This window comes from Silene latifolia, chromosome Y (genome assembly GCF_048544455.1).
Source record: "Silene latifolia isolate original U9 population chromosome Y, ASM4854445v1, whole genome shotgun sequence".
In the NCBI taxonomy this organism is placed as follows: Eukaryota; Viridiplantae; Streptophyta; class Magnoliopsida; order Caryophyllales; family Caryophyllaceae; genus Silene; species Silene latifolia.
The window spans coordinates 197,878,317-197,950,405 of NC_133538.1; the positions used below are offsets into that span (position 1 = coordinate 197,878,317).

General features: G+C 38.8%; 4 protein-coding genes across 5 annotated transcripts in view; 2 read left to right on the plus strand and 2 right to left on the minus strand.

The window, feature by feature from the left end:
* The first annotated feature begins 23,563 nt into the window (after positions 1-23,563).
* On the plus strand, positions 23,564-25,280 carry LOC141629780 (uncharacterized). The gene is made up of 3 exons (XM_074442728.1): positions 23,564-23,834; positions 24,010-24,068; positions 24,210-25,280. The coding sequence occupies exons 1-3, from the start codon at positions 23,564-23,566 to the stop codon at positions 25,278-25,280; spliced, it is 1,401 nt and encodes a 466-aa protein (XP_074298829.1).
* Positions 25,281-34,077: 8,797 nt separating this feature from the next.
* Positions 34,078-35,835, minus strand: LOC141629781 (uncharacterized). Its single transcript, XM_074442729.1, has 3 exons — positions 35,717-35,835; positions 35,083-35,521; positions 34,078-34,974 (listed from the first exon to the last, which is right to left on the minus strand). Exons 1-3 carry the CDS (start codon positions 35,833-35,835, stop codon positions 34,078-34,080), a joined length of 1,455 nt encoding a protein of 484 aa, XP_074298830.1.
* A 1,327-nt stretch (positions 35,836-37,162) lies between these two features.
* LOC141629782 (uncharacterized) lies at positions 37,163-38,140 on the minus strand. Its single transcript, XM_074442730.1, has one exon. The coding sequence runs from the start codon at positions 38,138-38,140 to the stop codon at positions 37,163-37,165; it is 978 nt and encodes a 325-aa protein (XP_074298831.1).
* A 30,917-nt stretch (positions 38,141-69,057) lies between these two features.
* The window catches only part of LOC141633642 (photosynthetic NDH subunit of lumenal location 5, chloroplastic-like), an 8,493-nt gene continuing 5,461 nt past the window's right edge, over positions 69,058-72,089 (plus strand). For both annotated transcript variants that reach the window (XM_074446071.1, XM_074446072.1), the window contains exons 1-6: positions 69,058-69,213; positions 69,292-69,489; positions 70,034-70,193; positions 70,286-70,374; positions 70,966-71,020; positions 71,127-71,212. In XM_074446071.1, coding sequence (XP_074302172.1) covers positions 69,190-69,213; positions 69,292-69,489; positions 70,034-70,193; positions 70,286-70,374; positions 70,966-71,020; positions 71,127-71,212 — 612 coding nt within the window. In that variant the 5' untranslated portion in view covers positions 69,058-69,189. The remainder of the gene's footprint in view (positions 69,214-69,291; positions 69,490-70,033; positions 70,194-70,285; positions 70,375-70,965; positions 71,021-71,126; positions 71,213-72,089) is intronic.

Below are 72,089 nucleotides of genomic sequence, written 5' to 3' on the forward strand. Positions count from 1 at the left end.
ATGTGAATATGAAGATGTAACTTTTGAGGAAGGGGAGTGCTTGATTGATTATGGACCAAGAATGGATGATGAATTGAAGCATGATGAAGTTGGAGAGGAGAGCAATGGTGAATATAAATTGGAGGCCAATTATGAGACAAGCACTTTGTCTAAATTGTCTCATGTATCTAGCTCCCACACTAGCCTTGCTTCTCCAATTTGGGACACCTATGATGATGATGAGGAAGACCTCCCACCACAATTTCCTTCTATGACCCATGTAAAGAAAGTGTGTTGCCTTGACACTTATGGGAGTGGAGGTAAAACTTGGAAAGAAGAGGTTGATGAATTTGAACTTGCAATCTTTGGGGAATTGAGAGGCCAAGAGGAAAACTATGATGTTGGCATCTTTGATCATAGTTTGGAAGAAATTGAAGCTCTCTTCTTTGGAAATGGTTCAAGTTCTAAGGAGGGTCAAGAAGAAAGTGAAGATAATGAAAGCATGAATGACCTCAATGGTGAGAAGTTGACTCCTCCACATCTTATCCTTCAACTATCCCCTCATCAAAGAAATAAGAACTCTCCTTCTACGATTGAAGGATTGATGAATCAATTCTCTATCATCATAGAATTTGAAAGAGATGGTAAAGAGTGGAAGCCTCCGGATGAATATGGGCAATACTTCATACATTGTATTTACAAGAATCATGTGCTTGTTATTTTGAAACATTGTAAGAAGCCAAGTGCCAAGGGCAAAACAAATGGGAGAGTGTTTGGCAAGTTCTATTCCAAGCAAAGATGGGTAAACTACGTTTTGACATCACCAATCTCCTATTTATGCTTACATGAAGCCCATTCAAAAGCCTTTGACCGGTTGTTGAGAGCATTAAGCAACATGGACAACATCAATAATCATGGGAACAAGGAATGAGTTTGGTGGAGTCCTCCCTCAAACCACCATTTGTAAGATATCCTTTCCTTTCACTTTGCATTACATTTCCACTTGCATTTAGTTATTTACATATACATTAAGCTTGCATTTGTATTATATTTCATATTGCATTTGCATTAGTTAGTTCATATATATAGTTTGCATTGTATTATATCTCACATGATTCATATAGATAGTCGCATATAGATTAGAATTCATGCATAGTCACTAATGGCCAAACCTATTCATTTCTACACTAGAAATAGTGTTTAAATTGGTTTGGGGAGGTTTGATCATAAGTGACCATAGTTTAAAACATGCATCATATAATATAGTTTAGATTGCATTCATTTGTTATATATATCATATAGAATTGCATTTAGTTAGAGCATTTGTACTTTATTTCAAAAAAATCAAAAAAATTCAAAAACATGTTTTTCCTTTTTCATTCCTACTCTTATATGTACATTGAAGACAATGTCCAAAATAAAGTGGGGGATGGGAATTTATATTCCAAAAATGCATAAAAATTGAAAAATTTCGAAAAATCACAAAAATATGTCTTTTAATTTCATAAAAACAAAATCCATAAAAATTTGAAAATTTCAAAAACCAAAAACATGTTCTTTAAATTAGTAGTGTAGAATTGTATATACTTGTGTTTTTGTTCTCTTCTCACATAGATACAACACTACATTTGAGGCATTAGAAAGGGAAAATGAAGACCGCTTGGTATGATCGTTCTAATCTCTATTTCCCTTCCATTTTTTTTTGTTCATATGAGGAGGATGGGCTTACATGTCAAGGAGGATGTGGTGTATTTTGTTGTTGCGGTTTGTGTATCTATGTGTTGTTAGGAGTTGCATTTAGTTTATATGACATACTAGTTGGTAGAAGCATATGCATTAGGATGTATAAATGTTAGTTGCATCATGGCATATAGTTTGCATGTTAGAAAAATTTTGTGAAACCGTCTACTTGGGAAGCTTGACAAGTGTATATAGGCCCTAGTAGATGCTTTTTCTTCTTAAAACTTTGCTTGTTAGAATACTTGTAAAACACCCTAGGATGTGTCATGCTAGTATCCTTTGACCCATGGATTAAGGCCTAGTAAAGAGTACCTTGTGGTGTGATAACTCCTTGGTTACCGTTTATTCCAAGGTGACCCTTGAAACCATGCAACCATCATTCATCCATGTTCTACCATATTTTGTCATCAAAGGGAATGGGCACAAAAAGAAATTGTTCAAATTTGAGTTCAAGAAATGAAATGAAAAGTGAAAGAAAGTTTGCAAAATGCATCAAAAGAAAAGAGGAGCAAAAATAGAACTCCTATGCTTCAAATATAAGGCACCCTCACTACATATGGGGTGACTTTGAAAATGTTCAAAAAGAAATGTAAAAAGTTGTCAAGTGTTGAAATGCCAAAAATCAAAAGAAATGGCAAAACAAAGTGTTCTCGAAGGTCAAATGCCATAAGAAATTGGGGGGAAAAACAAAAACAAAAGCAAACTCCCAAAGTGAAACTCAAATATCTATTGATCCCTTTATCCATCGTATCCATTTTTGTGCATGGTAGAGAGGGGACGACCCTTCTTCTTGTCTAGGCAAGAGGGGGAATTCCGCGATCCTCCAGTGTTTCTAACACCATAGGGAGTCTATTCTTGACAAAAGCATTTAACGATTGAGGACAAAGGTACCCTAGCTTGACACAACTTGGTGGTGATTTATTGGTATCCTTCTAGGCTTAGTAGTTTGAAGAAATTGCATCTATGAAGGAGTGTGTACCCTTGAATTGTTTCCCTTGTAGATAATTTCCGCCACTTAGATGAGGAAAGTGGCTATTCTTTTGTAGATGCATCCATTACTTGATTTTGTGTGCTTAATGCTTGGATGTATTGCCATTTTGGCAAGACCCACCTTGCCTTGCAAGATGGCATCCTACCTCATGGTTGTCTTGTTGTGAGTTGAAGGGGCGGAGTGAGACCCGCTAATTGTCTCACATCGTCTATATTAGTATGTTAGTTTAAATAAATGTCTCACTTTTGTCACCTCTTTACTCGGGATGAGTAAAGGTTCGGTTTGGGGATATTTGATGTGAACATTATTTTCACACATTTAGTCCCCTAATTGAGCCTATTTTGCATACTATTATAACATTTTATGGCCATTTTATCCGTCAAAACCTTCCTATTTGCTTTTCTAGCGCATTTCATATGTTTTGTAGAAAAGGAGATAAATGAGGCGGAAATTCCCGTCTCTCGTGCTTATTTGGAAGATTATTGATGATATTGGATGGACTAGTATGAAGAGGAGGCAAGAACGAGAGCCAATAACACAAGAATAAGGGGTATGCAAGAGGAGGAAAAGCAAGGAAGCCATTCATGAAGAAATTGCTCGGAACCCAAACCAAGAGTTGCTCCTTTGGCTCTGAAAGTATACTAGATGGAACGACGTCGAAAAAACAAGTGATCTAGGCTTTTGAATAACTCCAATAGGAGTCCGGATGAGAAAATGACGTCCGTTTTACAATCCGAGCTCAAACAAAGAAGTCGTTTCGTCAATCCGCGTCCGAGATCAAGACGCTCGTCCCCTGAAGGAATCCGCTCGTCCACCCCTTAAATCTGCTCGTCTTCCCCTATTTTTACCCGAGCGTCTTGCTCCAAATCCGCTCGTCTTCCCCTACTACAATCCGAGCGTCCCGAGACCAATCCGCTCGGATTCCCCTGCTAAAATCCGCCCATCCCGTGCTAAAGACGCCCGGATTCCCAGACAGTACTTTCGTCTTCTACAACTTGAAGGAAGGATGCACATCTTTTTCTAGAGACCGGAGTCTCCCTAGAGACCGGAGTCTGCCTAAAGAGACCGGCGATTCCTCAACAAGGGACTTAATCGTCATTTAAGCCCTTAGTAAACCCTAATTTGTGCACCTAATCCCCATTATAAATACCCCATTTGTAATAATCAAACCATGAAGTTTTCATTAGATTAGAATCAAGTTTCCTTAGATTAAATCAAGCTTTCTTAGATTAGATTAGGAGTAGATTAGAATAGATTAATCTCAATCTTTCCACAAATCTCACATTAATCTCTCCTTAATTATTGTTCAAGTTTATTATTCAAGATCATCACTTTTGGGTAATTGAAGATTATTGGGTTATTATTGGAGGATTGACAACCCTTCATCAATCAATCAAGTTTCTTCTATTATCCTTTGCTTTATTATTTGGATCATCTCAAGTTTGGTATAATTCCTTTACTCTTTAATATTTATTGTTCATTTCTTCATTCTATTATCATGTTTATACTTGTTGTGATGATTGACACCATTAATGACATGTTTTCCATGATAATGAGTGAGTAGTCTCTTAGCTAGGATTAGTGGGTCATTAGGGGAAACCAACATGGGATTGATTAATGCTTAATCTAATACGTTTTCATAATCAAATTGCTTGCTTGTTGTGATGTCAACTTTATGCACATGTTATGTTTGATGAAATGCTAAGCCTATGAATACTTGCATTTACAACGATCTTTTATCTACTCAACTTCACTTGTAAGATATAAACCAACTCGAGTCTTGTTAGACCATGCATAGAAGTTGAATAGGAGGAAAGTAAGTCGACTTGTAGGTGTTGTACAATCTAATCGATTCGGCTCCGGGACCCAACTCTTCCTATGAACCGTAAGACATAAACCAACTCGGTTCCTTCATAACATTAATTGCTTGAAACTTTGTAAACATGTTTGTATGATCAACACCATGAATCCCCTATGACCCCATGATATCCTAGCACTTTTAATCATTTTTTTCCATCTTTCCTTTTATTGCTTGTTTTACTTTATTACTTGTATTAGCCTAGGACACAACTACAAACCCAAACAAATTGTGACACTAGCATAAATTGAGATAGATAGACTTAGAACCCAAAGCACACCGTCCCATGGATCTGTTGGAATATGTGTCCTCCGACAATAATGCGATCACAACTGTCGATCATGATGATCATATGTTTAAGTCTCATTTTAAAGAATACATTTGGGAAGTAATATTTTACTGTCAACTGGTCCACACATATCGGTAATGATTGACTGACTAGAGTTTGACATTACTGTCGTGCGACGGTGGTGATCAGTTGATCCCCTTAGGTCATACCTTAAGGGTAACACTCTTAATTGAATATTTAATTGATCGTATGACGATACGGGTTAATTAAATTACTTAAAATTGACGGACAATTTTGGAAGTAATATTTAAGTGTCTCATTGTAATTTGATTAAATAAGATACGGTCTAAGTAATCGAATTGTTTTATTACTTAGATGAAATTATTGTTTATGGAAACAATTAAAACGGAATAAATAATTTATTATAAATACAAGATGTTGTGATTTATAAATTGGTAAACCATTTTTTGGTACAAGTAATTGTGAATTACTATGTTAATTTTATAAATGACATATTTTATTAATATGTTGATTTTTAATGGTTAAAAATACATTTTATAAATAAGATGTCATGAAATGTGTCACATGTGACATATTGACAAAATCACAAATAAAATGGACTCATCCATTTTATGTATATGTACCGAAATGGAGGGAGTATTTAGGATAAAATTGTGTTGATTATGTTAAGTGGAAAACATGATGATTACCTAATAGACTAGCTTTGCATGCCTAATTGCTTTTGTGAAGAGCATCTTGGCCATGCATTGGGTCCTTTCTTCCCCCCACTCAGTTTCCACCTAGAAAAGAAGAGTGTTTCTTCTTTAATCATTCCTCTTTTTACACTACATATTTTTCTAGTGTAATTTTATTCTACTCTCTAATATTATTACAAGAACTTAGAGAGATAGAAAATACTCCATAATTTTTCCCTCTCTTGGCCAAAATACTAGAGAGCAAAACAATATTTTGGGTCAATTTTTGGTACGATTAATATTGTTCTAGATCAAGTAATATTAATCTATTAAGGGGTTATCTTGGGTATATGCTTTTGGGAGAGGTTCTAATTTGAACCTTGTTCATCCAATATTTGGAAGCTCAAGAACAAGTGAGTAGGAGAACTCACTTGTGCCCTTTCAATCCGAAAATCTTATGGTGAGAAAACGATTTCTTCACTTATCTATTTTTAGTTTGCATGCATAAGATTTGTATTTAATTTTATGACTAAATTAAATTATAACATATATGAATATGTAAAGTAATGAGATATAGATTTCCAACAAGCGGTATCATGAGCACAAGGTTGTTTGCATGCAAATCGGTTATAGTTTTTCCGAGTCATACGATTAACATATAAAACTTATAAATTTGTGTTTATTATGATATATCACGAAATTTATTATGCATGTTAAAGTTTCTGGTCCTAAAATATATTTAGGATTTTTTTATTAATTTATGGATTTTTATTGTTCATTTTATATAATAATGGCATTAAAAATGTGATTTTATGATAAAAATGTCATTTTTGGACTAAAATTAGCTAAACTTCGAATTTTCCAGTGATTTTATTTAAATGATCTGGAAATATGGAAATATGGATTATTTTTAGATGATCTGGAAATTTTCAGAATTTTTGGAGTTTTTATGCTCGAAATATGGATTTTTCATGATAAAAATCGAATTTAAATGAAAAATGGGTTAATATGAGATAAATTTCGAATCTGGTCATAGAAATTTAGTATGTTGTTACATGAAATTTTACAAGATGTGTGTAAAATAATAGGCAGTAATGAAGTCTTCATGCATGATTTATGAATTTTTAATGAAAAATAGCATAAATAGTGACTTTAATTAGTATAAATTGCTAAAACATACTTCATGACTAAGAAAAAACGTCACATGTTGAATTTTATCATATATTTCAGATCTAAAATTGAAAAGTTGATAAATATAATTTTTCTCATGTTTTTATGATTATAATTGATAAATCCGATAAACCGCAACATTGTTTTTCCCGTTAAATTTCAAAAAATTTAACCTAAGTTTTTTAACATTATGAGTGTCATGGTATTTTTCCAGAATGTTCATGAGTTTAAATTTCAAATTTTGAATTTATTTGAAATTTTTATGATTTATTTGAAGTTTATGGCTTTTAATGTAATTTTAAGTCCTTTCAATGAACAATTTTAAGAAATATAAGTTAATTATAGTCAAATGGTTAGTGGAGACTAATTTTGAGTCCTAAGTTGGTTAGGGTAATTAACTTGTGCATAAATATGAATTTATGTAATGATTGTGATTTTAAAAGGTTGAATCACGCAAATCCGTAAAAACCGTTTAATATACGATATTGGCTCCTTAAAGGCGATTTAGCATAAAATTGGGCATGTTCATACATATTATAATGCTGCATTTTATTTATGATTGTCATAATTTTATTTTATGTAATTTTTGAATTATGTAATTTTTACTTAGTATGGCCTTAGTTTTTAATTGGTATTACCCGAAATGTATGGGAATATCGATTCAGTTGTAATTTATTGTGATCTCGTATCACCGTTTTGTAATTTAATAGATTTATTTTATTTTAATTACAAATGTATAATAGGAAATTATGTAATTTGTTATGTAATTTAATTATTTCGGAGTTCCTTGAAGACAGTGTCACTCAAGAAGGCGATACATAAAGACGGTGTTACCTCGAGATGCGTGCCAAAAAATGAAGTTCAAAGGACCAATGAAGTTGATTTCCGAATATATAATAGTTAATTAGATTTTCTATTTTTAGGAAGGCCATACTAGGATTTAATTTATGCTTTGCATTTTATTTATGTGTTGCATGCATCGCTAAATCGCCATAACTAAAACATGCATTGTCTTATTAATCGAGTTTATCGACCGTGTCAATTACAATTATCGTAGTTCACCGCTTTAGTTCACTTAAAACGTGATAGATAATAAATTGACATGACCTCTCGCTAAAATAAACAATTGAGACTTAGCCTTACCAAAAAGTAGAAACCATGAAAACCTATTTCGCGAGGGAGTGCACTCGGCCACCCCGGGGTACAAACCTTGTTACGTAGGGGAAGTGGGTGATAAATGTCTAATCCACCGAATTCATGTTGATGAGGGTTTCATCGGCTACCCCGTGCCCAAGTTAATGTGAATTTGGATCATGGACACATTTATTCGAAATTTGGGTTGAACTCAACAAAAGTAATTGATAAGGGTTTCATCGGCTACCCCGTGCCCTTGTCAGATGTGTTTTGGGCTAAAGATAAATGTAATTTTATCGACCGAGAGTTCTAAAAGTAGGATCGATTAAAGAGTTAATCCACCGAGTTATATTGATAAGGGTTTCATCGGCTACCCCGTGCCCAAGTTAATATGAATTTGGATCTCGGAATCATTTATCATAGTTGGGTAGAGGTCACTATGTAAATGCTTTACTTGTTATTTACAAGTATTAATAAAACGATAAATGTTAAGTTTTCACTATTCCGTTATCATATTGTTCTATTTCTTTACCATTCATATACGATATCATTTCGATTTTTGATTCAAATCTCCATTAAAACATCGTAACTAAAGACAAATATGAATTTGCTTCTAAAACCTCAAATGAAACATTGCTAAGGATCTCTTGTAAAGAGTATAGATTAAAGTTACTTATTATCAAACAGGTTTTTGATTATTGACTAACACATCTACTTACAATGGATTGTTTTTCATATACTTAATTAAATTAAGTACCTTGAAGCGATAAATTGTTTTGGTAATTAAATTTGTCAGAATTCGTAATTAACCAAAATAACGCAACCACTTCAATGAAAGTTTTAAGACTAAAACGATTGAATTAAAGAGTAGTCTTCATAAGATTCAACTTTGCTTCTCTAAGTAAAGATTCTTGAAATGAGTGGGAGCATTCTCTTAAACCGTTAAGAAAAGGACGAGGTTCAATAAGTAAAGATTATAAAGGAATTGATACAAGGTAATGTTAAAAGTAAAGTTATTGAGAATAACGACACTAAACCTATCAATCCCGACCAATAAAGTTTCCATTGTCTTAAATGTTAGACACAAGAAAGGAAACTACCCCAAATTATTGAAGATTATTTGTGGGACATCTAATGGGATTTTCTTCTTTAAATGTTTATTTGATTGACATAAATTTTGCTAGTACTACTTCGTCAATATTAGAAACAGGTGGTGGTTTTCATCATTATGTTTGATACATAAGATGATTAGAATATGACGACTAGCAACTATGATGTTGAGAGATAGAGTCATTGTGTATTCAATCTAGTTTTTGAGTTTAAAGTTGTACTTAATTGTGACTATTAAGTTCATAAACTCTAAATAAGAATATAAACTTGTTAAGATACAAAAAGGGTTTCACTTTTGTGACTCTATACACCATGATTTGATGTATGGCTAGCCCATTATCAAGGTGATTATATTCTAAACCAAACTAGAATGACACATTATGTAGATGATGTAAGACTCAAATTGGTAACCCAAGATTAAACCTTAAATTCTGGAATGATGAATGCAAAGAGTTATCGAGTACTCTTGAAACCATTAGATCTTATGGTATATGCGTATCTTGTATTCAAAGTAAGATGTCTCGTGCCTTTTTGTTGAAAAGGAGATCGAGGTTGTAAATCATTGATCCATAATAGGTTGATCATTTTCTTTTACCAACGATTTAAGTTGATACTAATGTGTTCACTTAATAAGGTAAATAGAGAAATATTTGAAGAAGTTCAAAGAGTTCAAGGAATCACGATTTAGTCGTGATAGGGGTTATCAAAGTGAAGACTTTGATATAAGCCAAATGAAATGTGATATAGTATCACAGGTTAATCTCTCTTAACACGTATTATGGGATAATGTGTGGTTGGATAAAGAATTCAAACGCTATTCGATATGGTTTGGACTTCAATCAAGTTACCTTGAGTTACTTGATCCTTTTGGGGAATTTATCATTTTTGTCTGAATTATTTTCCACTAAATCTAAAATGAATCATATGAGATATGAAATGGTAGGGTACCATATTTGTAAGTTTTCAAAAGAAACAAATGTCCATTTTTCCTTATTACAATCACGAGTATACCGGGTTTTGTGGCTCGTGAAGCTGTCTTTTTAAAATACAAGTTTATTTCTAGAAGACAGAGTGGGAGAAATTATTAAAGAGCCACAAAGAATGTTATGTCGCAAGAAACTGGTCTTTCTTGGCTACATGAGACGTTTTGTGAAAGACGTAGAATGTTATGTCGCAAGAAACTGGTCTTTCTTGGCTACATGAGACGTTTTGTGAAAGACGTTGTTTCTTCAAAACCTAGGAGGTTAAAGTCATCACTTGTTGAAGTTGATGAATTCATGTTACTTTTAAGAAAGTAATGAGCTTATAACTTACAAAGAAATTGTTTGATTCAAGTTACTTCTGGAAAGTAATGAATATATGACTTACATGAGAGTGTTTAAGTCACAACTCAATACAAGGCTTAGAGCCATGAAAATCCAAAATAAAAGGCTTGATTAGTTGCAAAGGGTTTTGCACTAATAAAGAGAGAGATTTCAAAACTTGATTGGTTGCAAAGGGTTTTGCACTAGTTGAAATGCTTAAGTCTATTTGGATCTTCTTAGGGATTATATTTCATTATGAGATATATAGAGAGTGAATCTAAAACCCACTTCTTCAATTAGAAGGAATGTATTCAATACATGTCTTGTGTTTTGTAGATTCTTGCAATCCTAAGATAATGTGCAACTTAAGAGATGGTCTTAAGTAAGACATCAATGAGTTAGAATCAATGTTTTGATCATGTTATAAAACTTTTCTCGATAAGACGAGAAGTTGTTTTTATACATGAAGTTTAGTAGGAGTTACGGTAATTTTAATTAGTCTAATATGTGAATAACATATTGATCATTGGGAATGATTTAAAACTTTTGGAGAAATATATAATACATCTTTAATGTCTAGATTTTTGGAGATAAATCCACATGATATTAGCGTCAAATAAGAAGTCTTATGTTGATCAGATTCATGACTAGTTCAATCAAGTTGAATATATTTGATTGATTCCATTTGCTTCCGCTGCCGGATCAATTAAAAAAGTAATGATGTATAACACTTCGTATGCTTTGAGTATGATGAATTGTTTTAAAATCGAATTGAAGTAATAATTACCAAGTAGCCATATTGATTACTCTTAAGTGCTTGCAGAAGCATTAAGGATATAATGCAAAGTGTTTTTGATGCAATTTTGTGTAAGGGTGTTACACAAGTGACAATTGACAATTGAGATTGCGCATGGTTTCCGACAAAACCATAAACAAAACACGTTAGGATGGTTAAGATACTATTGTGGCTATGTTATTTAAGAAATAGATTTTCTAGAATCGTTTTAGGCAATAAAGAACAATGAGAAATATTTACAACGGAAATTGAGTACGCTTGCAATCATGAGATGTGCAAGAAGGATGAGTCCCGCACACTGTGAAAAAAGCGGGAGCTATTCTAAGGCTAGAGGGCCTATGTCTTGATTGGATCTCGACACGTACTCAGAAAGTTTTGTAATGCAAATGTAAACATTACAAAGGAAAACGAGTATGTAGTAAGGTTGAGTAAGGTACAAGAAGTTGATAAAACCTACTAACCAAAGCCTTCTCATAGGCTTAACATGATAAGTCATGTCATATGTCATGGATTGAGATGAACAACTACATATAATATGAAAATGGATTATAAAAATATGAAGTAGTAATCAGGTATTGACTATTTATATGAGATAATCACATTTGTCGTTCGAGTTTTTCAAATCTGAAAACTCCTTTTATACCTTGTTACATCCAAACGGGTTGTAGAGACAATTGAACCCCGTTAAAGTGAACTCGGATTAACATAGTATTCGCCCATAGTCACTTGTATGAGGTGACGTCTCGAAGTGACTAGAGGGTGATGCGATTGATGGCAAGTTCAGTGCCATACAGTCATGTGAGATGACTAGTCGATCACATAGGCAGATTGTTAAAAACACTTTGTCGGGCCTTATGACCTCTTATAGAGTTCTGGCAAATTTATATAGCCTGGTCGTGGCGAGAGCTACTATAGTATTCTAATGAGTCGATTCTTTTGACTAAAGACTGTTCGCCTAAGGTGGCACAGTTTCAGATTAACTTTGATCTGTGTTACTACGACCTTCGTAAATGGGGTCAAATGGGCATATTTTGGGTTATGATGGCTGTGGCTAGTCGAAGGGAATAAGTGCGATAGGAATTGTCCACCCCCTTGTCAGGGTTAAAACAATATCTCAGGGCCACTCGAGGAGTAATGAACTGGAAATGCGTGGCCACGCTCGGAAAATATCTATGGTAGATAAATCCGGTCAATCAGTTATTCTCCATATCGAGGAAACCACTCTCGATATGATCACTTGCAAGTACGACCTGAAAGACACCTTGCATTGAGTGGGAGATAGTAATAGGACAAGAGAATTGGTGACGCACACTTGTCGAGGACAAGTGGGAGATTGTTGGAATATGTGTCCTCCGACAATAATGCGATCACAACTGTCGATCATGATGATCACATGTTTAAGTCTCATTTTAAAGAATACATTTGGGAAGTAATATTTTACTGTCAACTGGTCCACACATATCGGTAATGATTGGCTGACTAGAGTTTGACATTACTATCGTGCGACGGTGGTGATCAGTTGATCCCCTTAGGTCATACCTAAAGGGTAACACTCTTAATTGAATATTTAATTGATCATATGACGATACGGGTTAATTAAATTACTTAAAATTGACGGACAATTTTGGAAGTAATATTTACGTGTCTCATTGTAATTTGACTAAATAAGATACGGTCTAAGTAATCGAATTGTTTTATTACTTAGATGAAATTATTGTTTACGGAAACAATTGAAACGGAATGAATAATTTATTATAAATACAAGATGTTGTGATTTATAAATTGGTAAACCATTTTTTGGTACAAGTAATTGTGAATTACTATGTTAATTTTATAAGTGACATGTTTTATTAATATGTTGATTTTTAATAGTTAAAAATACATTTTATAAATAAGATGTCATGAAATGTGTCACATGTGACATATTGACAAAATCACAAATAAAATGGACTCATCCATTTTATGTATATGTACCGAAATGGAGGGAGTATTTAGGATAAAATTGTGTTGATTATGTTAAGTGGAAAACATGATGATTAACCTAATAGACTAGCTTTGCATGCCTAATTGCTTTTGTGAAGAGCATCTTGGCCATGCATTGGGTCCTTTCTTCCCCCCACTCGGTTTCCACCTAGAAAAGAAGAGTGTTTCTTCTTTAATCATTCCTCTTTTTACACTACATATTTTTCTAGTGTAATTTTATTCTACTCTCTAATATTATTACAAGAACTTAGAGAGATAGAAAATACTCCATAATTTTTCCCTCTCTTGGCCGAAATACTAGAGAGCAAAACAATATTTTGGGTCAATTTTTGGTAAGATTAATATTGTTCTAGATCAAGTAATATTAATCTATTAAGGGGTTATCTTGGGTATATGCTTTTGGGAGAGGTTCTAATTTGAACCTTGTTCATCCAATATTTGGAAGCTCAAGAACAAGTGAGTAGGAGAACTCACTTGTGCCCTTTTAATCCGAAAATCTTATGGTGAGAAAACGATTTCTTCACTTATCTATTTTTAGTTTGCATGCATAAGATTTGTATTTAATTTTATGACTAAATTAAATCATCACATATATGAATATGTAAAGTAATGAGATATAGATTTCCAACAAGATCGACCTCGACTTACCACTAACTAGTTGTTTGTTGAGTATTATAAATGTGTTTGATTGGATGTGACCCGAGGACATCACCCCACATCAGCAAACTTCAAGCTCATTCATCCTTTTCGATTTCAGCCTCCTCTCATGCCTTGTGAACCATATTTTCTTGTGTATTCCACCCCTCATCCCTCCGTGCACGGGTACAAACTCATCAGTGAACAAATAATATAAACTAGAAGATCCTTTCATAATTGCAGCACCCTTTGTCGATTGATCTTGAAACTTAACAGAACTGATTGTGCTCTTGTAGTCCTCAGAAATTAAATCGGACTCATATCCATAATTCGTTGGACAACATGGTTCTTTGACAATTGTAACAACCGCTTCCTCATCTCCATAATCATCAAAGATAGGTGGTAAATCAAGATTTAAAAAAGAATCACCTTCATCTGATGGCTCGATAATATAAGTGAGAATCTCGTCTTCCTCTGGTTCATCATTCGGAATCTGACAGCCTTCGGGACTGTTCGTTTGGACAAGATGAGGCGTTTCTATGATCTGACAGTCGTCTGCACTGTTCTGTGGCGTCTCTCCATGCTTTTCTGCTTTTTCTTTGTGAGCATCATTGTAAGATTCGACCTTTTCTTCTTTTAATTTTTGTGTGCCAATATCCTTTGGTACCATCAGCTTACCTTGAATTCGTAATCGTTCAAAGCATCGATATTGTTCGAAGGATATGTATTCCTCATTAGGGCAAGAAATATATGAATGTCCAAACCCATGACACATAGTACAACGTGCCAAATCTTCTCTTTTAATCCTTAGACACTCAATTTCTCGTGTCCGTCTCAAGCTGAATAAAGTTGCATCGTCGTAGGGTTCTATCTTTTGTCCCATCATAGGATCGTTTGGATTTAAGGAAATCAAGAGCCAAAGCTCTGATACCAATTTGATGTAAAATAACTTGGACGAATTAGGTTGAACAGCTCGACGGTCTGTTCGTATGCAGAATAGGGTAGATTCGTGTAAAACTGACAGTTTGTTTGACTGTTCGTCTAAGTATTTTAGGATAAACACAGCGAAATTTAACTGAAATTGTTGTAAAACGTAAAAAGTAACAAAATTCGTTTATATGAATGGCTCGTAATGCCATTTGGTCTTTGCAACGCTCCTAGTTCATTTATGAGGCTGATGAATGAAGTGTTAAGGCCGCTCCTTAACAAATTTGTGGTAGTCTATCTTGACGACATCCTAATTTATAGCAAAGATGAAGAGTCGCACAAACGACATTTGCGAGCTGTGTTTGAAGTTTTGCGAGATCAGAAGATCTATGGTAAACTAGAAAAGTGTACTTTTATGGTATCAAGTGTTGTTTTACTTGGTTATATTGTGGGTAAAGACGGAGTAAGTATGGACCCATCCAAGGTCGATGTTATTCAAGCCTGGCCAGTTCCGAAATCAACTACAAAACTGCGAAGTTTCATGGTTTAGCATCATTTTATAGACGATTCATCCAGGGTTTTAGCTCGATTATGGCTCCAATTACAGAGCTAACCAAGAAAAGAGAGTACGTGTGAACTAGCAGCGCCCAAAAGGCGTTTGAGGAGGTGAAGCGCAAGCTGTGTTCCGGACCTGTGTTAGCACTACCCGATTTTAATAAATTGTTTGAAGTCGAGTGTGATGCAAGTGGTGTTGGAATTGGTGCCGTGTTAGTACAAGAGAAGAGACCTATTGCATACTTCGGCGAGAAATTAAACGGTGCAAGGCTGAACTATTCAACCTACGACAAGGAGTTTTATGCAATCGTGAGAGCATTGGACCATTGGAGTCATTATCTGCGTCCGAAGCCATTTATTTTACATTCTGATCACGAGGCTCTTAAACACATTCATGGACAGCAAAAGTTAAATCAAAGACATGCTAAATGGGTAGAGTTCTTGCAATCATTCACGTTTTCTTCAAAATACAAGACGGGAACTTCTAACGTTGTGGCTGATGCTTTATCACGAAGACATTCGTTGCTGATTGAGTTGGATGCAAGAATTCTTGGTTTCGAACATATCAAGGAACTGTACAAATCTGATCCAGAATTCTCCAAGGAAATTATTGATTCAACAGGTTTGTATACTGTTCAAGATGGCTATCTTTTCAAAGGTAATCGGCTATGCATTCTAAATGGGTCGATTAGGGAGCTGTTGGTACGTGAAGCTCATGGCGGGGCTATTGCTGGACACTTTGGAGTTAATAGGACGAGTGACATCCTAAGTGAACACTTCTACTGGCCGAGAATGAATAAGGACGTGCAAGAAATCGTGGCGAAGTGCGTGGTATATCGAAAGGCAAAAAGCACGTTCAACAAAGGCTTGTATACACCTCTGCCCGTACCTGTGCAGCCATGGAACGAGGTAAGCATGGATTTTATCCTTGGTTTGCCGAGAACTCAGAGGGGTAAGGACTTAATTATGGTGGTAGTTGATCGATTCTCGAAGATGGCGCATTTTATTTCGTGTCACAAAACTGATGATGCAACTAAAGTGGCTGATTTGTACTACAGAGAGATCGTTCGGTTACATAGAATACCTCTTACTGTTGTTTCAGATCGAGATGTGAAGTTTCTTAGTTACTTCTGGAAAACGTTATGGCGTTTGATGGGAACTAAGCTTCTTTTCAGTACATCACACCATCCACAAACAGATGGTCAGACCGAGGTAACCAACCGTACTCTGGGGAGTCTATTGCGGGGATTGGTTAGTAAAAGCACGAAGGATTGGGATATCAAATTAGCTCATGCTGAATTCGATTATAATCGTACACCATCGATGACTACGGGACGAGCTCCATTCGAGATTGTCTATGGCGTGAATCCATACCTGCCCATCGATTTAGTGCCCATTCCAAAGAAAGATGTGTTGAGTTTTGAAGCTAAAGAGAGGCCAGCGGCATTTCTTCGAGTATGTGAACAAGTTCGAGCTCAAATTAGGAAGGCAAATGCTAAATACAAGGAGAAGGCTAATAAAAATCGTAAGCAGCCTGTTTTCAAAGAAGGCGATCTTGTGTGGTTACATTTAAGGAAGGAACGATTTCCGTCCAAAAGGAAGAACAAGTTGATGCCACGAGCAGATGGTCCATTCAAGATCCTCGAATGTTATGGCTCTAATGCGTACAAGCTGGAATTGCCGAGTGAATATGGTGGGGTGAGCGCAACTTTCAATGTAGGCGACCAGTCACCGTATTTAGAGGACGAGGATTTGAGGGCAAATTCTCAAAAAGAAGGAGAGAATGATGCAGGAGCATACTCGGGACAAGCAAATGAAATCCTTATTAGTCGAAATGTGACTCAACTAGTAAAAGGGTTTGAGCTTGGATCGATAATGTGTTAATGCTGAAATGGGAAGGCGTTGGAGCTGCACATCACGGCTCCTAGGACGGCTAGGATACACGGTTTCCTAAATCATGTAGGAGTAATAAATTAGTTTAATTACTGTTTCCAAATAAAGTTAGGAAAGCTAGATTTTCCTAATCCTAGTTTAATTAGAATACCCTAAAATCTGATTGTATTCTAATTATTAGTATTTTAATAACTTTCCTAGTTAGTTTAGGAAAGGGGAAGATAGCTTGGCTTGCAAGCTGAGGAATTAGGACTCGGGTCGAATTGTGACCTCGATTAGGAGTATAAGTAGGACCGTGTGTAATCAGAAACACACACATTGAATTTTCAGAAATAAGATTGTTTACAATTGTGAGCATTGATCGATTAGGTTTGCGAGCTTAATCTTTAGGTCTTCCTTGCGAGGTTGATTGCGTGAATCTGCGTTTGATACCTTGTGAGGTTAGGACTAGGAATTCACCATACTATCCGGTTACTTTAATATTCACGAGATAAACAGTCCAAACAATTCAATTTCCGCTGCAATTTTACTAATTACATCAACATACACATTCACGGATTTAGCAAACTCAAACGAACAGTTCCACGATCTGTTAAATCTCGTTTTTCCAGATAGTTTTACATCAACTTCATCGTATTATTTTATATTTTGTTTTTCATGTGGATTCTACGACAACATTGAACGCCACAAAGTGAACTGAATTACATTATATTTGTTTTGGTCCGTAATCGCCTACATGAGCTGATAACTCTGGCTGTTATATTGTGAAGTTGATTGATGGTGGGTTCAACGAGCCATAAGTCAAACGGTTGGTTGATCGATCACATATGCGAGTTATGACGATACCTCGTAGGACAATTGTGACAACGTAATGGAGTCTTAAATGTTTAAAAACATTCGGTGCCAGGTCGTGGATTGGACGTCCATTGTGTTCCTAGAGTCGATTCTTTTGACTATCGACTGTCTCTTGAGATTAAGGCAGTTTTTGGGTGACTTTGGTTTCTTTCTCACGGTCTGCCGTAACAGGAGGCTAAGCGATTTTTTGGGTCATTTCATTGTGCTTATATCGCAAGATTCGAGTTGAAGAAAATATCCAACCTTTATCAGGTTTAGTTATTTCTCAGGGCCACTCGAGGAGTTGTAACTAAAATGCATGGCCATGCTCGAATGATGATTCGTTTATTAGTTAAGTTACTCTTTAGTTGGGAAAACCACTCTTGATATTGATCACTTGTAAAATACGACCTTTGTGAATACGGATTTTGCAAATTGTTTTACATTGAGTGGGAGAAATTTTAGGATATGAGAATCGATTATCGCACATACACTTGTGAGGACAAGTGGGAGTTTGTTGGAGCTTGTGTCCTCCACGGTTAGTGTGATAATGTATATAAATCTCTTATAGGTTCACAGGGTATACTTAGTATTTTATCAGTTGATTAACGTTTATTAATAACGGTTGGCTTGCTAGAAGTTTGACGTTATTATCATACTGATGGCGGTGATCAACTGGTCCCTAAAAGTCACACCTATAGGATGTGTTTGAGAGATGTGATTATATGAAAATATAATCACATTGATGCCTTATATGACTAAAAGGTTAGTTCATGTAATTGACTAAAAAGTTAGTCAATGTGATGATGAGACGAGACGAATTAATTATTAATTCGTATTATTAATTGAATATAAACTGTTATATTTAATCAATGTATATAATGTTAGCTTAAACGAATTTAGATGTTAATTCGTAATTAAACGTAAACGGTTATATTTAATTAGCAAATTATAAATATGCGATATTTATATTTAATGTATATATTATACGTAATTGTCATAATAAATGTTGACAGACCGGTATTAATAAATCGACTACAAACTGTTGTGTGTGGACTTATTAAATACGTGTTGACATAATTGACAATTGATAAATATACACATTTTATACATTTTAATAACTACCTAAAATAAGAAGATATTCTCTCCTTATTTTTGGTATTCTCGGTTTGGAATAAAAAAAGAGAAGAAAAAATCTTCCTCTCTTTTCTCCTCTTGTTGGACGGTTATAAGCAGAGAGAGGGAGATTATTTTTCTTACTTGATTTTTTTCCACAAAAACCTCTCATCAAAACCCTAAATATAATTAGTGAAATTAGGGTTCTTTTCTAGCAAAAGAAGGGCATTTCTCAAAGCATTTTGAGTGCAACGATTAGGAGAATATCGATCTCGATATTTGTTCTTAGGCCAAATTGCTAGGACCAAAGGTTGATTCTAATCTCTACTCTTTTTGTTTATGCAATTTCGTTTATGACTAGCAATTTCATAATTATAATTTTGTTATAATCCGAATTTCTTGATGAAGTATACCGATATTTCCCACACGTATAGAACCGCTTACAAGACTCCAATAGGCATGTCACCGTATAGGTTGGTGTTTGGTAAGTCGTGTCATCTCCCCGTTGAGCTAGAACATAAAGCTTATTGCGCGGTGAAAAATTTAAATATGAGGATGGATGAGTCGGGTGAGTTTTGAAACTTCAATTGCAAGAGTTATAGGAGATTCGTCATGAGTCGTATGAAAATGCGGTGATTTTCAAGGAACGAACCAAAGCATGGCTTGATAAGATGATTGCAAGGAAGACTTTTACGGTTGGTCAAAAGGTCTTACTTTATCAATCCCATTTTTGGTTCTTTCCGGGCAAGCTAAGATTCCGATGGGTTGGACCGTTCGTTGTCACTCAAGTTTTTCCACATGGAGCGGTGGAAATCCGTAGTCTCTCTACGAATAAGGTCTTTAAAGTTAATGGGAAACGATTAAAACCGTATTTGGATGGCTTTCAAGTTGAAGTGGTGGAGAGTATCGATCTCTTTGACCCAATTTATGAGTCTTAATCTCATTTTCTCATGTCGTGCCACGACGTAAAATAAGGCGCTTTACGGGAGGCAGCCCAACTTGTTTTTAGTACTTTCAATTTAAACTTTAGTACTTTACTTTGTTTGCATTTTTAATTCCATAGACTAATATTTATTGTTTATTTTGATTCGGTATAAAAAATAAAAAGAAAATAAAAAGAAAAAAAAGGCAGCACAAGAAAAACAGAAAAATAACAAAGACGGAAAATAAGAGCAAGTCGATAAGAAAGGCGTGCGGCCATAGCCGCATAAAACGGCCAAAACAGGCCGAGGAAGAGCCTTCAGGCGGCCTCCGCAGCATCAAGCGGCCTCAGCAGCTTCACGCGGCTCAATTCTACATCAGGTACAACGCTTCTTCTTGTTTCTATTATCCATCTTCGGTCCTTCTCTCTTCTATTATTCAGCTTTTGAAAAAAACGCAGCACCCATTGAATTCTGAATTTGCATAACCAATTTCCAACTTCAATTCAAGTTCAGATTTCACATCCATCATTCACACATTCAAATTACAATCTCGTTTTTCTTCATTCCCATTCGAAATTTTCGAATTGATTATACCCTAGCACTTGGGTTTTCAAATTTTTTTCAAAATTGAGGCATCCAAATTGACGGAAACTGGTTTTAATTGCAATCACAAGGAGTTTACAACACTATTTCTCATTGCTAGAGGCGATTTTGTCATCTTTTGGGTAAAAATCTTTGCTTTGCCTCTTCCCTTTCAATTATATGCTTAAATTTTGGTTTTTGCTTTAATTTAGGGTTCAATTATTTGTTCTTTGAGTTTATTGTGGAACAATTATTCATCTTGTGCTATAAAATTATTGTGTTGTACCATTGTTAAGGGAGAATTGAAGTCCTTTTGAGATTTGTGAGAATTTGAGGTGAATTGTGTGGTGTTGTTGTTACTTGTGACCATGGCTAAAACAAAAGGAACCAAAAGAAAAGCCACTTCCACTTCTACATCCAAAACCCCCGCAAAAACTAGAAAAACCACCAAACCCACAACGAAAAAGGCCACTACAGCTACTAATCGAATTGTCATTTCAAAACCCGCTCATTTAACCGATGCCCAAGGGGTAATATGGGATGATTTGCATGAGAGGTTGATGTTGGAGACTAAGTTTCTTAGTATTCCAACCTTAGAGAAGTTGGGTATGCTTGAAGTGATGAAGGCTTTGTTGAAAAATGTTGGGTTGGAGGGGTTCATGACGAAGGGAGTGCCCACCTATCGTCGATATACTTTGGAGTTCTTGTCTAGTTTAATGGTGGAGCGAGAAGAGAAAGTGGTGTCAAAGATCAAATTTAAGTTGAAGAGGAAAGTGTGCGTAATGACTATGGATGAGTTGAGAGATGCTTTTGGTGTTGAGGAAAATAATGAGGAGATTTATGAGGGTCTTACTACCAACTTTACCGGGCCGAAATGGTGGTTTGAGGTGACCGGGAAATATGCCACTAAAAAACAACGTGATGTGAGCTCTACCATTCCCCACCCATGCCTTCGTGTTGCTCACCGCCTTATTTCTAATTCTTTTCTTTGTCGTGGAGAGGCTACTAAGATGCCTAGGGTTCATTTTGGGTATTTGTGGGCCATGACTCCGAAGGGCAAGGGAGTGCCGGGCTGGGTTGATCTCTTTATGTCGGCTTGTGAGTCACAACAAAAGCTCGGCGGAGGGAAGATAGGCGGTGGGGGAATGGTGACCTTGCTTATGAGATACTTTAAGATTGATGTTACGGCAAATGACCTTCCTTTGGGAGGTCATTATCTTATGGATGTGAATTGTTTGGTGGGCATGGATATGTTGCGACATCGTGAGGCGATTGGTACTTATGATTGGTATTGGGGGAAGGATCATGAGCTTTACTTGTGTTTGCCTCGGCCGAAAGATAAGGCTCTTACCAGTGGTAAGACGGCGGTGGATTACTTTATTCCACCCGATCCCGAGTTTGCTAAAACAGTTGATAAGAGTACTCCACGGTTAAGGTGAGTGACGATAGTGAGACTGATGGTGATGGTAGTGATGCTAATGAGGAAAATGGTAGTGATGCTAATGACGAGAGTGGTAGTAATGATGAGGAGTCAGATGATGTTGTTGAGAAGGAGCGGCCTAGTTCACTCGCTTCTAGGGGGCTCTTGTCTTTTCAAGCCTTGAAAGCTAGTGTGGATACTTTGAAGGAGGAATTTGATTCATGGATAAAGAAAACTGATGATAAGTGATGCAGGAGCACTTGAAGAAAATGAAAATGAAGTCTTAATTAGTCGAAATGTAACTCACATTTCTGAAGGATTCAAAATGGGCTCAAGTATCGTGAATATGATAGCATGGAGAGGTCAAAGTGACGGGTTGGAGTCCGTCTAAGTCAACACGCCAACCAAGGAGGGTCAAGGTCGTGTGCTGATGGAGGTGTTTAAGATTATTAGTTTCCTTATTTTTGCTTTCCTAATTCTAGTCAATAAATTTAAGGTAGTATTGTTATTTCCTTATAGTTTCTTTCCTAATCTTATCAAGATTGTAATAAGGCAATTTGCCATAATATGGGTCGGATTTCCTAATCAGGTTAGGACAAGTTAAGGAAGTTTAGGGAAGGGAGGTCGGTTTCCTTATTGTATAAATAGGGTCTTTTGTATTCAGTTTTATGCATTCAAGTTTAGAGATTAATACAAGTTTTCTTGTTGCTTATTGCTTGCGAGCTTTGAGTGTCTTATTTCTTTCTTGCGAGGGAGAGATTAGAGTGTGGTTGATCCTTGTGAGGTGAGAGTCACAAAACCCAGTCGTGTGTGAGTTCGAGTTCCTTGCGAGGGAGGAGAGTTTATTCACGTCATATCTTTTAAATTTTCGTTCAAATACATATAAAAATCAAATAAACAGTTTAATATTCCGCTGCGTGTTTTTTACAGAAAAATCCGAACAGTCCAACGTACTGTTCAAACCCATAAAATCGACCTGATTTTACATCAATTTGGTTACCAGAGCAAGGTTATTAATTTGTTTCTTAACAAGTTAATCTTGGGAAGTAAGGATGCCGGGAGAGGACGATTCCAGCAAGACAACCGGTGATGGTTCAAGCACACTTCAAGAACAGCTAGATGAGATGAAACAAGCTATGGCCAAGCTAAAGTATATGATGAAGAACCTTCCAATTGGACGAGGTAGAGAACGAAGTCCAAGTCGTAGTAGGTCTCGTGGATCATATTCTGATGATGCGGTTTCCAAGTCCAAAAAGGAGAACAAAAACGATGATGATCGAGGTCTAAAACTTGACATACCTAATTTCAATGGAGATTTGGATCCCGAAAAGTTTTTGGATTGGATTAGGCAAGCTGAACGAGTTTTCGAGTACAAGGAATACGATAAGCATAAACAATTCAAGGTAGCTATTCTAAAACTCACTAAATATGCATCATTGTGGTATGAAAACTTGAAAAAACAGAGGAAGCGAGATAAGAAGAGAAAGATTGATACTTGGGAGAAACTTAAGAAGCACCTTATGAGGAGATTCTTACCAAGAGATTATGAGCAAGAAAATTACCTAAAATTGCAATCTTTATCACAATAAAATCTGTCCGTGGCCGAGTACATTAAAGAATTCGAAAGGATGATGATTGTTTGTGATCTTGAAGAGAAGGAAGAGCTTAGAGTTGCAAGATTCATCAAGGGTCTAATACCGTCACTTGCATCAAAAGTTGAGGTTCATATTTACAATGGGTTTGATGATGTGTGTCGTTTGGCTCTAAAATTCGAAAAGCAAGACAAAACAAAGAAATCATATACCTATTCGAAAGGAGCAAGTTCTGGCTCGAGTTCTTATTCTAAACCAACAACGAGCAAGCAAAAAGAAGTTGTGACAGAAGAAGTAAAGGACAAAGGTAAGGGTGTCGTGGAACCTAAGGGTAGCTCATTAAGGCGCTATTTTAAATGCCAAGGCTATGGTCACATAGCTAACGAATGTCCACAAAAGAGAGCACTTACCGCTCAAGAATTGCGCAACATAGTTCCAAAGATTCGTTCAAACCGATCAACAAGAAGTATGCGATATTGAAGAGGGCGAAGAAGAAGGTGTCGCCTATGATGTTGATCCATTGAGTGAAGAGGAGTGTTTGGTAATTCGTAATCTTCACGTGGAAACAACTCCGGTTGAAGCTTAACAAAGGGAGCAAATATTTCACACTCGTTGCAAGGTACATTCTAAAATTTGCAATCTAATCATTGATAGTGGATCATGTACCAATGTTGTGTCAAAGGAGTTAGTTGATGAGCTGAAATTACAAACCAAGAATCATAATAAGCCATATAAATTACATTGGTTGAATGGGGACAATGGAATACAAGTAAGGAAGCAAGCATTAGTTTCTTTGAGCTTGGGACCTTATAGTGATGATATTTGGTGCGACGTGATTCCTATGAGTGCGTGCCATATTCTATTGAGACGACCATGGCAGTTTGATCGAAAGGTTGAACATGATGGAAGAACTAACATATATAGCGTGACCAAGGGCAAAACAACATTCAATTTGAAGCCTTTATCACCTAATAAAATCAAGGAGCTGAAATCAAAGAAGGGGAGCTTATTTATGGAAGCTCGTGAGGTTGAAGAGGTTCTAGCTCGTGGAGAACAAGCCTATGTTCTTATGGTTCGTGAATTAGAAGCCAATGGTGAAGGAAGCAGCCGTGAAGTTCAAGGACTATTAAAGGAGTTTTGCGATGTATTTCCCGAAGAATTACCGGTTGGATTACCTCCTTTAAGAGGTATTGAACATCTAATTGACTTAATTCCAGGAGCTCAATTACCAAATAAACCAGCCTATCGTTGTAATCCCGAAGAAACAGAAGAATTACAGAGGCAAGTACAAGAATTAATTGATAGGGGTTATGTTCAAGAAAGTTTGAGTCCTTGTGCCGTACCAGCTCTATTGGTTCCAAAGAAAGATGGGACTTGGAGGATGTGTATTGATAGTAGGGTCGTTAACAATATCACAATAAAATATCGATTTCCTATGCCGAGGTTGGATGATATGTTAGACGAGTTGAGTGGATCACGAGTATTTTCAAAGCTTGATTTACGAAGTGGTTATCATCAAATGAGAATTCGTGAAGGTGACGAATGGAAAACAGCGTTCAAGACTAAGCAAGGGTTGTATGAGTGGCTCGTTATGCCATTTGGTCTTTGCAATGCTCCTAGTTCGTTTATGAGATTGATGAACGAAGTGTTGAGGCCGTTCTTAAACAAGTTTGTGGTGGTGTATCTCGATGATATTCTTATTTATAGCAAGAGCAAGGAGGAACATATTGAACATCTCCGTAAAGTGTTTTAAATGCTACGAAAACAGAAACTATATGGCAAAATGGAGAAGTGCACGTTCATGGTGTCATGCGTGGTGTTCCTAGGATATATTGTTGGTGAGAATGGTGTGAGCATGGATCTGTCCAAGGTGGAGGCAATCAAGGCATGGCCGGTTCCTAAATCAACAACTGAGGTTCGTAGTTTCCATGGTTTGGCTTCATTTTATCGAAGGTTTATCCAAATTTCAGTACAATCATGGCGCCTATAACCGAGTTGACGAAGAAGGGTGAATTTGTATGGACTCCTAGTGCAGAGAAGGCATTCGAAGAGGTAAAATCTAAACTAAGCTTCGCACCTGTTTTAACACTTCCTAATTTTGATAAATTATTCGAAGTTGAGTGTGATGCGAGTGGAGTTGGGATTGGGGCTGTTTTGGTGCAAGATAAACGCCAGTAGCTTACTTTAGTGAAAAGTTGGGTGGTGCACGATTGAATTACTCGACTTATGATAAGGAGTTCTATGAAATTGTGAGAGCATTGGATCATTGGGGTCATTATTTGCGACCTAAACCATTTGTGTTACATTCGGATCATGAAGCATTGAAGCATATTCATGGACAACAGAAGTTAAATCAAAGGCATGCCAAGTGGGTTGAGTTTCTACAATCTTTTACTTTCTCATCAAAGTATAAGACGGGAGCTTCTAATGTTGTTGCTGATGCGTTGTCTCGAAGACATACTTTATTGATCGAGTTAGATGCGAGAATGCTTGGGTTTGAACATATCAAAGAACTGTACAAATCTGATCCAGAGTTTGCTAAGGAGATTATTGAGCCAACGGGGTTATATACTATTCAAGACGGTTATCTTTTCAAAGTCAATCGATTATGTATTCCCAACGGATCAATCCGAGAGCTTTTGATTCGTGAAGCTCATGGTGGTGCAATAGCTGGACACTTTGGAGTAAACAAGACTAATGATATTTTGAGTGAGCATTTTTATTGGCCAAAGATGAGCAAAGATGTGCAAGAGATCGTGGCTAAGTGTTTGGTGTGTCAAAAGGCAAAGAGTACGTTCAATAAGGGACTTTATAGGCCCCTGCCCGTACCTACACAACCGTGAAATGAGGTAAGTATGGACTTTATACTTGGTTTACCTAGAACTCAAAGAGGAAAGGATTCAATTATGGTTGTTGTGGATCAATTTTCAAAGATGGCGCATTTCATCCCATGTCATAAAACCGATGACGCTACCAATATTGCTGAACTTTATTACAAAGAGATTGTTCGATTACATGGTATTCCACTTACTATTGTGTCGGATCGAGATGTTAAGTTCTTAAGCTACTTTTGGAAGACATTATGGAGATTGGTTGGAACGAAGTTGTTATTTAGTACTTCTCATCATCCACAAACAGATGGACAAACCGAGGTGACTAATAAAACTTTGGGAAGCTTGTTACGAAGTTTGGTTAGCAAGAGTACGAAAGATTGGGATGTTAAGTTAGCTCATGCTGAGTTTGCATACAACCGAACGCCGTCAATGACTACGGGAAGATCACCGTTCGAGATTGTTTATGGGGTGAATCCGTATCTTCCAATTGATTTGGTTCCTATACCAAAGAAGGATGTGTTGAGTTTCGAAGCAAAGGAAAGACAAGCTGCATTTTTTCGAGTTTGTGAGAAAGTTAAAGCACAAATCGAGAAAGCTAATGCTAGATACAAGGAGAAAGCAAATAAACATCGAAAACAACCTTTTTTTCAAAATTGGAGACTTAGTATGGTTACACTTAAGGAAGGAACGTTTTCCATCCAAGAGGAAGAATAAATTGATGCCAAGAGCCGATGGATCATTCAAGATAATTGAAAGCTATGGGACTAATGCCTACAAGTTAGAATTATCGAGTGAGTATGGAGGTGTAAGTGCGACATTCAATGTTGGAGATTTGTCACCGTACTTAGATGACGAAAATTTGAGGTCAAATTCTCAAAAAGAAGGGGAGAATGATGGAGGAGCACTTGAAGAAAATGAAAATGAAGTCTTAATTAGTCGAAATGTAACTCACATTTCTGAAGGTTTCAAAATGGGCTCAAGTATCGTGAATATGATAGCATTGAGAGGCCAAGGTGACGGGTTGGAGTCCGTCTAAGTCAACACGTCAACCAAGGAGGGTCAAGGTCGTGTGCTGATGGAGGTGTTTAAGATTATTAGTTTCCTTATTTTTGTTTTCCTAATTCTAGTCAATAAATTTAAGGTAGTATTGTTATTTCCTTATAGTTTCTTTCCTAATATTAGCAAGATTGTAATAAGGCAATTTGCCATAATATGGGTCGGATTTCCTAATCAGTTTAGGACAAGTTAAGGAAGTTTAGGGAAGGGAGGTCGATTTCCTTATAGTATAAATAGGGTCTTTTGTATTCAGTTTTATCCATTCAAGTTTAGAGATTAATACAAGTTTTCTTGTTGCTTATTGCTTGCGAGCTTTGAGTGTCTTATTTCTTTCTTGCGAGGGAGAGATTAGAGTGTGGTTGATCCTTGCGAGGTGAGAGTCACAAAACCCAGTCGTGTGTGAGTTCGAGTTCCTTGCGAGGGAGGAGAGTTTATTCACGTCATATCTTTTAAATTTTCGTTCAAATACATATAAAAATCAAATAAACAGTTTAATATTCCGCTGCGTTTTTTTTACAGAAAAGTCCGAACAGTCCAACGTACTGTTCAAACCCATAAAATCGACCTGATTTTACATCAATAAGCTTGAGGCACTTACTGGTATGCTTCTAGAGACACGAGAGCTTATTAGATCTTTGACTCGTGTTGGTACTACTGAGTTGGATGAGGCTACTAGAGAGGAGGTACGTACCTCTACGAGACTTGATCCCGGAGATCCTTCCGGTCCTTGATGTACTTTGGTATGTCGTATTTCCCTTTTCCATGTCTTTCTTTTTGTTGTTCCTCACATTGGGGGCAATGTGAAGATCAAGCGTGGGAGAGGTAATTCCATTTGTATATATATTTTATTTGCATTGATTTAAAAAAAAAGAGGAAAAAAAAGAGAAAAAGAATAAAAAAAGAATAATAACCCGGCTAGGTGAAAACCCGCAAGGGCGGATGCCTAGGCAAGATTGAGTAAATGGCCGAGGACGGAGTGAAAACCCGAAAGGGCGCTCTGTGTAAAATGAACAATTGAGATGCGTGCCATGAGAGTAGTGTAAGGAATACAAGCTAGATTGAAAACCCGCAAGGGCGGGCAATCTAGGCAAAATGAGAGACTAGGAATTAAAAAAAACCAAAAAAATGAGTTACTTGGTTACTTGTTCACTTGTTATACTTTGTTGATGGCGACATCGGGAGGTTTGAAGGGTGGTTCGGGTTAGGATTATTGTTTCTTTGGAGAGATAAGTGTGGTACCGTTGGTGATTGGTAGAGTATTTTGACATGTACTACATTGTGTTTTTCATTTTCATAATTAACATGTAGTTGTTGTTAGGAGTTGGTTGATGGAGTGAGAGTTTGAGTGATGAAAGTTAGAAGTATTCTTAGTGGATGAAGTTGGGTTGGAGTGTTAGTGGTTTTTTGATGTGTTTGGAGTTGGAGCAAGCTAATCAAGCTTCGATATGTAGACCTTAGTTGTGGGCTTTGTTTTGATTCGTTTTCGGGTTTATTCGAGGATGAGTAAAGGTCTAAGCGTGGGGGAGTTTGATTAGACGTATTTAGTTTGGTGTAATACGGTATACTTTGTGTTAATTTGGTTGCTTGGAAGGGGTATTTGAGAGCTTTATTTCATATCTTGCCTTTGACGGTATTTAGCTTGAGTTGTGTGGTATTTTGATACAAATAAGTAACTTGTGTTGGGCTAGTGGAATAAGGATGAGGTTTGGATGTTTGTAATGGGCTAAGGAGTGCATTAGGAGTTATTTATGATGAGGGTCAAAGCCCAAATTTGCAGATCAAGCCATGAAGTCAAGATTGGAGTCAAAGCGCGAGGAAAAGAGTAGCCACACTGTGCGGCTCGATCCGCATCAAGCGGCCAGATCAGTCCACGTATATCAGCTGGCCGCATCACGCGGCTAGGGCCGCACCACGCGGCAGAGCACGAGACTACTCAAATTATAACGCCTCTTTGGATTCCTTCTTTAGTTATTACATTTACTTCATGACATTAATTTAGAATTTTATGGGCTATAATTAGTCATCAGTTTTAGCATTGACGATCATCTTAAACATTAGAAAGAATACATTGCATCTTCATCTTCTTAGTTTTCTTTTCCAATAAAATTATATCTTTAATTATTCATGGAGGGCTAATCTCTCAATTCTTGGAACAAGAGATTGAAACCTTCAAGCTATTTTGATTGTCATACTCTAAATCTTTATTTTGTTATTTGAATATCAAGTATTGTTTTGTTTAATTGTTTTATAGTTAATTTACTTCTAGTTTGATTACCTAGTTGTTTAATTAAGAATCAATTGCTAGTTTGGGTAATCGAATCCGATTGTTCATTTACCTAGATATTTTTGTAGCAACTATATTTTATCAATTTGTATACCGATTCATCGTTGTTTATTTATAGAAAGATAATACTTACATGAATCAAATCGTATCCCTCTTGTGAATGCGTTCATTCATCTTTGTTAATTCTTATTGATTTATTATATGATTAAACTTAGACGATTGGATTAGGTTGTCATTGTTTTGGTAAATTTCTACCAATTTAGGGTTAAAGTGGTCTTAGTGCCTGATCAATATTACGACTCGTTGATGATTGTATTTTGTGTGTTATGATGAATTGAACGTAAACGTAAATAAAGGACACAAGCAATTTTGGTTACGCGGAAAACCCGATATGGGAAACAACCGCGGGGGGAGACGGAATCCCACCAATAATTTCACTATAATTCGGTGGAAAGTAAAACATGAGACAGTATTGCTATATCTCGGAGGCTAGGGTTCTCTTGCGTACTTATTTAGATGATCTTTAGGTCATGTGTTTATGCCCCTTATATAGTTATGCTCTTCCTCCAAGGGTTCTTTGCTTTCTCGCCAAGTATTCCCTCTTTGATACAAGATTGAACTTTCCTTATTTAGAATATGGTAATAGGTAGGATTTCCTTATTTTACCCATGAATATGCGAGTATCCAAGACCGGGTCCATATCTTCCATGTACGTTGCTCTGCCTCTGCCTCCTGGCCTGCTTCCCTGGCTCAGCCCATATCCAGAATTTGGGCCTAACAGTTTGCCCCCAATTTTCCGTGAAAACATCCTCTTGATAGTTGAGCGGGAAATTGCAATGTACCGCTGAGTGACTTCCCGCATACTCTTTTCCAACCCTTTGATTTCCACATTTTAAACCTACCAACCACTTTCCCTATTTAATCTCATCCGTCCCCTCCTCACTCTCTCTCTTTAATCATTTCAACTCCTCAAAACCCTCAAAACCTCGATTCTCCAAAAACGCCTCTCCGTCTTCTCCTCGCCTGCCAACGCCGCCTTCTCTCTTCGTCTCTCAGGTACTTTCACTTCTCTCTTTTCTTCAATTCACTATGGCAAAAACTCGTTTTGCCGCTTCCTCGTCTTCCACCATTGACCTCGTCGAGGACGACGTCTTTCCTTCCCGGGGTATCCTCAAAAAACCGCACTTCTGGGACACCACCCTGACTCAGGGCGACATCCCACGAATCAAAGCTCTCTAAGGTCTGGGCGATGATGTGGAGATTCACATCCCTTGTCTTGGTCAGAAAGCCGACGCCTCCCGTGAGGGGTGGATCTGCTTGTATATGTACCCTTTCACCCTTGGTCTCAAATTTATCTTTCCTTCCTTGATCCAAGAGTTTATTCGTTTGAACTCTCTCCCATGTCTCAAATTGCTCCATACGCATGGAGAATTCTTCTATCCATCGTCGCTCTTAACAACAGCCTAGATGCTGACATCGGGCTATCAAATCTGGCCAATAGATTTGATTGTCGTCACTTGGAAATGGCCAATACACTTTCAGGGCCATGGAGAAGACTGAAAATTTCCTACAGTCCGCGGCCAAAGGCAAAGACGACGGCTGGTATGAGGGCTTCTTCTACATCAAGCTTGACTCTATTCCTCTGCGTGCCAACTACCTCTTTGAGCACTGGATCCTGGCTAGGAGTAAGTATGCTTGCATGTCTTTTTTACCTGATCTCTTCTGCTACTCACCTTTCTTACCTCGTGATTTATTGCAGAACTCAAGAACCCTAAAAAATTTGAAGATGAAGATACCTCTATTGCCAAGCTTTTCTCTATCCCTAAAGAGCAAAGGTAGTTCCATGCGCTACTCTCTGGCCTCGACAATTCTACCGCTGAAGAAACCATGTCTTCTGGTAAACATCCATTTCTAACTTCTTGCTTGTTTCGCAGCTATCTACCCTGAATACTCATATCTGTCCTCTGGCGTCTTTGTAGGAAGCACCCGCCCAACTGCCTCTGAGATCCTGATGCGTCAGGCCAGGAAGAGGATTGCTGAGTCCACCCCCTCACCTACTTCCTCGAAAATGAGGTCTATTGCTAGACCCACTCCTTAGCCTATTGAGGTCAATCCCATATCCCGTGCCCCTGGTTCTCCAACTCGTGCTGATGACCAACTAATCTGTCATCCTATTGGCTTTGGGGATGCAGAGCGTGTCAACTACTGGCCCTCATTGGAGCGGCTCTTGACACCAACCTACACCCAGATGTTTGATGAGACTAATCCCGAGAAGATGACTGACCTGGCTGCTGAACAATGCTTCCTTGTAAGTCTACTTCCTGCTGTTCCTATCTCTTGCTTCTATTATTTCAACTCCTTTTTTGACTGATAGCCTCCTTACGTGCCCCAGGCTCTACAATCGTTCCTCTACCTCCGCAAGATGCTGAAAAGAGCTAAGACTGAATGCCTGGCGTCTGTGGGGAAGAACAAGGAGCTCGCGGCCACCTACGCTAAACTGAGGGAGGAGCTATGTGTAGCCAAGAAGAAGAAGGAGGTAGCCAAGGACCAGCTTGCTAGGACGCATGAGGCTAACTGTGTTTTGACCACTGGGCTGACCAAGGCTGAGGCTCGTGCTGAAGAGATGGTTGAACTGGCCAGGAACGTGGGAGCCTATACCGCATTCGAGAGGAGGATTGACTGCATCCGGGCTTACACTGAGGGGAGGCACACTTCCTGGAACCTGGAGGAGAAGCAGGCGAAATTTGCCCGTGCCTTCCCCAATGGCATGGATTTGAGTGCTTTGTTCTCTGGTGATGCTGAGTTTGCCAATCCTGAGCCTAAATTTCTTGCCATGGATATCTCTGGAACTATCTCTGAGGCAAATGTTGTAGAGGAGATCCTGGCACAGACGGCTGGTAGTGATGCTGCTTTGACTCCTGGAGCTGATCAAGTACCTGCGTTAGAGGAGCAGACAGAGCATGGGGAGCAGGGCAAAGGTTAGGGTGCTGCTGTTTAGAGGATTGACCTCTCTTAAAAAAATTTAATCATATTTTCTGGGGACTTGGCCCTGTGTGGTGCAAGTTTTGTAATTATACTTTTGAACTCTTTTTTTTTTATGTTTGCTTGCGCCTGCTGGTGTGCACGCTTGAAACGATTGTGGCACCTGTTATGGGTAGCAGGTGTCTTTATTTTGAATTGCCTTAGGCCTAGTTCATATGCCCCTTTTGCTATGTCTCATGATGTGCTTTCTGCATTTGGGGCTTAGTTCCCACTTTTGATTGTCCAGGAGGCTGACATGGTTCCAGGTACACAACCTCTGCTCCTGGTGGTAGATGCTTGATAAGATATTTTGCCCATGACGTAAAATATTTTATCAATAGGATAGCTAGTTAAAGCGTACCTCTCATTGTCCTTTTCCGGTTAACAAGGAATGTTGCGTTCCTTGTCGTTCCAGCGCTTATAGTTTCGTGCATGCACCTATGTATATGGCCCCGGGATTTTAGTACCCACATCGTAGCTATGGTTTTGTCTGGGATTAACGGTGAGGTACAGGTGGTCTTAGTATCACCGTGGTCTGCTACCTCCCATACCGTACGCCCTCCATATGGCTGACTTAGCAACGTCTCGTAGCCCACATGGCAGGGGCTAGACCCTTAAAGTTTACCCTGCCTGACAAGTAACCAACATTAGTACTCAAAGCCTTTCTTCTAGAAGCGTAAAATTCTAAAGTAGTACAAATTACCTGGTGTTCTCTCATGGTGTTCCAAGGCAACAGCTGGATCCAGGAAGCCACAGCCTGGACTACTTGGTTTAAAAACGACTCAATTTGCTTTAAAAACGAAAAAATTAAAAATTACTAAAAGTAAAAAACAAACCATAACCTAAAGCGTATATTACCCCCCCCCCCCCCCTCCTTTTTTTTTGCTTTATGGACTGTTAAAAGGTCATCTGTACACTAAGGTTTCAGCACTTTGTCAGACAAAGTACTGTTTCAGATGGCGAATGTTCCAGGGTTTGTGCAGGATCTGACCCTGCATGGTCATCAACCTGTATGCCCCACTCTTAACAATGCTTTCGACCTGATACGGTCCTTCCCATTTGTAAGGAAACTTGCATGCCTTGTGATTTTGGTTATTCTCAAATACCCTTTTGAGTACCAGGTCCCCTGCCGTAAGGGTCCTCACATTGACGTTTTTGTTATACGTTCTGGCTACAGATTGTTTGTATGATGCCATCCGTATGTAAGAACTTTCTCTTAGCTCGTCAACAGTGTCCAGGCTCCTGGTCATTTCGATTTGATTCTACTCTGCTGTTTGGCAGCCATATCTGTGTGTTGGTACCATAACTTCTGACGAGATCACTGCTTCTACCCCGAATATATGGCTGAATGGCGTCTATCCCGTTGCCACCTTTGGTGTCGTCCTGTCTGACAAGAGTACTAGTGGCAACTCGTTTGCCCACTTACCCCCTAGCTCCTCCAGCCGCTTCCTGAGGTTCTCCACAATGATTTTATTGTTGGATTCTGCTTGGCCGTTTGTTTGTGGGTAATAAGGAGCAGACTTCCTTAGTGTTATGTTCCAACGTGAACAAAACCCTTCAGTGTTATCAGATATGAACTGGGATCCATTGTCGCATATTATTTCAGATGGTATCCCAAACCTGCTGATGATGTTACGCTTTATAAAAGAGATCACATGAGCCTCTTTTACTTCTGTCATTGCTTCAACTTCAATCCACTTTGAAAAATAGTCAGTCATGACAAGCATATACACTCTGTTACCTGGAGCCCTGGGTAGCTTCCCCACTATGTCCATCCCCCACATCATAAATGGCCACGGGGAGATGATCGGATGCATTGGTTCTATTGGCTGATGAATTGCTGAGGCTGCCTTCTGGCACGAGTCATAATGCTTGGCGTGGTTTACGGCGTCTGCCCTCATAGTAGGCCAGAAATATCCCTGCCTTAAGATTTTATTAGATAGACTTCGTCCACCCGCGTGATTCCCACATTCTCCGCTATGTACATCCTGCAGTACTGTGTTAGCTTCCTTTTTATTTAGACATCTGAGATAGGGTCCTGCCAGAGATCTTTTAAAGAGCACGTTATCTATTAGCACGAATCCGGGGGCCTTTATCCTAAAACTTTGTGATTCTTTCTTGTCTTCTGGGAGTTTCCCATCTTTCAACCACTCCATATAAGGTTTTCTCCAATCCGAACCCATCTGCTGGTTTTCATCTGACACTAGGATTCCCGCTCTATTTACATGTTGCTCGTGCATTGCTTCCCTTTCCTGATTTTGTTCCACATGAGTAATTGGTATATTGGAGAGTTCCGTGGGCTAGAAAGTGGCTCCCAATGTAGCCATAGTGTCTGCCTCCACGTTCTGATCCCTTAGCACCTGAGTAATCCTAAAAGACCGGAACTTCAACTTTTGCTCCGTGGCTACCTTCAAGTCGGCTATCATATTTGAATCACGCGCCACGTATTCATTATTCACATGATTCACTTCAAGCAATGAGTCACTGTACACTCTCAGGTTCCTCACCTTGAGCCCCTGGGCCATTTGCATTCCCAATATAAATGCCTCATACTCAGCTTCAATATTAGTTGCTTTGAATTCGCACCTGACTGCTTGTACCACCATATCCCCTTTTGGGGACCGGAGGACCATACCTACTCCCGCTCCCCGAGCATTAGAGGCTCCATCTATGTACAGGGTCCAAGTCCCGCTTTCCTGGTCCCCTAGTAATGTCAACATCCCTTTTTCTGCCTCCACATGGGTAGCAGGACAGAAATCTGAGACGAAATCTGCCAATGCCTGGGACTTTATTGCCGTCCTAGGTTCAAATTATAAATCATAGACACTTAGGTGTAATGACAACTTGGTCATTCTTCCAGATAGTTCAAGCTTCCTCATGATCGTTTTCAGTGGATAATTAGTCACTATACGAATGGTGTGAGATTCAAAGTATGGGCACAGTTTATATGAAGCAGTGACTAGAGCTAGGACTAATTTCTCGAAAGGTGTGTACCTGGTTTCTGCAGGAAACAGAGACTTACTGATATAGTATACTGGATACTGCATCCCTTCTTTCTCTTTGACCAGAACAACACTTACCGCTGCTTCTATAACCGTTAGGTATAGGAACATTGGCTCCCCGTGCTCTGGCTTCGCCAATAGTGGTGGTGTGCTTAGGTAGCACTTGAGTTCTTTGAATGCTTTCTCGTGATCCTCCGTCCACTCAAACCTCTGGCTCTTCCTCAGTATATCATAGAAAAGTTTGCATCTATCCGAGGCTCGTGAGATGAATCTACTTAAGGCTGCCACTTTTCCTGCTAGCCGCTACACGTCCTTTGGCCTCTGTGGGGATTCCAGCTGGAGGACTGCCTTGATCTGCTCCCTACTGGCTTCAATCCCTCTCTGAGTTACCATGTACCCTATGAACTTTCCAGAGGACACCTCAAACGAGCACTTGGATGGATTAAGCTTCATCTTATATTCCCTTAACGTTTTAAAGGTATCTGCTGAGTGTTCCATATGCATACCAGCCCTCCTTGATTTCACCACCATATCATCTATATACACCTCCATGGTCTTCCCTATCTGCTGTTTGAACATCTTGTTTACTAAGCGCTGATAAGTGGAGCCAGCATTTTTCAGGCCAAAGGGCATGACATTGTAGCAGTATATGCCTCGTTCCGACATGAATGTTGTCTTCTCTTGATCTTGCGGATGCATCTTAATCTGATTATAGCCACTCCAGGCGTCTAGAAAGGTGAGCACTTCATGCCCAGCTGTGGCGTCCACCATTGCGTCGATATGTGGTAGTGGAAAAGGATCTTTAGGACAAGCTTTATTTAGATCTGTAAAATCTACACACACACACCCCCCCCCCCCATTTTCCATTCTTCTTAGGCACCACCACTACATTAGAGAGCCAGTCAGGATAGCTGACCTCCCTGATTTTTCCTACCGCTAGGAGGCTATCCACTTCCTTGTTGATAACCTCATTCCATTATGCCGCGAATTTTCTTCTCTTCTGTTGTACTGGGGTACAGCCTGGGTTTACACTTAACTTATGTGAGATGATGGATGGATCTATGCCGCCCATATCGTTGTGAGACCAAGCAAAACAGTCCATGTTCTCCTTAAGAAATTGAATTAGCTGATCTTGTAGCTTCTTAGTACAGGTTGCTCCAATCGATACTGCTCTACCCGGGTGCGCCTCATCCAGGTGAACCTGATCTAATTCCTCTGAGGGTGGTTCCTTGTATTCCTCCGAGGTTCCCCGGTCCTGTAATTGCTATGAGGGAAGCTTAGTTGTGGCTTTCAGGGCTTGCTTCTAACAGCTTCTGGATTCCTCACGATCTCCTTTTACTTTGACCACACCCCATGGAGTTGGGAACTTGAGACACTGATGATACGGTGAAGGGTTCGCCTTCATTTGATGCAACCATGGTCTCCCCAAGATAACGTTCTAAGTGGCTGGGCCTTCGATGCCTAGGTACCTCACTAACTTGTTGACCCCTTCAATATATGTTGGAATGATTATCTCGCCAACCGAATGTGTTATCTCACCGCTAAATCCCACTAGTGGCACAGATTTCTTTATCAAGTTTTCTTTGTCGAAGCCCATTACTTTGAGAGTTTCAAACATAATGAGGTTCACAGAGCTTCCGGTGTCTAGCAATACCTTTCGCACGGTGCAATTCCCAATAAATAACGTTATGGTGAGGGCGTCGTGGTGCTGTTCTGCCTCGTTTCCTGCGTTAGCTTCGTCGAACGTAACCATAGGCAAGTCACTCTGGCTCACCTTGCATGATGTTTCTGGGTGGTCTCCTTTGCCTTCGATAGCTCGCCTCTTGGCTGTAGAGTAGGTTAACCCTGACAACTCGGATCCACCTGTTATCACGTTAATGATTTTGGTGCAAATAGGTTGAGCAGAGGGGAGCACCTGATTTGCTGTCTCCCTCTTATCGTGCTTGCCCCCACGTGGTAACAGGTGATCCAGATTCCCCTTCCGTACCTGAAATTTTACCTCTTTCCGCAGCCTGAAACAATATTCTGTTCGTTGTCCTATATTGTGGTGCCACTCACACCTCTTGTTGCGGTCTCGGTCGTCATTAGGCCTGTCTTGCGTAGGTGGCTTAGGCCATCTTACTTGGTCACCCAACTCCTTCAATGCTCTAAACAAACCTTCCATTCCTGTATTGAACCCATACTCAGCTAACCTGGGGGGATATTGCGGATCTTCCACTTGTTGAGATTTCTCTACCACTTTGATGATGTTGGGCCTGTTGTATGGTTTAGCTCTCTCGTCTTTTTTCTCTGTTGGGGCCTTCCTACTCGTTCTATCGAAAGTCACTGCTCCTTTTCTAGATAGTATATCTTCTTCCAACCTTAATGCCGCTATTGCGCGCTGCTGAACTTCCTCGAATCTCTCACAGGGATGCATCGTTAATTCCTTGTATAGATCTGATTCCTTATCTAAGCCTTGCCTGAAGGCATTAATTGTTGTGCACGTGTCACAACCCCATATGGCAACTTTTTCTGTATTGAACCTGGTAACATAGTCCTTGATTGACTCCCCAATTTCTTGGACTATCCTCTAAAGATCACTTGGCTGCTTTGGAGTCCGCCGGCTGCTGGCAAATTGCTGGTTGAATGCATTGACCAGGTCAGCAAATGAGGATATAGATTTGTTAGGTAGACTAACAAACCAAAGTAGCGCTGCTCCCGATAAGGTTGGCCTGAATCCCTTACACATACACGCCTCTTTCGAGACTCCCGCTGATGTAGTCACCATAATCTTTTGCTTATACTGGCTAATGTGATCACATGGATCTGTGGTCCCATCAAAAAGAGTCATTGTCAGGACATTGAACCCTTTTGGCAAAGCCGCAGTAGCTATAGCGTCAGTGAAGGGTGAATCAGCATAGCTGTCTGGTGTTGTCATCTCCATGAGTGGAGGCATTCCTGGGACTCTCCGGATGAGGCTGCATAGTTCCTGGTACTGCTGCTCTATATAGGCCTCCCTTCCTGTGAGTTGCTGGTGCACCTGTGGTTGCAGATCCGTGGCTCCTGCGAGATTCTGCTGTCCGGTTACTGTTGGCGCGTGCATCTGCGATGTTGCTGGACCCAAGCTGCTTGCCCACGCATATTCTGATCTGTTCAGGACTGGCCCTACGGCTGGCGAGGCTGTAGATGTCAACCTGCCCTGTTGGCGCTCCCCTATACCTGTGCCAGAGAGATTGTCAGAACGAATAAAATCACTTGGACGTAGAGTACCTGACATGGGTGTTGGTTCCTGGTGTGGTGGCTCGTCATCCGGTGATAGTGCCCCTAATCCCACTGGAATCAAGCCTCTCCTCTACTGCGGTGTGGTTTCTATATCTAGCCGAGTTATCACATCCTGTGGTAGCAGGCGTGCCTGCCTCCTCTCTCTGTCTACTACTGGTGTTTCCCTGAATCTAACATCCTGCATCCAGGCCGCTGGATTGGGAGCTTGGGTTCGTAGCTCATCAATCTGGGCCCAGAGGAGGTTGTTTCTGCTTCCATCTGAGATCTCATGCTCCTATTTTCTCTTTGCATTATTCTGATGGTCCTCGCCAGAGTATCTAGCCCGCTTATCATGATGCTGGTAGGGCTTGGCGGTGCTACATCCTGGTGCCTGGACTGTCCTCCTTTCTCCGGTTGTCCCATCCTTTGTTTACCTTGGCTGACACCCGGATCTCTGCCTGCGCCCTTTCTGTTTGCTGCGGATTCACCACTGTCTGAGAACTATGGCTTTGCTTGACAGCTGGTATTGGAACTGTTCCTGGTTTAGGCGCAGCATTTGGTGGCTACGTTGGGGTCGTGCGTACCGCTGCCATGGAAGGATCTGGTGCTCACGTTATAGGAACGCCTTCCGTCTTGCTCGGATTTGACTCTGGTTGTTCTGACATGCTACCGTTCTTCGTATACTGATTAATGGAGACGACCACTATGCCCCACGGTGGGCGCCAAACTGTTTTGGTAAATTTCTACCAATTTAGAGTAATGTGGTCTTAGTGCGTGATCAATATTACGACTCGTTGATGACTGTGGTTTGTGTGTTATGATGAATTGGGCATAAACGTAAATAAAGGACACAAGCAATTTTGGTTACGATGGAAAACCCGATATGGGAAACAACCGCGGGGGGAGACGGAATCTCACCAATAATTTCACTATAATTCGGTGGAAAGTACAACGTGAGACAGTATTGCTATATCTCGGAGGCTAGGGTTCTCTTGCGTACTTTTTTAGATGATCTTTAGGTCTTGCGTTTATGCCCCTTATATAGTGATGCTCTTCCTCCTAGGGTTCTTTGCTTTCTCGCCAAGTATTCCCTCTTTGATACAAGATTGGACTTTCCTTATTTAGAATATGGTAATAGGTAGGATTTCCTTATTTTACCCATGAATATGCGAGTATCCAAGTCCGGGTCCATATCTTCCATGTACGTTGCTCTGCCTCTGCCTCCTGATTACTCTGCCTCCTGGCCTGCTTCCCTGGTTTAGCCCATATCCAGAATTTGGGCCTAACAGTCATAACATAAGTGAGAATAGAAATTCATGATTTCAATAACAAAGTATTCAATGACAAAGTAGAGTAATAGAGTCAATGATCAATCTTTAGTTTGTTGGTGTAAATCGGTTGTTCCGAGATTCGTTTTATTATTATTTTGAATACCAAATTATTGCATCTTATTTTAGTAGACTTAGAATCAAATTTAAACACCCCCTAATTGGTTAATTTAGAGATAATTTCTACACACATTTGATTGACATTTACACCTTCCTTGTGGGTTCGACCCCTACTTACCATTGCTATTGTTAGAGTTTGTAGTGGATAAATATACTAATTTGGAGACTCGCGACAAGTCTAGCCAATGCCCATTTGTTTTTTATTGTTGTTTTAGTAAATATTGCTTGGCTTTGGTTCAGAAGGGTATTCAGTGACAAACAGATATGGTATCCAGGGGCCTCCCTTGGAGATGTCGTTCGTTGCTCAAAAAGAAAATCATACTTGCAGCTATTATAGGGTTAGTATATTGCATCTGGGAAGCACATAATATTTGTAAAGTGGAGGCTATTGTACCACACCTTGATTGTATCAAAAAGAAAATCATGAGAGTCTTAGAGGTCGTCTATCTAGTTTGCAGATAGACAAATATGTAGTATGGACATGAGATGGGTAGAACAAGTTGGCTTAGTTTAACCTTTTAAAGGGTGTTGTCAGCTTGTCTTTGATGCGAGGATGAAACCACATGTATGGTGTAAAAGCTTCATTGGTGTAATTATTAATGAGAGTTTCATATTCCATAACAAAATAAAAAAAAAGAATTTGTTGAAAATAAAAGAGTTAATTAATGAGAATATTCCAAAATATTGGGATGCTTCTCAAAATACTCCAAACTATAATTTAACTATTAATACAACCAACTATGACACCCCTCCACTTTTAATAGAATTTGCCCTTTATTAACATGTAGTAACAAGTAAAATGGTCTCACCTTAGTCATTATAGATGATCTTCATCGTCTTCTCCTCCCAATACTAAAAAATTTGTAAAAACCTAGAAAAACTCATTTTAAATTACAAAAAAAATCAATAAAAAACACAAAACAAACACTAATTAACCTAATTAAATATATGATAGTACAAACCTAGAATACCAAATCAGTAAATCACAACAGCTACCTTGAAAATAAATTACAAAGAGCTTTTACTGTGCTAAAAAATATTAAGACTCATCCCAACATTTCTGCAAATTTTATTGTTAGTTGTATCAAATTGAAATTTACCCCCAATTTGAAAGGGGGATCTAGAGTTTTAAAATTGAAATTGAAATGGCGGTTCAAAATTCAATGTTCAATGAGCAAGGCAGTTCAAGACGTGAATGTGCTTGATAGTTGAAGATGGTGTTAGGTTGGTGCTGGTGAATGTGCTCTGAGCTTTATTTGATGATGGTGCAAACCGGATACGGGCGGCGTCAGCGGCTTAACGTGAGTGTTGCTCTTCCAAATTCGACCTTTCTTGCAAACGTCACATCTCAAAATTTTGATGTTTTCTAATCTTTGGTGATGATTATGGGTGCAAACTATGTATCGGGCCTTCAAGATTAAAAGGGGAAGTAAAGGGGCAGTGTTTGTGGCGAGGTGGGGCATGTGTTGGTCGACGGTAGATCAGGGAGAGTGGTGTAATACCCGCCCTTTTAAGGACCCGTTGACCAGCGTTGACCGACCTTGGGAGCAGTAATGGTTCTTAGGATTACGTGCCATAGTTACCTTGTGTCTTGAGTTGTGGGTGGTACTCGATAGAGTAGAGGCTACTCGATCGAGTAGCTTGGATACTCGATCGAGTAGGGGCCACTCGATCGAGTACGTTAGTTACTCGATCGAGTAGCGTCTTTTCAGCGAGGGTTTATAATCGTGTTTTCCTAAAATCGCAAATCATTTCCACCTCTTTCTTCTAAACCTAGATGTCGTCCCTTCCTCTTCCCTTCACCATATGCCTTCCATGGGAGCCTTTGAAGGTCCTTGTGCCTTAGGAGTGCATAGCTTGAGTCGGGTAGCGGTCCTTTGCCAGATTTCCTCATGTTGGTATGTCGTCATCATCACCCGTATCTTTGTTGTTTTTAGTTAGGGTTAGAATGGTAGTGATAGATAATTATATTGTGTGTATAGATGTTGCTTGTTTGTTTGGTGTTGCGTGTATGGACATGGAATTGTCGCAGTCGCTCAAAGGTAGGTTCGCCTACTCAGTTTCGGTTGAATGTCTAGAGTATCGGTTGTTGTGTGATGTTGTATTGTTGTTGTGACCATGTAGTTGAGTATACGTGGTAGTTGGTTGGTGTATACTGGATGTCGATTGTTGTTTTATTGCAGTTGCCTATGATTGTTTGTCTCTGGTTCTCGAGGTGCGTCCTCGGCTGAGTGGAGTCACTTGAGTGAGTGGCTTCACGCCCTAGTTTCGCCCTCCGTGGAACCCACCACGGGAGGGGATGTGCACATTAATGGGATATGGTTATCGCTCGGTATGATGAGCGGGGCTTAGGTGGGAACGGTTGCGGCCCAATACTAGCATGGCTGGTCCAGTAGACAGTCGGTGATGGAGATTGACTGGAGTGGGTATGATTGTGTGTGACTGGTTGTGTTTGTATTGTGTTGACGGTTGTTGTTGGTTTATGTTGTGTCTTGCCTCAGTTACTGACCTTGTGTGGTTGTCTTGTTTGTTTATGTGTCTGCCGTGATCCCTTATGGTGAGCAGTCAGTCTTAGCAGGTGTTGTTGTGGTTGATAGCTGGAGTCCTGGCAGGGGTGTGTCGTCACGAGTTCTGATAGAGATAATGTGTAGCTGGCGAGTTGTACCTTTATTTTATTAGTTGGTTGTAACACTTGTAATATAACTATAATTGTTCTTTTATCGACTTTTGATGATTACTTACCTCGGGCAACCGAGATGGTAATGCCTTTATATGCTAAGGAAGGTCTGGTTAAGGTCCTCGGTATATGGGGGTGTTACAAAGTGGTATCAGAGCGACGATTTTAGAACCTGTAACAAATGAACCTAATGAACGTAGTGAGTCTAATAAAATGAACCTGGTGTATGTTTAATGGGAGCCCCAGCTGATGCTAGATTTTGGGTGAGTAGGCGCCCTCATTTCAAAATCCTGGCCCCATTGTGCTTAAGCCAGTCACTGGGTATGGGAATGTGGAGTCAGTAAGTATGTGCTTAACGTGTATGGTGATTATGTGAGAATTATTTGTGGTTGAGTCTTTGTTGAAGTTAATATCGGTACAATAGTTACGTTAGAATCGTGTATGGTGAATTTGTGGTAGAGTTAAGGTGTGTATGTGATGATAATGAGAAACGTAGAAGGTTCTATACGATAGAAGTGTGTGAAAAGAGTAGAGGTGTGTGCTGTGATATGGAATGTGCTAATGTTGGTGTTTGTTCCAGGTTTTTAGTGATGGTGATTCTATACGAGTTTATAAGTCTTACAGTAGCCATGATAATGATAGCTAAAGAAGTGTTGATTTATAATGAGAATTATCAAAATAGTAATGAGTATATACAATGTTTAATGGTTGAAAGTTTCCGCTTGTGTGGTGATTAATTTGTGTAGAATAATTTGTTTATGTTGAGGCATGAATATGTTGCTAATAAACTTGGACAATACATGGAAATTTGTCGTTAATTATGTGTTTCAAGTAGCGTGATTATAACTTTGTTAATAATGTAGTAAAACAAGTTTAGACATGATATAATGGGATAGTTGCATGCCTGGATGACTCGGTAGCAGGTAAATCGTGTTGGGTGAAGTTCACGATAGAATGATGTGATGTGAATCTTATTTGATAAGACTGTATGGTATATTCGGTTAGAAATGGTAATATATGAATGAGTACGATAACCAGTGACGACTTCCGAACTTGGTTTGGAGTCGACACGTGATATTGTTTTGCAGGAACTTTCAGTTAACTTTGTAATTCTAACCGTGTACTCAACCTCGCTTGACCGAGTGAAAGTGCTTACCAGACCGAGTAGACCTCACTCGATCTAGTTAAGAAGCTATGACGTCGAGATGTAGGAATTTCCTACGGCTACTCGATGAAATAGCGCCTACTCGATCGAGTAGAGGGCACTCGATCGAGTACCCTAGGCACTCGATCGAGTAGGATACAATACAGGGACTTCCGCGGGTTTCATAAAACCCTTGTTCTTCCTCATTCTTCCTATTTCTTCTTCATCTTTTGCAACCCTAACCTCCTAAACCTCTCTAAAGCTCTTGTATCTTGTGTTTTTGGTGATTAATTTGGGTAGTTTTCCTTACTTTGATTCGTTCTTGCACTTCCTAATTGATCAAGGTATGAATTTCTTTCCTATTTTCATATTTTCATCACTTAGAAATAATTGGGATAGTGGAATAATCTGAAATTTCGGTTTATATGGAAGAAAAGTTACTTGTAATTGTTGTAATATGATCCACATGCTTCCCTTTTATGATTGTTGTTGTGTATTGAGCTAAAAATTGAATAGAAATTTCAAGATTTGGGGACGAATTTTCTAGGGTTTGTGAAATCAAATTGATTTTTGTGTGTCTTTTACATGATTGAGTGATGAAATTGAGTAGTATATGTTGCATATATCATGTAGGAAGTCGAATTTTGTGATTTTCACCTCAAAATTTGCCTTAAAACTCCGTATTAAAAATGCCCCAAATCGAAATTTGTTTCCTATGATTGAGATTTTGTGTTGTATATGAATGTATGTTGAAGGGTTAAACCATGGAAGTAGTAGTAGTAATGTTAATTCATGCTAAATATGTCAAAAATTGTTACAGCTGAGGAGACCGTCTGATTACTAGAATTGTGAAGTCTACTCATAATGTTTGATTGTCGGTAATGGTGTGTACTTAGTTGCCCTTTTCTATGAGCATACATGAACGTTTCAAATGTTTTCAAGTATATATGGAGTTGTATCTAAGCCATGTGTTGACAGTTGTAGTAGTTGAGTAATTCATGTTATCTATGCTAAAATTTTCACAGCTGTAGAGATCGTCTAAGATACAATAAATTGAAATTCTATGTATAAATTGGGAATTGGTTGAGGAAAGTGTGTACATAGATGATTATTCAATGTTCAATTTGTGTAAATTACATGTTTCAAGTGCCTATGTAAGTATGTTTAAACTGTATACTGAAACAGATGCCGAGACTAAACCTGGGAACCCGTCAAAGTAAGAGGGGAAGGGCTTCTCAGCCCGAAATTGGGGAGGGGAGTGGACCAGTAGTACCATCTGTACCGGAGTACCCTTCAGTAGTCTTTGTGGACTACAAGCAGAGGGAGAGGTTTGTAGCTTTGCAGGCCCGGAAGATGAGACCCACCTGTTGTGTGGACACCACACTTCTAGATGACTTGGGGATTGAGACGGATGTCCGTTACATTTTTGAGACCTTGGGTTCACGAGGTTGTATCGTTTAAGGAAGCATTCCTATGCCTTCCTGACTTTGGAGTTCATGAGCTCGTTTAAATACGAGCCGAATGAGCAGTCTGTCCAATTCCGTCTTATGAACATGAGTTTTGTGTTAACCATGGACCTCTTTGCTTCTCACCTTGGTTTGGCTAAGCCTCCCAAGGGATCCATCCGCGAGATTCCAGCTGAGTACGGGGTTTGCCGCCTTATGCCTTGCCTTACTGGGAAGTCAGCTCCCACCGCCAGCAACATGTTAATTAATGATATGCAGCATGTTACTTTGAGGATCTTCCTTCGTTCCATATCGAATCTTCTTTATGAGAGGCCTGATATGAGTAAGTTAAACTCTCACAAGTTATTGCTTTTGATGGCTTATCTTAACCCGGAGTGGACCGAGAAGGTGGTCTTTAATGCTCCTGCCATGGTCTGTGCCAGCCTTGCTTTAATGGCTTCTTCTACCACTCGATACTTGAGTTGTGGTACTTTTGCCACTCGGTTGGCTGAAAAGCTAACCTCCTTTGAGGCTTCCTCTAAATACGTTCCCTTAGCCACCCCAGTGCCTACTATGGACAGAGATTACTACCTCGACCTGAAATGGTTGAGAACCTTGGCAGATGGTAGCCTAGCTTGGAGGGTGTGGGGTATGAGCTGGATGAGGATACCGGCCCCTGAGCACCTCCCACCGACAGAGCCGTTAGACCCAGTTGTGGTAGCTGTTGACTCTGATGAGGAGGAGGAGGAGGATGATGTACCTCGGCAGCGACAGACATACCTCATTGACGACACGATCCTTCAAGTTATGCCCGAGCCGAGGAAGGGGGAGAATGTGAGAGCGGCGGCGGATAGACCCAGGCTAGGGAGGGGACTACGTCGTCTGAGGGAGAGGACGGCTGAGACCCAGCCACAGCCAGCAGCACCACCTCAGCACCCATTTCCTTGCTACCCCTACCTTGATACCCCGGAGACACGTTCGAGCTACTTGGTAGAGAGAGTGTCCTCTACCTTGACGCTCCAGAACATGCATGAGATGACATATACTCAGGGTATTGGGACCGAGGGGCCATACCCAGTGTGGTAGAGTAGGGTTGGAGACTACAGTGGGGTTTTCCACTCATATGGAGTGGACATGGCAGCATGGGGGACACCACAGTCCTTTGCTTTTGGAGGTTTGACCCCATGGTATGAGAGTCCAGGAGTGGGAGCAGGGGTCGACGCGGGTCTTGGGGCATCAAGAGCAGGCACCTCGGGAGGGGATGAAGCTGGGGATGAGATGATGGAGGAGCAGCAGCAGCAGGAGTGATACTCCTTTTCTTTCTCTTTGTTTATGGTTTTTGGTTGTGTTGGACGTTAGTAGCCTTTTTCAGTTCGTACTTCTTACATTTGGTTTGTATGGATGGCCATAAGGCCGTATTTGCTTAGATTAAACTTCATTGCAGGATTCTGGGGGTCGGGTTGTCATCCCGACTCGCGCTTATGTGACATTTTATATATATATTGTGTTATGACAGGAATATTTCGAGGATTTTGACATGTGGCCACTCGACCGAGTGCCCCTCACTCGATCGAGTAGCTGCAGGTGTGATGGGGATGGAGTATTCTGATTTGAGGCTACTCGATCGAGTAGCTAAGACACTCGATCGAGTAGGGCCAGCTTGATCGAGCACCTTATATACTCGATCGAGTGGCACTGTTACAGGAATATTTCGTTAATCAAAATTGTTTTAATGGTTATATCATTGCATGTTTTGATGTTTAACATGGTTGTTTACGATTAGTAACATGTTTGGACCGTTAATTTGATATGTTGGAAGTCGTGTTTGGATTTTGAATGCGGATCCGTAACGAATAGTGCAAGTAGTAGTTGGTTCTTATTGCATTCATTTTACATCCTCAATGTCTACTAGTTATATTTTACCGGAGTTGTGTATTTCCCATATATATATACAATTGATATATACATGCATTCGTAATTGTGGCTAATTATTCGAATCAAGTAGCAAATGATTTTATGATTTAACGTTTGTGTGATTAATGAGTAATGTCCATAAGGCATTGTATGTGTTAGTTATATGACAAGAGGTAAGCTTTAAGTAATGTGAGTAATAATTCGGTGGTGAACTTCGGGGACGAAGTTCCTTTTAGAGGGGAAGAGTAATGTCGCAAATAAAAAGGTCGATATTACAATTATTTTGTTGTTTGTTTATAATGTTTCCTATTATTTCTGTTACATTCCTAGTACGAAACTATAATTATTTTCTTTGTTTGTTGACTAAGTTGTATGTTGAAGTACTGGTTGAATAAGGTGCTAGGAAAAGGCAATCATAGAGGGAGAGTTATGATGGCATGCGTTTGAATAGAATCGTATAGTTGGGTAGCATAGTTGCGTTAATGTGACATGTTTTGTGTTGATGGTTGTGTACTAGTGAAAGTGTAATCCCGTAGTGCGTGGCTAAGAGTTATGAGCAGTAGTGTAGTCATTGGTTGTGCTGGTTTATGTTGTGAGGTTGGTATTTCATGTGGTAGAGTGTAGAAGTCGATATAGGTGGAGTGTTAGACAGTTGATGATGATGACATGGGGGATAGTATTTATGGGGAATAGTGACCTATGTCGGAGGAGTAGTGATGTCACCTTGTTTCCGCATCTTGTGCTTTGGGATAGGTGAGTTGAACTTCGGGGACGAAGTTCTTTTTAAGGGGGGAAGACTGTAATACACGCCTTTTTAGGGACCCGTTGACCAGCGTTGACCGACCTTGGGAGCAGTAATGGTTCTTAGGATCACGTGCCATAGTTACCTTGTGTCTTGAGTTGTGGGTGGTACTCGATAGAGTAGAGGCTACTTGATCGAGTAGCTTGGATACTCGATCGAGTAGAGGCCACTCGATCGAGTACGTTAGTTACTCGATCGAGTAGCGTCTTTTCAGCGAGGGTTTATAATCGTGTTTTCCTAAAACCGCAAATCATTTCCACCTCTTTCTTCTAAACCTAGATGTCGTCCCTTCCTCTTCCCTTCACCATATGCCTTCCATGGGAGCCTTTGAAGGTCCTTGTGCCTTAGGAGTGCATAGCTTGAGTCGGGTAGCGGTCCTTTGCCAGATTTCCTCATGTTGGTATGTCGTCATCATCACCCGTATCTTTGTTGTTTTCAGTTAGGGTTAGAATGGTAGTGATAGATTATTATATTGTGTGTATAGGTGTTGCTTGTTTGCTGGGTGTTGCGTGTATGGACATGGAATCGTCGCAGTCGCTCAAAGGTAGGTTCGCCTACTCAGTTTCGGTTGAATGTCTAGAGTGTTGGTTGTTGTGTGATGTTGTATTGTTGTTGTGACCGTACCTGGTAGTTGGTTGGTGTATACTGGATGTCTATTTTTGTTGTATTGCAGTTGCCTGTGATTGTTTGTCTCTGGTTCTCGAGGTGTATCCTCGTCTGAGTGGAGTCACTTGCGGGAGTGGCTTCACGCCCTAGTTTCGCCCTCCGTGGAACCCGCCACGGGAGGGGATGTGCACATTAATGGGACAGGGTTATCGCTCGGTATGATGAGCGGGGCTTAGGTGGGAACGGCTGCGGTCCCCCACTGGCAGGGTTGGTCCAGTGGACAGTCGGTGATGGAGATTGACTGGAGTGGGTATGATTGTGTGTGACTGTTGTTTGTATTGTTTTGACGGTTGTTGTTGGTTTATGTTGTGTCTTGCCTTAGTTACCGACCTTGTGTGGTTGTCTTGTTTGTTTATGTGTCTGCCATGATCCCTTATGGTGAGCAGTCAGTCTTAGCAGGTGCTGTTGTGGTTGATAGCTGGAGTCTTGGCAGGGGTGTGTCGTCACGAGTTCTGATAGAGATAATGTGTAGCTGGCAAGTTGTACTTTTATTTTATTAGTTGGTTGTAACACTTGTAATATAACTATAATTGTTCTTTTATCGACTTTTGATGATTACTTACCTCGGGCAACCGAGATGGTAATGCCTTTATATGCTAAGGAAGATCTGGTTAAGGCTCCTCAGTATATGGGGGTGTTACAAGTGGTAAGTGGTCATTTTAGGGTTTCAGTGGTGGATTTTAGTGGTGAATTGAGGCGTTGAAGGGTTGTGGATGGTAGAGGTTGTTTAAGGTAGGAGATGATTGATGAAGATAACTAAGGTAAGGGATGAAGAATTGAAGATGAAGGAACGTAATGAATAAAAGTAGGCAATGATTTGTTTATCGGGTAGTAAGTCATCAAAGATCATTTTGAGAAGAGAGTATTAAAAGTTGGGTTTATTTTGAGATTTATTAAAGTTCAAAGTATTTTTAGAACACCACCTATAGTTTAGAGTATTTACATTAAATAACCGAAAATAAAAAGTAGAAAACTATATTTAATCTACTACACGATTTTTTGGGCGCTCAATATCCCAAATTTGTTGGTAAATTATTTTACCGACTGAACTTTATCATCAGCGACCATTTTAGTTAGACAAGATTTTATTGCATCCTTGTAGTGTCCATTTATGTGTACTTTAATAAATTATCCAAAAGACGTAAAATAACATCGTCAAGAATGAGAGCATAATCTCTCATACAATCATATTTGGCAGCCTTTTGTGCAACAACAAAAACATCATTTTCCTTCAACCTAGGACATTGATCATTCCAATTACCGGTTCCTTGTAATTATTGTAGACACCTTTACGAGGACCTTAGATTTTGCTTTACCCTTAATAGATCTCTCCCATTTAACAACAACCTCGTTGGACTATTGTCGAAAACATTAAGTGATGTTACTCGGTACAAATCTCTAGTGTGAAGTGGATGACCTTACCTATTCTAGAGCTAATGAATCTTTACTAACAACGAACGACTCCATAAAAGTCTTAAATGAATTTGTCAAAGAAATTAACAAAATCAAGATGCCATCCTCATTAGCTATCTTAACAGCTAAATTACACAGGTCAAGTACTTGTAAAATAGAGTTAAGTCAGTCTAGATGTTCCTTAAGAGACATACCTTCTTACTTAGAAAAATCGAAAACCCTGCTTAAGAAGCAATTTGTTGGTTAGAGTATCTATCATATACAAAAGTTACACTTCACTTCAACTACAAACCTATAGCTATTTCCTCATCGACAATCTCAACAATCACATCATCAGATAAACACAACAAAATCAAAAAATGGGCCTTCTCATCCAAGGCTTAAAGGCTACCTCTGCCTACTCAAAATCCAAAAATTTTACCCTTTACTTTGCCTTTGATAAAAATAGACTATACCCCTGCCGTCTAAGTAGAGCTCTCACCTTTAACTGTCACAGCCAAACTATTTCGCCAATGAACTTATCAACGGTCAAAACACTTGCTCCAGAAATCTTTTCACCCAAAAACTAACAAATGTAAATAATACCCAAAACACAATGCGGAAGTAGAAAAACCAAATCAGAACATGAGATCGGGTGTCAATTGTTGTGGGGAAGTTATACCTCTTATTGGATATCTGATGCTCATGTGTCCACGGCCTATAAAGTACAATGTTGTCCACCTTAGACCAGTCCATTACAAATTTATTCCTAAATTCCTTCCTAAAATATATCGTATTATTAAAGTTAGTGGGTACTTATAAATATTTTATTTCATCTCTACATGATGTTAAAGTTAAGTACCATGATTATAACACCCCCATTTAACCAAGAGGCTTTAGCAAGAGTTTCTTAGCTAAATAGGTGTGTTACCATCTCGGTTTTCTGAGATAGTACATATCAAAACCATAATAAAAGAGTAATGTAATACTTTATTTTATAATAATTAAACTATCTTAAAATAATCAAAATCATTGTATTAACTATTACAACGGGAGACTTAGATTAAGTAAAATGTCATTATAAGGTCTCGTTTGGTTGCCCTCTCAAAAATGGGTGAATTGGAAAATCCCATGATTTGGAAAAATGAGGGATGTTTGGTAACCCCAAATCATGGAATTTTTTTTTTCCCATGAATTCCCAACTCCTCCATAATGGAGGAGTTTAATTACCTAGCCCTCCCTAGGTAATTTGAAACTCCTGTATCAATTTAAATCCAGGATGTCAACCAAACGAGTTTTGGGCAATTCACATGAATTGGCCAATTCACGTGTTTTGTAAAATCATGGGATATTAATTCCCATATGGCAATCAAACGAGACCTAAAACTAACAAATGGTCAACTCATACTGCTTTTACTTGTCACGCCTCATTCCCAACTAACATCCACAGTCACAGCTCAGAAACAAGGCACCTGTAAGACTCACTGCTCATCATTTGCCATAAATATCAAACTGATCACCGCAAATAATTTATAAAAGATTTTTACACAATAACGCATACAAGTCAACCAAAGTTGAGTAGAGATAATCAATACAGTTATAAAATCCACATATATGCAATATCATATACAAACAGTATAGAAACCAACAACGATTCGCGCAACGCCGCTCACACGACTTGCTCGTGTGACCATCCATCTCTGCCACATAGTACATCCCTCGACACCATACTATTAACTTTCTCCGCATCGTAGTACACCCCCTCAACACAGTACTATAATCAACATCGTAGTACACCTCCTTAACATCGTACTATCATCATCATAATACACTCCCTTAACACCGTACTATCATCACCACATACTCATACGACCGTAACATAATATCATCATACAATAACAACGAATAATTCTAACAAAATACAACCATACGACATCAACAATAACATAGATTCAAAGTATGAGTACATAATCTCCCTACCTCAATTACAGGAGCGCAAACAAAATTAATAACGATCTGCTACCAAACCGTCGCCTATAATACACAGTTTCATACAATCACCACATAGTTCATCCAATTCAATCAACATTAACTAACTTTCCCAAATCCCAAGTCTAGGGTTTAGTCTCAATCTAATCTACTAACATAAATTAGAAAATTAGTATGTAAATTAATGATCTATAGAATGAATTAAGAACTTAGGCCCTGTTCTTTCTGGCTTATTTTCAGCCCATTTCGAGCCAAATTCACTCTATTGATTCGATTCATTTCGATTGATTTAGTTCACTCCATTCGATTGATTCGACTCCATTCAATTGATTGATTGATTGACTCATTCGATTCGATTCAACTTCAATTCGATTGATTTCAGTTCCATTAAATTCAGCTCATTTCAGCTTTACTAATTTAAATAATAGTTATTATTAATTTTGTTAACAATAATACTATTTTTTTAATATTAATATTATTTATTATTTATTATTATTATAATTATAATTAATAATATTGTTAATAAATTATTTATTTATTTATTTGTTATTATTACTATTATTATTATTATTATTATTATTATTATTATTATTATTATTATTATTATTGTCGTTGTTATTATAATTATTATTGGTATTATTATTAAAATTCATAACATTTATTGGTATTATTATTAAAATTCATAACATTTATTATTTCGGTTTTTCTAACCTATGCCCACTAGGCATAGGATAAGAAACTAAAATAGGAAAGTATTAAATGTATTTTTTGTGAAGAAAAGTAAAAGTTATGAGATATTACAATTTCCCATGAAAATCTCATTTAATACTTTCCTTTTTTAGTTTATTATCCTATGCCTAGTGGGCATAAGTTAGAAAAACCCTTATTATTAATATTATTAATGAGGCACACCGAACTGACTTGACTCACTTGCCAATACGGGGTCTTACAAGTCAACACGCTTGCCAACATGGTTAAAAATTCGCTTGGTACCTTACGAATCACAAATCGTTAAAAGCGAATTCTATCAAGTTGATTACTGAAAATACATGCAACACATTTTCTATAAGCGAATCGCGAATCGCGAATCGGTAAGGCGTATTCATAGCGAATATGGTAACCGTGCTTGCCAAACCATCATTTGAGGTACACATAAAACCTATAAATATCTCACTATTCACCAATCAATGGTAAAAACTTCTCACCAACAACTTCCTCTCTCTAGAAGTAAGACTACTCGAGCTACTACAAGAGGGCACAGAGACCTTAGCTTCAAGCAAGGTCCCGACTATCCACCATTACCGTAAGGCATCAGAGAAGGACCTTTTGCATACCCTCTGAGGCCTTTGTTACGCGTGAAAGATCCATCCGAAGAGAGCAAGCATAGGCTTGAGTGTTTACCAGGACCTGAATTCGAGCAACACTTACTTGAGTGTTTTTATTCTAAACAATTATTTTACTAATATCATTATTAATATGACCTTTTATTTATTATTGTTATTAAAAATATTATTAGTAGAAAAATACTATTTTTTCATTATTATAATTTATGATTATTCATATATAATATTATAATTTTTTTCTTATAAACATTAATTTTAATATTACTATTATACTATGAATATTAATATATTATAGTTGATAATAACAATAATATTGAATACTATTATTATTATTATTAATATGATTATTCGATTCAATTGACTTCATTGATTGATTGATTGATTCGGCTCCATTCGATTGATTGATTGATTCGATTCACTCCATTCGATTGATTGGCTCGATTGATTCAGTTCGGCTCCATTCGATTGATTGATTCAGTTTAGCTCTAAAAAGCCAGAAAGAACATGGCCTTATAACGAAAAGAATTTGAATTTGCTTTACAAAGAAAAAAAACCCCAAATTAATTTGCATTTCCTCTTTCCTCCCTAATTTATTTATGAGATTTTAAAAACTTGGAATAGAAGCTAAAGGACTATAGGTCTAATGTTTAAGAGGTTTATATAGGGTTTGGATAGGCTTAGACGAGTTTTGGAATAAGAATAAAAAAAATCATGCTGTTGTACATTACGGGTTGCTCGCTCGAGTGGAAAGAGTTTACTTGATCGAGCACCCTCGACTAGGCCGAGTGTAACATTCCGTATTTGTTACGTTTAATTGATGAGTCAAAAGTGTGTTAACCGTGTTAGAATTGCGTGACGTTCGTAAGGACAATATACAATACATTTCTGTTGTTGAGTATGGGAGCGAACTTCGGGACGAAGTTCATTTTAAGGGGGGAAGACTGTAATACCCCGTATTTTTATATAATAAATTAAACGGATATTATTGAATTAAACGGATATTATTAAACGGATATTATTATATATTAATTATTATACATTTTATATTACTAATTAAGGCGGAATAATTGCTGAGTCGATAATTACGTAAATTATTTTAATTAACCGCGTTGTATCGATATAAGTTAATTGTGACGGGTTTATATGGAATTCGAAATGTGAGTCTAACCTTTCTCGACCTATCATATTTTGACAACACATTCTACTTTTATTAAAATATATCTTTATTATATATATTATTATTATTCTAATATTATTATTACATTATTACTACTACCCTTCCTAGCTTTCCTCTTTCCTTCTTTACTCTTCTTCCCATGTGCTTGTCCCTCCCTTTTCATCAGCCCAAATCATCAACCTCACGCATAAAGAGAGAGAGAGAGAGAGAGTGAGCTTGGGTAGTGTCGGTGCAGCAGGGAAGAGATAGGAGCGGTGGTCGACGGCCGTGGGTGGCCCTGGTGGCTGTTTTGGTGGCGGTTTAGGTAAGCATTCAACACCCCTTTTCTGTTTTCATTGTTTATGTCGTGGGTTTTGGGTGTTGTTCGTGTCTTAGGGTGGGGATGCTGGTGGTTGGTGTCTGGGTATAGGTAATGGGTGGTAAGGGGCGAGTGTATTGGTGGTGTTTAGGGTGGTTGTTGGTGGTGATAATGGCGGAAAAAGGCAGCAGCGACATGGGTGGTAGAAACGGGTTATTACACGGGTTTTCAGGGGAGTTTAGACAGGTGGGTTTTGGGTGGCACCACCGTGGACTAGGGGGAGGTCGAGACGGTGGTGCTGTGATGTCGGTGTTCGTGGGATGACGGAGAGCAAGGTCGTGGTGGTTGGCAGGGGTAAGGTTGTTGGCTGCGGTGGTGGTCAGGAGAGGAAATAGGGCGGTTGGTGATGCTCGGTGGTGAACTGGCCAGGTTGGCAGCCCTGTTTCGACTCGCCGGCGGCAGTCGACCAGGGTGGGGTTGGTTTCCGGTGGTGGGGTTGAAGTGGGTAGCACGGCTGGTGGTGGACGCGGTGGTTCAGGCGATGTGTGGTGAGTTTGGGTGAGAGTGAAGGGCGTGTGTTTAGTCGGGTTGTGTAACACCCCCATACTCCAAGTGCCTTACCAGGACCACTCAGGTATGAGGATGTCACCATCTCGGTTACCCGAGGCATGATAATCATAAGACAATGAAGAAACATACTTTATTAAATAAGTTTAAGTGATTACATTACAAAACCAACTGTAAGCAAAATACAATCGTCCTCAAACTATAAACCAACTGAAAGGAACTGCATTCTAATAAACACAAGGAAGACTAAAGACTCGATATGTGATGACTCCATCCTGACTAGATCCCACGCGTATCCAAGATATACCGCCAAGCAATCGCTCACCACCCCGAATGGATCACCACGAGTTTTTAAAACATTTAAACGGGTCAAGATTAATCACACAACTTATATATATATCAATAATAAGACAAACAGACAATTTGTCACACACACACACACACCACCAACCAATCCCCATCATCTCAATATCGATCGTCCTTTGGACCAGCTGCCAGATGGGGGACCGCAGCCGTTCCCACCTAAGCCCCGCTCATCATACCGAGCGATAACCCTGTCCCATTAATGTGCACATCCCCTCCCGTGGCGGGTTCCACGAAGGGCGAAACTAGGGCGTGAAGTCACTCCCGCAAGTGACCCCACTTTCCGAGAACGCATCTCGAGAACCATAGACAACCAATCACAATCACAATCACAATCACAATCATCATATCAAACAACTAACTACAGCACATCACCAATATCCCATTATGGGACTAATACTGAGTAGGAAATCCTACCGGAAAGCACAACAAGCAGACGGAGACGGTATCACTGTTTGTCTCAAAAAGCCTCTTCTACGAACCCTCCTCCTATCATAAAACACACATAGGCCATACATCACATACTACACATAAAAACCCACAATTCCTAAATTAGGGTTTAACCAAACTTAATTAAACATTATAAAAACTATATTAAAAGCTTACCCTCGACGCAAGGAATCCAACGACACGAAAAACGACAAGAACCGACCGTCTCGAACTCGGAATTGCTAAGAATGCGATTAGGAAGATGAACTCGATCGCTTTCTCTCTTAAACGGGGTTTTAGGTTTTGCAAAAGTGATTTAAAACAATGACGAATATGTTTAAATACCTTAATCGCATAATTAACAAAACCCGAGAAAACTCCCCAAAACCAGGACACTCGATCAGTACCCAAGGTACTCGATCGAGTACCCCCTACTCGATCGAGTGCCTAAGGCTACTTGATAGAGTACCCCTTACTCTATCGAGTACCTAAGGCTACTTGATAGAGTACCCCCATACTCTATCGAGTACCTAAGGCTACTTGATAGAGTACCCTCAGTCGAAACTTTTCTAAAACGCAACTTACCCTTACTCGACAGAGTAAGGCCTACTCGATAGAGTACCCCAAGACTTATAAATACGGAGTATTACGGTCTTCCCTCCTTAAAAAGAACTTCGTCCCCAAAGTTCAACCCATACTCTAAAAACAACCATACTAACTCGACCCCGGACACAACAACATAACTAAGAACTCAACAACTCGACCAAACATAAAACATGAACTCTTAACACCCACTCCACCAACTATGTTTACTTCCTTAACATGACTCACGATATCGTATCCACCACATATATATCTCTCACGACACCAACTTCATACATAACCAACCACCATCCACTAACACTGCTAGCTCCATAATATCATCCACTATCAAATCCAAAATCAAGACACTCCTAGACATCAAACGGAATGTTACATTCTACCACCCTTAAAAGGAACTTCGTCCTCGAAGTTTACTCGGACTCATAACATCATCCTTCAATGTCAACACTATATAAAATATTCCCACACTCTGAAGCATCACACTACTACAAGCACGGCCATGGCCTTTTATAAGTATTGTCCACAAAACAAATCCCTCCTTTACGCTACGCTAACACTCTACTTCCAATTATATTACCGCATGCACCACCATGAAACTCTCTTTTATTGCATCCTACTCCTCTTAAGACAAATGTTACGTCCTCGTAACTCACTAATACTAAACCCTTAGCTATATTATCTCATTATCCTCATCACCACCATATGTCAAAGATAACCGCCTATAACCTCATTTCCATAACCACTCCTATTTCTCAAGGCTCTCTTACTTCAACAGTTCTCATACTTCAAATCAATATGCACACCCCTAACCTATACCATAAGGCTCGTAGCAAAATCACCATACTAACTCTCCATTATCACCGCAAACCAACATACCTTGCTATGTAAGCACTTATCTTCGGAAGCATAACTCCCGATCCACACTCGTTACTTATACTCACACTAGATCCTCAAGTTCTTTCCTTCATTACCGCAAAACTCATACATAATTTAATATGACACTAATTCCCCCAACACCCTACACTCACTGTCCCAACAAAAGATTATGAACTACCTGCCGCTTTCAGATCATTACAACACATGTTCCACGAATCATTTTCCATTACCATGTCTACTAAAGCCTTATCTAGAACAAGATCAAAATTATCAGTAATAACCTCTCATAACCGTGTCCCATCAATAGAACATCACTATACCATGACAACAACGAAAACATATTCAACTCTATTTCATATCATACTCTACCTCATTCTTAACTTAACCTGGTAAAGAAAACATCAATAAGCAAGACAATTGTCTACATGTTCAACCAAAACTCACAAAGAACAACAGCAAACAAAACAACAATCTATGTATAACTGGTATGCACTTTCGAAAACTCGTATCATATCATCCCGCCTACTCCACCACAACCGGTGACGGCATCACAACACCGCCACCAACAGCCACACCGTAGTGCGAAAATACCCGCATCACAACACTAAATATCGAGCCCGGATCACCACCCGAGGCACCACAACCACATCGATAGACATCACAACTACATACAATTCCATAAATATCGACTCGGAAATAACCTTTGGACAAGAAAACTTACTCAAATCCACTTTACTCAATCACAACGCAACATATTATATGAATAAACAGATAAGCATCTCATGAACATCATCTCTACCATTTCATGGAATACACATGTGTTATTAATACACATAAAATTATAACTAGCCATGTCAAATTAATCAAATTATTACCTTTTTGGATATCATTCAATTAAACTACCGTATCCAACATATATATTTACGAACATTCATAAAACGACTTTATAATTATCACACCATACCACTTCTTGTGAGGTCAGAACCTCACACAAACATTTACACATATCATAGACCCGTAATCACAACCAACTAGTCAATCCTGACCACGTAAGTTACCACTCAACAAAGGTTACCTGTTGTCCGAGCTTAACTCGCATGCCCCTCATCACATTCTTCCATTCGCATCACCAAGACCTTCGCCATACATAACCATACAGCCTAACACTCATTATGAGAAACCACCTCCTAAGACTATGTCTTATACTTCCTGACAACCATACTTTTATCAATTCCGTCTTTACAAAATCAGCCTCTTTAGAATTGCCACTTTTCTAATATACCCTTAACCTTAACCACTAGTCAAAGACCATAACACTACCTTTGTCCAGGACATCAAACCTCTTCACTCATCTCTAAACATCATGATTTCTTTTCTATCTTTGGTTAACATCCCAAACAACGAACATCGAATCCATGAACAAAATTACCTCAACATTCTTCCCAATATTTTCCTTAATTGAATCATCATCCATTTTTCCACCAAAATCTCATATCATGCAGATATTCTACTAACTTCTTACTTTCCTTAATTTCTCGAAACTCATTATTTAACATGTTGTCCTGAAGCTCCCATATAACCATTAACTAACATCCTCATGATAATATCACACATTTCGATGATTCCTTACCTTTATATCACATAACTCTAGGGTGAATATTTTCCTCACTTACTTTTATCCTTCTTTTCTCTTTACACTCAATAATACCAATTAATAGTTCAACTCCTTATTCCTTCTAGCTAACTCTTTAGAAATCCAGTTACCCTTTCGTTGCTCCAAAACTCAAATTCCATTATTTTCTACCGACATCATCCCACTCTTTCTTACCATGGATCTTCTCTTATTATGCTATCACTCACACTTGCCACTAATCTATCCATAGAATCAACGTTTAATGTTCAAACAATTGCATCTCCCTTTTTACATCTCTAGAAATCATAATTCATTTAATACCGTTAATTACCCAAGGAAATCACATAGTAGTTTCGTCTCTCGATTAACACAAATTTCAAACTCAGTCACTACCGCAAATCCACGTCGCGACATGTCCCATTAAGTTCGCTATATACCACTATTTCCAAACGACCTTTCATTACATATGTTCTTACTCAACACTATTTCTAACCATCTCCCTCCATAATTTATTATACATCTCAGGTTGCTACTATCCACATCCTTTCTTTCAATCTTTTCATTCTCACGTTCCTTAAACTTACATCATGCCTTGCCCACATTCACTTACATTTTCATTACTCAACATACAATCATGTCACTCATCTCGTCTCACACAACATGCTCTATGCCTCAATTAAGTCTTACTAATCCCAACACATATAAATCATGTCCTCCCCACCGAACTCATACTCATCATAGGTGCCACTCTTTACACCACAAAATTGGGTAACTTACGCGTCAAGACCAACATACATGTAAAACAATGCATAAAGAAGCAAAATAACGCCTTTGAATTAAACATAATATGCAACGAAGTCAAAAGATAAACATATGACCCAAAATAGGGGTCACTAGATCGAGTCTGAGCCACTCGATCGAGTAAAGGGACTTACTCGATCGAGTAGGTGAAGATCAGAAGCACGTAAAACAAATCACGGGGCTACTCGATCGAGTAACTAAGGTACTCGATCGAGTGCCCCCTTACTCGATCGAGTACCAAGGATACTCGATCGAGTACCCCTAATTCTCAAGACTTTGTCAGTTTTTCGTAAAAAGTCATAACTCACTCATTTCTTGGTCGTTTTGGACGTGTGACCTATCGTTAGAATCGTAAAAGAACAAGCTATCACCTCCAATTGGAATCACATTAAAATCATTTACGCATCTCAAGTTATAACAGTTTAAAGACAACTTTGCTGTAATCGGACGACATAATTATTTGATTTTTACTTCCAAACAACTTAAACAACAACCAAGTTAAACGAAAACAACCCAAAACTCATAAAACCAGTATTCATAATCATATGTTACTATTTTCAAAAGCCAAACAACAACATTCATCATGCACTTAGCTTATCTAACTTGCCAATTATGACTTACTCACATGTTTTTATTCTATCACTTTTCGTATACAAAATCACAAATACATGACATCAAGTCCCCTATTCAAATGTTACTACCACGATGATTCATCTTTTCCACTAATTCATCCATCATACCACATATTTATCCACCATATACGTTCAACATATTCACCAAAGACATGTTCAATTCATACAACATACTACTACATAAATACACACAAAGACACAATAAGCACATAACGATCCCGACACATATCCCATGGTGACCGGTTCAAAATTGTAGGGCGAGTTCGCGACTTTAGGACGTCTCCCAAGTCTTTGCATTAGCTCCTACAACCTTTACCCGGGTTCATTTTAATTGACTCCCTAGATTCATTAGATTCATTGGTTACAGGTTTCGGGATCGTCGCTCTGATACCATTTGTAACACCCCCATACTCCAAGTGCCTTACCAGGACCACTCGGTATAAGGATGTCACCATCTCGGTACTCCGAGGCATGATAATCATAAGACAATGAAGAAACATACTTTATTAAATAAGTTTAAGTGATTACATTACAAAACCAAGCGTAAGCAAAATACAACTGTTGTCCTCAAACTATAAACCAACCGAAAGGAACTGTTCTAATAAACACAGCGGAAGACTAAAGACTATGATATGTGATGACTCCATCCCCAGCTAGATCCCACGCGTATCCAAGATATACCGCTAAGCAACCGCTCACCACCCCGAATGGATCACCACGAGTTTTTAAAACATTTAAACGGGTCGATACTAATCACACAACTTATATATATATCAATAATAAGACAAACAGACAAATTTGAACCGTCACACACACACACACACACCACCAACCAATCCCCATCATCTCAATATCGATCGTCCCTTTGGACCGACCACGCCCGATGGGGGACCGCAGCCCGTTCCCACCTAAGCCCCGCTCATCATACCGAGCGATAACCTGTCCCATTAATGTGCACATCCCCTCCCGTGGCGGGTTCCACGAAGGGCGAAACTAGGGCGTGAAGTCACTCCCCAAGTGACCCCACTTTCGGAGAACGCATCTCGAGAACCATAGACAACCAATCACAATCACAATCACAATCACAATCATCATATCAAACAACTAACTACAGCACATCACCAATATCCCATTATGGGACTAATACTGAGTAGGAAATCCTACCTGGAAAGCACAACAAGCAGACGGTATCTACAGCTGTCTCAAAAAGCCTCTTCTACGAACCCTCCTCCTATCATAAAACACACATAGGCCATACATCACATACTACACATAAAAACCCCCAATTCCTAAATTAGGGTTTAACCAAACTTAATTAAACATTATAAAAACTATATTAAAAGCTTACCCTCGACGCAAGGAATCCAACGACACGAAAAACGACAAGAACCGACCGTCGAACTCCGGAATTGCTAAGAATGCGATTAGGAAGATGAACTGATCGCTTTCTCTCTTAAACAGGGTTTTAGGTTTTGCAAAAGTGATTTAAAACAATGACGAATATGTTTAAATACCTTAATCGCATAATTAACAAAACCCGAGAAAACTCCGCGTAAAATAGGACACTCGATCGAGTACCCAAGGTACTCGATCGAGTACCCCTTACTCGATCGAGTGCCTAAGGCTACTTGATAGAGTACCCCTTTACTCTATCGAGTACCTAAGGCTACTTGATAGAGTACCCCTTACTCTATCGAGTACCTAAGGCTACTTGATAGAGTACCCTACAGTCGAAACTTTTCTAAAACGCAACTTACCCTTACTCGACAGAGTAAGGCCTACTCGATAGAGTACCCCAAGACTTATAAATACGGAGTATTACAGTCTTCCCTCCTTAAAAAGAACTTCGTCCCCGAAGTTCAACCCATACTCTAAAAACAACCATACTAACTCGACCCAGACACAACAACATAACTAAGAACTCAACAACTCGACCAAACATAAAACATGAACTCTTAACACCCACTCCACCAACTATGTTTACTTCCTTAACATGACTCACGATATCGTATCCACCACATATATATCTCTCACGACACCAACTTCATACATAACCAACCACCATCCACTAACACTGCTAGCTCCATAATATCATCCACTATCAAATCCAAAATCAAGACACTCCTAGACATCAAACGGAATGTTACAGGTTGTATTCGTTTTCTTTATTATTTAAATTATCGTGTTTAGTAGTTAAATTAACTTCCGAGTTATTTAAAGACGGGTTTTCATAATTTAATCGTTATATTTCGTAATGGGTCGTATTCTTAATTAATTAATCTAATCCCGAGTTATTTAAATAATTAAAGACGAGTTTAAGTCGGGTTGTGAGTTGTTCAATATTTGATTCGGGTTTTTCTTAATCGAATGATTCGTTTAATCTTTTAATTATCATATAGGTTATTTAGTTTAATTCCCGAGACATTTAATAATTCAAGTCGGGTTTGAGTCGGGTTTGTTAAAAGAGAAAAGTTACTATATCGGGAAAGTTTCCATTTTAAGAAATTCTACTTTATTAACTTTCTATTTTGGGAAGTTGGGTCAAATACTAATCGGGTTATTTTAGCTATCAATTGGGCATAAGTTGGTGTCGGGATTGTATTTCGGGAAGCTTATATTTTGGGAGATTGATATATTTGGTAGTTAGTAATCATAAATATTATAATTGTTTTAGGTGAAGGATTCGTGATGGATCGATAATCAAATTCATTGCTTTACTTTACTGGATCGCTTAAGCGCTTAATTGGAATTATCGGCACTTTGAGGTAGGGAAATACACTTGTCCTATTATCGTCATTGTTGGATTGTGTTGACTTGATTCCTGGTTGTTGCTTTACGTTATCATTTATATTCGGAAAAGTGATTGATTTGATTTGATCGTCTCGAGCATGATATCACAACATCGGGTAAGCGGCATGATTTTATGATTCATCAGTTCATTGATTTTATATATATTGCAGCACTTTCTTTTGAGCATTCATATGCATTGGAGATGGAGGATGTGGTGGTGATGCGGTGTGATGATGACGATGTTGTGATAAGGCCCAGGCGGGTTCTGCAGGACCTGCCCTGGATAACCTCAGCTGTTGAGCTGGTATATCGACGACGGTCGATTGATAGTCTGCCGGGGATCGGTATGGTGGGCGTTCGAGGATGTGTGTGATGAGTTGAGATGGCGATGGAGGTGACGGAGTATCATGCATATCATATTTACTGTTTTATTGTTTTCCCTACTCAACCTCGCGGTTGACCCTGTGTATTCGTGAACGCCTGTGATGAACCGTTTTATGGGGAGCAGACTTGACAGGTTTAAGAGATAGGACGGGAGCTGGATGGGCGTGAGACACTGGATCAGACGACTTAGTAGCTAGATCATCATCTAGAAGACTTTCACTTTTATTTATAGTTCTTTTTAATTTGACGTAAAAGAGGTTTTGTAATAATTAAGTTAAAATATTATATAAATTGCCTTGGAATTTAATTTGTTATTCACTACCTCGGGAAACCGAGATGGTAACAGTCCGTTTTATTAGGGAATGTCTTGACGAGGACTTCTTTTATAAACCGGGGTGTTACACCGAGTGTCTAGCTTACTCGATTGAGTTGGTCTTAACTTACACAATGAGTTGCTCGATATAGTAACCTAGTTATTTTGATGGGTAATTACAACAATATTGTAAATATTTAAAAATTGTTAAATCTTTCGTCCTGGATATTTGTTTGCCTATTCCATTTTGGGTGTCTCAACCAATTGTTTGCCTTCTATTTTAGGAACGCCTTTGATGGGCAATTGGATCCTCCACACTTAATTTTGTCCACTTGTCATCTAATAATTGATCATCTACTCTTTCCTTGATCTTTGTGACAAAATTAAAGCTAAATAAATAACCGGAATCGAGGGGATAATTTAGTAGTTTTAAACCTCGAAATCACCATCTTATGTGAACAAACCCAATGCGTGAAGATATAAAGCCCACTCTACTAGTCAATACTTCTATGGAGCTTCGAGCAATCTTGCGTGAAAATACTTTTTTTTGGGTGCAAATGAGGGGCAAGCCCCGACAAATTAATTAGCTATTACATGGGGAATAAATACCCCCAAGAATATCCTCGCACATAATGGTACAAAGTGCAATAGTTGGAGTCTTGACAAAAGATTTAGTAATACTCGACCCTACTCCTTGATTTGCTAACCAATCTGCCGCTTTATTAGCTTCACTGTAACAATGCTTCAGTTCCATTTTCCAGCTGTTACCGAATATAAGTTCCTTGCATTTTTTAACCAGAGAAGGTAAATTTTACTTACTAGTTGCTCTTCTTGTATGAGTTTAATGCATGGGGAGTTATCCATATGAATAAGGAGCTTGTCAATATGCAAAATCCGAGCTCTTTCCAACCCCGCTTCCAACACCATCAATTCAGCTTTCATCGATGTTCAATATCCACAGGAGAAATAGAAAGCGTCAATAAAATTACCTGTTTCATCCCGGAATATACCCCCGCTTTCTGCCGGACCTGGGTTACCTTTAGATGACTTGTCGATTTTTTAGAAGAGTCCAACCATGAGGTGGTGGATGCCACCTAATATAAACCTCGCTTCTTCCTAGTCCGGGTTGTGGAATGAACAAAGAAAACCGATCGAAAGCATTCTTAGATGAAGCGAATTCCTGAAATAAAAAGGCCTTAGGATCGATGAGATTATCCTCGTCATGGCCGAAAACAACATTGGTTCTCCATCTCCAAATCCACCAGCAAGTAATAGCGAATTGCATCGACCAATCCTCCGACGCATTAGATATACTATTACTCGCATTATGAAGCAACCAATCTATATAAGAGGAGGTATAAAAGTAATTGTGGGAGACCAAATTACTTACTTGACTCCAAATATTGCGGGATATTGGGCACAAGCGGAGGAGATGATCGGAAGTTTCCTCTTCACTGTGACACCTTGGGCAGATTGAATCATCTCCCATTCTGCGACGAACGCGATTCACATTATGCATTAATCTTCTATGAGTTGCTAACCAAATAAACATTCGAATAAGTTGTTGGACCGGAAGACGCCTGACACGGCTATCGCAACCCTATCAAAGATAAAACCTAACGGTCTCAACTAAAATGTAGTAGAGGCAGTCGAGTATCGAATCCACAGGGAGGTAATGTAATTATAGCTGTCTAATTCTAATCCTACGGTAACAATTGGGGGGTTGTTTGAATTTGGTTCTAAACTACAAAATTTGAAAGGAAGAGAAATAAAGTAAAGAGCAGTAAGGGCAATAAAATATGATTGAACTATCAAGAGGAGAGGGACATGTCAGGATTTCGGTTCACTACGGTAGTCCTGTGACTCAGCTATAAATGATTCAGACGAAATAATGTGAGACGGATGTTGAAAGGTCCTTTCGGTCCACTTCCTATCCTAAAATACCACTAACTTAACTTTCATCCTCATTAGGGTAGTCTACTGTTTATAGCAGGCCTATTTAGTCCAATCTTTCGATCCAGGATTAATTTTAGCCAGATTAAAGGGTGACATAGAAGCGTGCACTCAACTAGGTCGGATAAATACAATTAAATTGCTATAGTGACAGAGTCTCGTAATCAATTCGTCTAATTCATTCACTACATCGTCACATTTATCATGAGATCCCTAATCCCAACATGAAGGGGTTTAGCTACTCATATTGGTGATTAAACTAACAGCAATTAAATTCCCAGTGAGAAAACATTATAAATAAACAATAAATTGCAATAAAGAAAATTAGGGCAAAGGAAATAATGACACAAACAAGGGAAATTAAAGTAACCAAATGATTAATTATTATTAAAGGAAGAGAAGGAATTACAATCAATGCGAATCCGGCGTAAAGAACACAAAATCCGAGTAAAAGCAATCCCAAATAAAGTAACAAAGAGAGGAAGAAAAGCAACGTAATAATGTTTAACAAAGAGAGAGTTTGATCGTATGAAAGATGATCCTAATTAACCTAGTAAAGCATGCTTAAATAGCAAAGCAAAAGAGTTTAGCGAAATAAAACATCACGCGGGCTAATTAAAGCCCAAACCCATCAAAACCACTCGATCGAGTGGATTAAAACCACTCGATCGAGTGGATTAAAACCACTTGATCGACCAATTCTTCAGCCAAAACAGCTCGATCGACTGGAAAGTTACTCGATCGAGCAACAGCTCTTTCTGCAGCATAAGGTCAAGTGAAAAACCCCTCGATCGATCATCATAGGAAGTAAAAACCACTCGATCGAGTAACTATATCTTCATTTCAGCTCAAGTCCGCGTCTAAGTGCCTCGTATTGCGTGCCACGACGCTTCCAAACACAGTATCTCACTCAGGAAAATCCCGTCTCCTCTAAATGCATGCAAAAAGGACGAAAAAGGGTACGATTCCACTACTTTCGCGTTCATTTCTACAAAATGGACAAAACGAACCAAAGTAGCCAATTCGGGGCAAAATATCATAAAAACAATATGAAAATGCATAGAAATACGAGCTGAAATAGGCTAAAAAGACTATACATTAGGCACGTATCAACGCCATATAACTCTCCACATAGGTGACTCAGGTTCGTTAAATAAATTCGGGGATTTAATAATTGCGAGAGCAGATTTAATAGAAAATCGGCCAAAAGTTGTACCTTTCCAAAAAACTGTATCTTCAAGGTCCGAGTCCGGATTGAGCAAAAAATCAGCTATTTTTTGTAGCTCGATTTGAGGGAGATAATTTGCAAATAAATCCCATTTCCAACCGGTAGCTTCATTCCACATTTCACTAACTGTCGCACCTAAAATGTTAATAGGGATTGGGGCGATGACCTTATCTGATAGACACTCATCCTCTACCCATCTATGATCCCAAAAAAAGTGTGTCTACCATTACCAATAGCCATAGCCGTCCCATTAGAAATAGTACGAACTTGAGATGTAATCCCGGCCCAAACATTAGACATGTTACTTTTGGATTGGAACATATCTACACCACACCGGCCACTTCATATTTGAGCCGAAGGACACAAGCCTAAAGTTTAGTGTGTTCAGAAAGAACATGATACCCGAGCTTTGTTAAAAAGGCTGAATTATTGACTGTATAGCCGAAGTAATGCCAAGACCGCCTGAAGATTGTGGTCGTTGAATGGTCTTCCATAAAATTAAATGGCCGATTTTTTAACCTAGTCACCGCCCTATAAAAACCTCCTCGATTTTCTATCAATTGAATCACATACCGTTATTGGAATTTTAGCAGATTGCATCGTATAGTTGGCAAAGGTTGAGAGAGTAGATTGCAAAAGAGTGGCTCGCCCAGCGAGTGATAGACGTTTGGTGGACTATCCCGCAAGCCGTTTATTAATTTTTTCTTCAAGGTGAGAATAAGTGTTTCGGGTAAATCGACCATTGATAGTAGGGACACCAAGATAAATACCGAAGTCTGTTGTTTGCTCGAACCCAAGAGCATTGCTCAAAGAATTTTTGGTAATTAAAGGAGTGTTATTTGAGAAAAAGACTCGAGATTTTGACATGCTAAATTTTTCACTTGAAGTGCAATAAAAGTTATCGATGACTTTTTTGATAATTAAGGCTTGTTCTACGGTCGTTTCTCCAAATAAGATCACATCATCAGCAAAAAATAAATTATTAATAGCTGGATCGTTGCGACATACCGATATTGGACGCCAATTACCCGCTCTAAATTCTGTGTCAATGGCTTGTTGAAGCTTCTCTAAGCACATTACAAATAGATATATCGTGTAATAGCGACTTAGTATTCGGAATTCGCCCTTCTTATGTACCAAAAAAACAAAAAAAAAAAAAACAAAAAAATTAACAAACCCAATGCGAAACATGAGTAGTTATTCCGCTAGCCCAAATAAGAACCAAATAATGACCCAGCCCATAACGTACAGGTTCACACGACAAAAGTACACAATCTCCTTATCTTCCTCTCTTTCATTCTAGTATCTGCATTTCCAAAGCATATTCTACCTAACACAACCTTCTCCTTCAATCATCAATGGCGACATCTGCTGCAACCCTAGTAAGTACTAACTTCCTTATTTTACTGTTAAATATCGCTATTGCGGGTTAAATTTGATAATTTTTGATTTTAATTCAGGTTAATATTTGTTCCATTTCCGGCGTTGCACCGGCGAACTCCGGTAACCGAAACGCCTCGTTTTTGGTGAAGGTTGCTCCCAAGACTTGTTTGTCATCTTCTGGTTCGTTCGCTCACCTGTCGCTCACGTGCTCTTCTCCTTCTTCACTTCGCCGCCTACCTCGTCGCATTCTTCCCTCAGTTCGAGCTTCTACTGTGGTATTTATTCCTTTTCCTTTCTAAATTTGTTTATTTATTAGTACACATATTGTACAAGGTATATAAATGATTGAGACGGAACACAGTAATAATAAGTTGATAACTAATTGTTCAATGAATATCTTTTCAATTGCGGTTATTTTGTGTTGATGACTGTTGTTGTAGTTTAATATGTTATGGAGTCGTCGCTAGTCCGCCACAGATTGAAACATAAACGCTCCGTTGAATGTATTGGTGTGATAAGTGATTTCCAAGTTTCCACAATTGTGACATGATTTTCGCTGTAGTTTGTTGACGCTGTAAAAGACATTATTGTTACTCGTTTCATCATCATCATCATCATCAATTGTTTACCTTTGATTGATTGGGGGATGGATGGAGAAGTTGTTAAGAATGCTAAATTCTCTGTGAATTATTATCGATGCTAGTCGTTCTTCAAAGATCAATACAGTTTTTCTTATTTCCTTTTTTGTGTTTGAAAATTAGTTTTTGTGGACTTGGTAATACTGCATATTGGTAACCTGTCTTGTCGTCTGCTTTGCAGAAAGCAGAAGACATACCATTGCAAGCGAAAGTGACAAATAAGGTGTATTTTGATATAAGCATTGGAAATCCAGTGGGAAAGCTTGTTGGGAGAATCGTGATAGGCTTGTATGGTGATGAGGTGCCTAAAACTGTTGAGAACTTCCGAGCTTTGTGCACAGGTTTGGGCGTTTGGCTCTTGACTAGAGTCATGTGTTTTGTTGCTTATGAATTAAAACTGGAAACTTGATGTTGAGCTAATTTACGGTTTCAGGTGAAAAGGGATTTGGTTATAAAGACTCTGCGTTCCATCGTGTCATCCAGAAATTCATGATTCAAGGAGGAGACTTTGATAAGGGAAATGTAGGTTCTCTGAGCCCCAGCGTTATTTACATTTACCTTATTTCTATAAATTACTATGACATATGGTTATGTCTTGTGTATTAAAAGAGAGTATGTTTAGCAAGGTTTCGTGTACTCAATTATAGTCTTTTGTACCTCGCGACGATTATGGTTATTTGATACCCACTGATGGGCTAAAATACTGTCGAGGAGTTAATACCAGCCTGAGTCTTGGAACAATGAGTTAGTATGTTCGCTCCTCTTGCAGTAGAGGATGACATAGATCTATTTGTATGTGCTTGTCTAAATTCATATTTTCTATTTACTCCATTATAGATACATTCCTCTATGTTATAATCTTTTTTTATAAGATTTGAATGATTGTCTGACAGATGAGAGGTAAATTAATACGGCCAACTGATTAATTCGTACTTTAAGCTTCCCTCTCTGAATCAATAGGTCTTGTTTGCGTCCTTCCTAATCTCTTTCTTTGTTCCCTAAATTCCTTCCACATCTCCCTCGTCTCCCTTTTATCTGCTTTGCTTCTCCATTCTTTGTGCTAGCCGTTACAGTTTGTTTAGCAAGCACCTGAAAGAAACTGCTTTGTTTCAGGGGACCGGGGGTAAAAGCATCTACGGCCGTACATTTAAGGACGAGAACTTCAACTGTAAGTTGACATTTGTTCATGTTTTGTATACTTAGCTCAGCTGTTTAGTATTTTGAATCTTTGTCATCTATTAAGGATAGCTCTAATGTTTGGAATGTTACTGCAGTATCCCATGTTGGACCTGGAGTACTCAGCATGGCAAATGCAGGCCCCAACACCAATGGGAGTCAGTTTTTTATTTGCACAGTCGCGGTATAACTTCATCTCAAATTTAATTCTTTCGCTTGTATAGTTTACTTGGTTTTTCTTTGTTCAACTTGTTGAATTACTTTGTTTGCAGAGTATAGATAAATAGTGAGAATTTGACCTTTCCCGTGTATAACTTTTTCTACAGTGCATTTTATCTACAAACTAAATAACTCCCCCCCCCCCCAGAAATAAAAGCGACCAGCAATATCCTATATTCTTGGGACTAGAGCTGAGCAAAAATCTGATTATCAAATCCGATGCGAAATTTTGGATATCTGAAGTTAGGTTTTGGATCAGATATCCTGTCTGACTTTTTTTGTTATTTGGTTCGGATGTGGATATTTACTTGAAAACATTTGGATATCCAATCCGGAAAATATGTTTTTCTGTTATTTACTAAATTTTCTTGTAGGTTATTACCAAATTTTTATTTAGTGCGATTACTTGATTCTGATCCCTGTAATAGGGTTGTTAAATTTTCCTATATTTCAGACTTTCAGTTCAGTTTCACTATTATTTTGATATTGTTCCATTTTTTCGTGTTTTTTAAACTTCCACCACTATTTTAAGTATATTTCTTGAAGTGGACACTTTTATATACAACTTTAAAAGGGTTAAAAATATAAGAACAGGTAAGTGATTCTTAAATTTTATGTCCAAATCATGACAAGTGTTGTTAATGTGTTGTGCTAGTCGAATAACATAACCATAAGCATTCCTTTACATATGAAAAGTTAAGTCTACAGCCAATTGGTTGTAGGCCTTGTAGCATTTGAAAAATGGGATAAAACATAGGAGGGGTAAGTCTGACTTAGAGAAGTTAAGAGAATTGGTCGTGGCATGTAAAACTAGCAGAAGTTGAATGTTCATGGCAAGTTAA

Excerpts from the sequence above, each read along its gene's own strand:
- LOC141629781 (XM_074442729.1), bottom strand. The coding sequence starts at position 35,835 with ATGTTCCTATACCTAACGGTTATAGAAGCAGCGGTAAGTGTTGTTCTG. Across the intron at positions 35,522-35,716 it reads CTGTTTCCTGCAGAAACCAG|GACGGCAATAAAGTCCCAGG; the intron begins GTACACACCTTT and ends ATTTGAACCTAG. Across the intron at positions 34,975-35,082 it reads GGTCTTTTAGGATTACTCAG|GAAAGGGAAGCAATGCACGA; the intron begins GTGCTAAGGGAT and ends GAACAAAATCAG.
- LOC141629780 (XM_074442728.1), top strand. The coding sequence starts at position 23,564 with ATGATGATTGTTTGTGATCTTGAAGAGAAGGAAGAGCTTAGAGTTGCA. Across the intron at positions 23,835-24,009 it reads AGAAGAAGTAAAGGACAAAG|AGGGCGAAGAAGAAGGTGTC; the intron begins GTAAGGGTGTCG and ends GCGATATTGAAG. Across the intron at positions 24,069-24,209 it reads TGAGTGAAGAGGAGTGTTTG|GAGTTAGTTGATGAGCTGAA; the intron begins GTAATTCGTAAT and ends GTTGTGTCAAAG.
- LOC141629782 (XM_074442730.1), bottom strand. The coding sequence starts at position 38,140 with ATGCATCCCTGTGAGAGATTCGAGGAAGTTCAGCAGCGCGCAATAGCG.